This window comes from Equus caballus, chromosome 27 (assembly GCF_041296265.1).
Source record: "Equus caballus isolate H_3958 breed thoroughbred chromosome 27, TB-T2T, whole genome shotgun sequence".
NCBI classification, from domain to species: Eukaryota; Metazoa; Chordata; class Mammalia; order Perissodactyla; family Equidae; genus Equus; species Equus caballus.
In genome coordinates, this window is record NC_091710.1 from 51,398,277 (window position 1) to 51,460,278 (window position 62,002).

Sequence of the window (62,002 nt, forward strand, 5' to 3'; positions counted from 1 at the left end):
GGCCTGGAGGGAACAGTTGCTACCTTCTGTGCCTGTCCCTGAGCTCTTTTTCTCATCCAGGTAAAGTCTTCACAACAAGCTTGTGTTTCTACTTTTTGGATGTTTGATACGTGTATCAGTTGGGACTCGTGTAAACACCAGCAAGAGATTTTTGACTGAAACGCTCTTAAGCAAAATTCTGGATGAGATACTTGGGGAATTCAAAGGGTGATGTTGGCCTCAGACACGAAGCGGTATAAATGAGCAAATGATACTGAAGGTCAGTCTGTCAATCTCTCTCTCTCTCTATCTATCCATAATGACCTATTATCTATCGATCTCTTCCACTGCCCTGGAGATATGCATGGTCCGCTTCCTCCCCACGCACACCTTGTTTTACTGTTCCCCATTGCTCTTAACATCTTGAACTGTGTATGTTACATTTCTAAGGCCGCCATAACAAAATACCACAGACTGGGTGGTTTAAAGAACAGAAATTTATTTCTCACAGTTCTGGAGGCTAGAAGTCCAAAATCCAGGTGTCACAGGGTGGCTTTCTGCTGAGGCCTCTCTCTCCGGCTTGCAGATGGCCCCTTCTCACTGTGTCCTTTACGCTCATTCATCCATCTGTGTCCCAATTGCCTCTTCTCATAAGGGCACTAGTCCTTGTGAGGGGTGGATTAAGCACCCACTCTAATGGCCTCCTTTTAACTTCATCACCTCTGTAGAGGCCCATCTCAAAATACAGTCACGTTTGAGGTACTGGGCCTTAAGGCTTCAACATGTGAATTCCGGGGCCCATGAGTCAGCCTATAGCACCGTTCTATCATTTGATCTTTTTCTTGAATCCTGTCTCTCCCTCAGACACTGAGAAGAGAGCCCTGTGGTGTGGGGATTTCTGTGTTGTTGGTCATCTGCTGTAGCCACAGTGCTGACAACAGTGTTTGGAATACGGAAGAAACCAGAAACCATAAATAATTCCTGAGGGAGTACATTATGCCTTTTTTCTCAACTAAAACAGTGAGTTACCTAATGCTTAGGTTGAAGGTTAAGTTATTGTTTGGGCGTTAATTTCCCTTGTAATAAAAAACATACTCTCAAAACCATTTTACAGGGCTCAACACCAAAACTTGGGGGCTCAAAGTCATGTCATGTTTGCGACCAAACCAGGCCCCAAGGTCACTCTCAGATCTTTTTCACTGTCTTGAATCTGAGGCTTTCTTTGCACCTGCCAGTTTGCCTTTCCACACCGTAGTCCCGGCCTGGACAGCGGCTCAGTGCCCAGCTTCCTGCAGCTCGCTGTCAGAAACCCCGACACTGACTTCCTGGGTTTCTTGCCACTGGGTTTTCCTGAGGTCTCCATGGCTGTGAGAACCTGGGAAGACCGCACTACTGTGTAGACCTGTAAGTCTCGCCTTTGCTAAGCCTAGTGGTACCTCTGGTTGTGAGACATCAAATTCGGATGCCAGTGGTGGTCTTCATCCTCCTACCTTCAGCTGGACCCAGCACGGTTACCAGAACAATCCAAGCCCTCCTGAGGTAATGAGCAGGCAAGAAATCCCCTCGGACAATCTTACTGCAGATGCTAGTGCCACGCGTGAGCATTGTCACCTTCTTTCTGCAAAATTGTGAAGCTGAGTGTCAGCCCTAGAGCAAAAATGAAGCAGGTGTGTAAGTAAGGGCCCCATAAGCATTATCACCACCCCAACTGGAGTAGTCTGAAACCCCTCCCGGACACACCTCAGATCTTGTAATGATTCATTTTCCCCTGCAAGGCTGTCACTGTTGTTCAATCTGTAAGATGCTGTACATGTGCGCATGCCCAGAGTGAGTGGAGAAGCACAGCGTGTGATGTGCATCCCTGAGCTACCTCCACATGCCTCAGGGCATCCTCCCTGTCTTCTCTGGGCTGGGGGCCTCTGCAGTGCACCTTGAAAGTGTGGGGGGTGAACCTTTCACTCCTCTCATCGGCCCTTCCTCTGAGGCCTGTCTGCCTGGGGAGAAGGGGGGTGGCTTCTTCCTTGCATGACACCATACGGGACATTCTAGCTCCCTCCAGGGCCGCCAGCAGAGAATGAGCTCAGGGAGTGCTTCTTAGAAAAGGCCAGATTTCCCGGGAACATGGAAATATGATTAAAAAAACAAAGCAAAACGATGTGGGCTGTTATACTGGAAGCCAGATGGGAGAGAGGAATGAGGAGGAGCACATTGGAGAGGTTCTCGTGGTCTGATCTGTCACAGATGAGGAGGATTTCAATCTCTGATGCTGGAGGGCCCTGCCGGGAGAAGGAGCCTTCCCACCACCTTGACTGCACTTTCTGGAGCCAGAGAACCTGCGTAAATACAGAGAGAGACAGACGCGGTGTGGACAAAGCACATCAGCTCGCATGACAATTTGTTCAGAAACGAACGTCCCCAGACCCAGGTGATTCCAGCCTTGGGAATGCTGCTGCCCCGCTCACTAGTGTCCCCGTCTTATCTGAGTATCTGACCATTTATGTCAGTTGTCAGAACGTTTAGGCGTTTCACTGTTTTCATCCTTTTCGCTCTCTGATGTCTCATTCATTAGCAGTCGGTCATTCCTGTGCTAAGTGCAATAACAGTCAATTTTTTAAAAGGACACAAACCAAACAGACAATAAGAGAAAACACAGCAGATAACTCATAACTGGTCACCAAACAGTATACATAGCGTGATGTCACTTTTATTGAAATACAGTAAATATACAGAACAGGGTCCAAAGACTACCCAGGAAACAACAGTTCTCAGAAGGGCTGAGTTGCAGGTGGTTCTGTGAGTTCTGTTTTAGTCTCTAGTTTTGGATGTGTTTCTATATTGAGCATGAATCGTTATGGTAATAGGAAAAAAATTAAGCGATAAAGTAGGAAAAGGAAAAATAAAAAGAAGGATCTGAAAATATTTAGAATGCATTCAATTTTTCAAAATCACTTTGCTCAGCTCTACTGACTCTGGCAGTGTGTTCATAGATTTTTCATCTGGAGAAAACAAGCTTGAAGTCGGCCATCCATCCGTAGGACTTTCTCTAAAGAAACTGTACCTGCAATGTATCAGTTCCTATGATCTGTTTCCTACATGTCATGTGGCCAGATGCGGAGGTGTCTCAGACGAGTGGAGGGAGAAATGGATGGAAGATGAAGCAGACACAGAGAGCCAACAGGCAGGGGGTCCTCGTGCCTGGGAGCCTCCTGATGGGGAGAGCACCCAGGAGGGAGACGGGAGCCTGGTCTTCCCTGGGGTGTGAGAGGCCTCCAGCCCTGTGGGGATACAATTCTGAGGGCAGCAGGAGCAGGGGGTGATGAGCCACGGAGAAGGCTTTGTCCTAAAATGCCATCTCTGTGTGCTGCTGGCCTAGGCGTTTGATGACCAGACCTTTGATGGCTCTCTGATCCCGTGGCTCCCCTTCAACACCACCTATGCGTCTTGACAAAGGCCCATATTGCCTTCCCTGCTCCCCATGTGCCTACGGTCACCAGCAGTAAGCGGGACCTCGCAGCATCATCTGCTCTCTGGAATAGCCTGGGACACAAAACCTTTCTCCAAAACCAGATCTATTGATGCCTTAAGATATCAGGAATTTATTTCCCTTCAGGCTCATTCGCTTGCACCATACTTTTCAGCATGGGCAGGTTCACTCCATGTTAAGTTCTAAACTCATGGCTCAGGGGAATTCACTCCCTCTTTCCGCGGATTTCCACGTTGCAGATGTGAGCACGGTGTTTGTCCTGGCCCTCAAGTTGGCAGAGGCTGGATCAGACTCAGAGTTAAGACAAGAAAAATGTTTCTTTAGGCGTTATTGTAAATGGCAGCAAGTTTGAAGTCAAAGGACAATAGACAATGGTGAGTTAATACAGTAAACAAAACAAGAAAGGCAAAAAGAAAGCTATTTTGTGCTAAATTATTCCACAGAAACACAGTAAAGTCTACAATCATTTCCCAGACTGTCGGTAGAATTTTCTAGAAATACTTCTCCCAGAAAGAAACCTAGGAAGAGGATGCTGGGCGGCAAGGTCATCCTGTAGTCTAGGCTGAGCCATGAGCGGGTCCCGTGAGTCCTTGTCCAACGCAGACAAATGGGCTCCCAGCCATGTTCTGGTTCACTGTCAATGCTGAGATCGACCTGTTAGACTGCGGACTGGACAGTGGTTTTTGAAACCTCCCATCTCTTTCTAGATTTCCCAAGAAAGCAGGATATTTCTGGGCTGCAGAAGGATGAAACGAGGCTGAAAAGAAAATTTTATTCGATAGGGGCCAGCCCTGAGGCTGAGTGGTTGGGTTCACGTTCAGCTTCTGTGGCTCAGTGCTTGGCTGGTTCGGATCCTGGATACCTAACTAGCACTGCTCATCAAGCCATGCTGAGGCGGCGTCCCACATAGCTCAACCAGAAGGACATACTACTAGAAGATACAGCAATGTACTGGGGGGCTTTGGAGAGAAGAGGAAAAAACAAGATTGGCAACAGATGTGAGCTCAGAGCCAATCTTTGAAGAAAGCGTTCTTCAATAAATAAGGACACTGGGTGATGAAGCACAGGGCAGAATCCTCGCAGAAAGCTTGAAACTGGAACCAAGCTTTCCCAAATTGCCCCGCCATCATCTCTACAGATGGAGAGAGAACACGTCACAGGGATGCAGACTGGGAGGGAAGAGCGGGACCCCATATGCCAAGCTCAGGGATGTTCCATGAAGGACAGGAAGGCAGGGGGAATAGAGAAGGTATTAAACCTGCGGCTGCAGGGCCCCAGGCAGAGGAGGACTGCACAGTGAAAGCTGAACTCATTGAAGCGGGTAGTTCAGTCCAAGGTCATCCAGTTCATTTGCTAACTAACCTGGGTGTCGCAGGTGTGTTTTTATCACTTGCTTCATCCCAAGTTCTATCTTAACTGCTAGGATGTATCATTTGATATGATCGTGTGATGGTGATCAAATCCTAAAATGACAATAAGAGCATTTCTGGAGTTTGGACCACGAACCAGGCATTGCTCTAAGCATTTTGGACGGCGTTATCATTTTATCCTCACCACAACGCAATGAAGACAAAGAAACTGAGAGGCAGAAACCTGCTTTCCCAGATGCACACACACAGGACATAAAGGCCTGAGACAGATGGGGTCCCTGCCCTCAAGGCCCCTCCCTCAGCGAGCAGGGAAAGCACAGACCCAGGATGCAGGCCAGGCTAATGACCTTCCAGACATTTTCTATTAATTCTGATTCCTGACTTTGTCTCTCACATTTAGGAAGAAGGAGTTGTCTTCTTTCCATCCTTCCTTCCATTGTGTCCGTATGTTGATTATTCTGTTGGTATATCCCTCTAGTGGGAAACGTCACATCTTTTCAACCTATACTTAAATGAGTATTTCCCTGTGAATAGTGAGAGTTAGTCACGATCCCGGATCTCCATCTCCTCTTCTTTCTTGATCAATTCCCAAGTCTGGCTGATTTTCTTGGGAATTCTGATTCCCAATAGCAATTCATGAGTGTTTTTTAAATTTTCCCCCTTTGTTTGCTAACCTTTCCTTAACAAGAGCCTTAAGATAGATAGCCTTATCAAGCATTCATGGGAAATTAATAAAGGTAGACTAGTAATAAGTTCTACTGAGTCTTTGTTCATTCAACTCTGCTTCTTTGCTCTCATGTCAGCTCACTTGGGCCTTCTATTTAATTGATTTGAGTGCATCCTGGAGCAATATTTTCCCAAAGGGCTTCATGCCTAGCAATTTCCTGAGTCTGGAACATCCAAAACCAGAGCATTTGTCCCTATAGATGGTATTATATATTGCCTCAGCACAGAATTCTATATTAAGTGATGTTCTCTCAGAATTTGTGAAAATGCAATCTAGTATCCAGTGTGAGTGAGAAATCTCGTACACGTCTGATTATTGCCCTTTGTTAGCCACGCTTTTGGAAGTTTTCAACCATATCTCTTGACGTCTGAGATGCCCTATGAGGCATGTGCACACATTTTACTGGTAAATATTCAAGCAGATGAGAAATAGGGAAGGTTATCATGTTCCTATGAGGCGTTAGTCACGACAGCTGAAAAACAAACATGGACACCAGAAAATAGAGGCATCATGGGGTGGGGGCGGGGGGAGCAACTAGATCAAAAGGACATCAAAGTTCCTCTGGGCCGACAAGAGGATCTTTGGCCGCCCCACCTTCACCTAGTCACACATTCAACACAATACCTTCTTTCCTCCAATCTGTCTCCTATAAATACAGACTGACTCTGGGCTCCCCATTCACTCAGGCTCCTGCACTGCCATCTGGACCCTGTTCTCCAGGTGACTCACGGCCATGAGGACCCTCGCCCTCCTCGCTGCCCTTCTTCTCTTGGCCTTCCATGCCCAGGCTGAGCCCCTGGGAGAGAAAGATGACCAGGTTCCTGCTCAGGACCAGCCTGGAGCCGACGTCCAGGGGATGACCATCTCCTTTGAGGGGGCCGAACGCTCCACTCGAGATGCTGCAGGTGAGAGACCAACCAGTTTGCTGTTAGGATCTGCAGGCCAATTAGAGGGACTTGTCAGTACATGGAGGCTGGGCTCAAATTGGGTGAGTGGATGAGGTGGGGTGAGGAGTAAGTAACCCTAAGTTTGAGAGGTGGACTGTTGAGAAAGAATCTACATGATAGAGTGGGATCAGAGAAAAAATTAGGAACCTGCATGACCAACACCTAGTCAGGAAGATTTCTTGTGAGCTATGACAAGACGGTGAATTCTCTCCACCCTAACATGACTGGTTTGGTCTACTGTAAGAAGACACCTGGCCTCTCTGCATATCCCCTTGAGGCTGGTTCTGCCTCTTTGCCCTCCCTCCTTCCCCTTGTACCTGACAGTCCTCTTCCTTCCACAGGCTCTAGGCCAGGTCTTATCTGCCACTGCAGCTCCTTTTGCCGAAGACCATATAGGGAAGAGGGGATCTGTACCAGAGGCCAACCCAAAAGGTTTTGCTGTCGTCGTGGTCCTCGCTGAGCTTTGTGGATTGAGACCCAAAGCAGCAAAGGATTCTATTTCAAGACCTGCAAAAGGGTTTACTCTTTCTACCTTCAATTTTTCTTAATTCTCTCTCCAAAATAAACTTCCAGCATTGAATGCAGTGTGTTTGTCAATTTCTTCTCTTTTTCCTTTTTTGGCTTTTCATAGAGCTTGTTTATAGCTGCGGTTGACTTGTATAGAGAATTCAGTCCAGAATGGTATCGTTAAGTTAACTGGACTTTGCCTCCCAGTGCTGCAAAATTTGAGAATTATACGGCAACAAGAAAAGCAGAAACAATAAAAACGATTGGTAATTACAACAGTGTTAATCTACAAAATTCCATCCATTCATAACGACGCTCCAATGAGAAATCTGACTATAAAGTGTAAGAGAAGGTGGTGTGGATTCAAAGAAAAAGTGGATCCAATGGGCTTCTTTACTTGTTCCTTACACTTAACAAATGGGAGGGCACTGACATACAGGATATTTTCTTATTTTAAGAGTATATGTTAAGTACCGATATATAGGTTTTTCTAACTCTATCAACAAGCCAGAGTGAACTACAGCTTCAGTGAGCCACAACCAAGGAAAGAGGAAGAAGTGTGCCGCAAACACAAAATGTTGATCAGCGGCAGTATCCCCAACTAATGCCCAGAGAGAACGGGGGTTCCAGAGGCTGGTCAGTAGAGGTGGTCGTGCTCAGTGACCAGTGAAATAATTGGTCTGGCTTTGAACATCAAAAGGTAAATTAGGCCAATGTCCAATGAAGGAGGTGGTCTCAGCTCTCTCTCTCTTCAAAGTCATTGAGTCTACTAATTACCATAAACCCCTACTAATTTTAGTGAAATTCCAGGAAGAAATAGTACAGTTGCAGTAATGCTAACGAACCAAGTCAATACATCATAATGATGAGACAAGGGCTCCTACACTTACTGTCCTGAAAAAACTTAAAGAAGGCCTGATGTGTCAGAAAGGCAAGTGCCTAAATTCAAAATTTCTATAAAAGGCAGGGATTTAAGAGCACCATGATATGGCAAAAGAAATTACTTTTATTACAAAAGCAAGTCTCATCCTGATAACAACCCATCGCTCAGGTGTGAATCAACACGGAGACACACCCAGCGCCTTGTCCTGACGGAGAGTCAGCTGTTTGACGTGAAGATCTGCAAGCTCATTGAGCCTCGTCCTGGGTCTGGGATTATCCCAAAAACCCTGGCAGGGAGCAATGTCAGAACAAAAGAGAAACGGAGGTAAATCCATGAGATCAACACTTGTCTATCATTTTTGGTGAAATCGGTGTACGAGTTTGTGATCCATGTTCTTGAGTATGTTTGTCTGTTTTTGAAGGATGGAAGCATCAAAAAGAAGTAGACAGGCTAAAGGCATTAGTTCACTGTAGAATGGTTAAGATCACTTAAATTATCACACTGGTATCAATATGTATTACTCAAGAACTGGTTTTCCAAAGCACTGATTGAGCATTAAACTTAGTGCAAATAGTGGTGACATTTTTCTCTGTGCACAAAAGCCCTTCCAATATTGAAGAATCCATCAACACAGTGCTGACTGGCCCTGCTTCCTCTCCCCTGAGCTCTGTGGTCAGGGCTGTCCTCCCACCAGCTGATGGTGGGGACTGGGTTCTCTCCTTGTTTCACCAGAACAGGGATCCTTCTGATGTTGCTAAAACAACCTAAGGCTAGATCCAAAAGTCAAAAGTGAGTGTGATAGAAGAGAGTGAATGTTCTCATGCACCTACCTAGCGGGCAAGGCTCTCTGGCTGCAGCGACCAGAATGGGAGTGGAGATAGTCCAGGGTCTGGACACAGTGTATCTTTGGGAAGGTGAGGCCTCTCAGCTAAGTTTGTGTTCTGCGATCAGGTGGGAGAGCAGATTGAAAGGGGTCGGATTTTCTGAGTCCGACCTGGTTGCCTAAAAATTCTTTCGACGTTCCTTTATTTATCTGCCTAACCCATAGATCAAATCCACTATCTCTTTGGTCTCTACACTTACCTTTTTTTTCTTTTGTGTCTGGTTTCTTTTATTTAATATCACGTTTCTGAGAGTCTCCGTGTTGCTGCATATAACTTTAGTGCTTCCATTTTAAGAGCCATTGTAAGTTCAGGGCAAAATTCAGGAGAAGGAACAGAGTTCCCCACATACTCCCTAGCCCCAAAATTCATAGCCTCTCCCAATAACAACACGCCCCACCAGAGTGGTACCTTTGTTACAATCAATGAACCTACCTTGACTCATCATAATCACCCAAAGTCTAATGTTTACATTAGCGTTCATTCTCGGTGTTGGACACTGCATAAGTTTGGATAAATATATAGCCACATGTATGCATCATTATAGTATCATACAGAGTAGTTTCACTGCCCTAATAATTCTCTGTGTTCTGCCTATTCATCTGTCCCTCCCTCTCCCCATTTCCCAGCAACCTCTGATCTTTTTACTGTCTCCATAGTTTTGCCTTTTCCAGAAGGTCAATAGCTGGAAGCTAATAGTATGTAGACTTTTCAGATTGGCTTCTTTCACTTAGTGACATGCATTCACGGTTCCTCTATGTCTGTTCACTGTTTGCTAGCTCATTTCTTTTTAGTACTAAATGATATTCCATTGTCTGCATGTACCACAGTTTATTTATTCACCTATGAAGGTCATCTTGCTTGCTTCCAAGTTAGGCAATTATTAATAAAGTTGCTATACACATCTGTGCGCAAGTTTTTGTGTACATAAGTTTTCAACTCCTTTAGCTAAATATCAAAGAGCATGATTGCTGGATTGTATGGCTGGAGTATCTTTAGTTATGTAAGAGACTATCACACTGTCTTCCAAAGTGGCTGAACCATTCTGTATCCCCACCAGCAATGAATGAGAGTTCCTGGTGCTCCACATTCTTGCCTGCATTTGGTGTTGTGAATGTTCTGGATTTTTGCCATTCTAAGGCTTGACTGCACTTACTTTTAAAGTGTCATATTATCATATGAATTTTGGATAATCTGTCCAGCTCCTCATATGCCTTTATACAATCGTCAGCTACAATGAAGGGGTCTGTGAAGGGCTCTGCTGCTTCCCTCAGAGGGGCCGCAATATAAACACATCTAGGATTCTAGACAGACCCCTTCAGTGATCAGTATACCTTAAAGCTAAGATTCGCATCTCTCTTAGACTACTGGTCAGGGGACCTAAAGAAACTCCACGGAGCAGGATGCCGAGGTTTTGGGGGGAGAGTACGTGATTCTCAATTGCCCTGGATAAAACTCACAATAAGAAACAAAATGAATGTTTCCTTAGGCCCCAAGCTATTAAATTAAACACCAAGTCTTCAGCCAACAGGGCATCAGGCTATGCCGCCAAGACGGGCAAGAGATGTATTTTCCCCTTCAGACGATGGGGAGATTTCACAATAGTTAATAGAAATTCTTGGTTAGCAGGAACCACTGTCTCCATCCGCAGAGTCTGGGAGTGCTCCCCTTGAGGAGGACCCAATCACACACCTTTCTCTATAGCCTTCGGTTACATCGGTCCCACTGGAACTCTTTAATTAACATGGGGGTGATCATGTCCCCAGAGATGTGTTAAGTAGACCAAAAATCATATGATACTTACACAATGACAATTTCTATATTGTCATGTGGAAATGCAAAGTAAAAAGACAGTGGTGTAAGGTGTTATCAGAAAACAAAAGGAATTGGACTGATTTCATAAACAATTCATCGTGCAAACCCTCAAACAAACACTGGTACTTTCAATCACCTCAGTTTCTCTAAAGGTGCTGAAATTCACTTAACACCTCACACCATCTGGAAAACACACTTTCAGCCTCCAGTTTCCCGTCTGAGTCAATCTTCCTTTTCCATAAAATATGGCCTGCGTTTGCAGTTGCTTTTTTTCTTCAGCGTGCCTCCTGCCTTTGGGTCATTGCACATCCAAAGTGCTCTTGTCATTTCGCACTGCTCCATCTCCTCCTGTCCAATTCTGCATAATTTCTTTAAAAACTTGGTGGGCTTCCTGAGTATAAGTTATAATCCACCCTGTTAGACAAAAGTGAGCCCACACTTCTGTCAGAGACTGGCCCTTCTCTCCTGAGCTCAACGTTCAGGCGCTGGGAAGCCACTAAGATTCATGAAGTCTTATTTCTAGATGAAAAGCACCTTCTCTACCCACCATTTAATGTTTTCAAGGTTGCCACAAACATTCTTACAGCCATGGCCTTGAGATCTACCCTGAAATCACATTTTAATGGAAATAACTTTGATTTGATCTTTGCCCTGTGAACACTTCTTATTTTGAGGAATTTTATCTCAGAAGACTCAGGATAACAGTTTTATTTTTAAGCTTTTACTAACATGTCCACAAACCTCTCTCTGCTTCCACAACCAGGTCCCTTGATGGGGTGTCAGCATACTGCTCAGTCCCTAAAGTGATGCCACAGCATTGAGGCTGTTGGTACAGCAGCATCCCACTTCCAGGCACCAAGCTAACTACCCAGGAAATGATCAGGCTAAAACAGCAGCCATTCCATTGCTTGTCACAAAGTTGTAGGATGGGAATTGGACAGGGCTGGACTGGGAGATTCTTCTGAATGACTACTATAGTCATTTGCAGCTGGGCTGGAGGGACAAAGATGGTGTCATTTGCATGCATGGCCCCAAGGCGGGCTGTTTGACCACAAAGCTTCTCTGGGTCCCTCTCCTTCATTAGTTTTGGGAGCTCTCATGTGGTTTCTAAAGGCATGTAGAATTCTGCCATGGCAACTCAGAAGACAGCAGAAGTTTCTGCTCCTCTTAATGGTCTTGGAGGACAGCGGTGGGAAGGCTAAGAAAACCTGGTCTCAGGGCGTGTTTGGGATTGATTGTGCTGCATGAAAAAGGAGGCATTTCACCATCCTGTGCTGAATGCAGACATGAATAGAAAAGCTGATCTTGTACAGACAAGAAGAGAAAACACATTTAGTGAGAACAGAAATGAATGTATATTCATTTAATTGATTGGAGAAGGGAGTGAGAGATAAGGGAAAGGTAATATGGAAGAAAATGATAAGGAAAGGAATTGTGAAGAAAGAAGACAGGGTAATTTTGCAAAATGTCACTCCTCATATTTGTTTACAAGTTCTGATGACCTGTAGGAGACATAGACTCCTCCAGATCCTATGAAAGGGAGCATAGTTTTTGTCCCATGGCTATGTGTCTCATACTTTGGTTTAACCCAAAAAAGACAAATGATTTTCCTATTGAACCTTGGACAAGCATCGGAGTCACTAGTAGCTGAGTAAAAACAGAATTCTTCTAGCATAAGATGAGTTACAGGAGATGTCCCTACTGAGTCTTCTTCTCCATGAGCGCTGCCTTTGGCGTCTACTACCTGAACCAGGTCATCAACACTTCGTTGTCACAGCAATCAAAGAGAATGTCCATCCAGTACTCTATGATGTCATGAAAATCCGCATCATTGATATGCCATAAAAATCTCCCAAAACATCGTATTGATCACAGAAAACTCATGTTGAAAGAAACGCTTTTGGCTCCTGTTGCTCAATCTGCTGTATTCCTATTTTAAGGTACTGGTAGTGTAGCTCTGAACTCCTTTCAGAGCATGGAAGAATGGAGGAAGGAGTATAAACTTGGCTGGGTACAGAAGCCCTGGGTTCACATGACAGCTCAATTTCTACTTACGTTGTCCCATCCTTGGCCCTTATCCTCAAATATGAAGGCTTATCTACAAGGTCTCCAAGAAACGTCCCAGCCTTATAGCCAGACAAACTCACTGCATTTCTCCATCCTCACAGGCTCTTCTCCCAGTCATCACTATCTCCACATGCTGCATTAGTCAATGTTTTTGGTACTTTCCTTTTTTACTCCCTTCTCCAGACTCGGAAACTGCTCTCTCACCTCTCTCCTTGTCCAAACCCTGTTCTTTCTTCCAGGAAGACTTGAAGTGTTTACTGTACCATGGTGTCATTTTGCCTAAGTAATACACTAAGTCTAAACACTTTTTATATCGTGTCCTTTTCTCAATACACAGCTCACCAACACCACAAACTGCCTGAGGTCTTTGTAAACAGATGACCTGGGCTTCCAAACCAACTCTAATAAGTGCCTCGCTTTTACCCTTGGGTACAGAATTGAAATCCGATGGGTCTCAATATCTTCTCAAGTAAAATGAGAATACGACTGTATTCTTTCAATGTATTCTGGGATAAAGATAGCTGGTGTGACTTTACAGAGTGCTATTCATTGAGTAACTACCATATGCCCAGTAGTGTTCTCTGAACAGAAAAGCATTTACTGAACTAACATTAACTAATTGTTATTGATTGCTAAGTACTCTTCATCTACTCTGATAATTAATTCTCACAATAACTCTATTAAGTAGATGTTATATTTAACTGTATTTTTTTTTTTTTTTTTTTGCAGAGGGGAAAATGAAACAGAGAAGTTAAGTATCCTACTCAATGCCACAACAGATTAAGAAACAATGTGATGCCAAATCTCATAAACTTACTTTCTATACACTTTATCTTTCTGAATTCTAGAGTGCTAACTAATCTAAGTTTTGTGGGGTTATTTGTCTTCTGAGTCCAGAACCTGAAGGCTGCTGGTCATCACACATTTGCTGGTTGATGATCTTGATCAGCTTATTTAGCCTTTCCTTAGCATATGCTCAGGTAAATCCTCTCCTTTGGGATTTGATGTGTAGTGTCTGGGAGCTGATTTCTTTTTATACCCTTCAAGTTTCAAAAGAAAAGCTATTGCCAGGCATCAGCAGCCAGAATTCACATATGCAATCATTGTTTAGTAAAAAGATTTCATTGTTCTCACGATGTGGTGTTGGGAATGCTGTTGACATGTCCGTAGATTGGGCTGTCTGAAAGTACAAAGACCAGCAGATTCAACCCATCAAACTCTCCAGGATGCATGGTATTGGGAAGAGATACAAGTTCTCATCCTCAAGTGATCCTTTTAAGGTTCACCACTCCTGTGGGGTAGCAGGATGCTGAGTCTCTCAGAGGAGGAAGGACCAAATAGCCCCATGGGTGCACAAGTCCTGTGGGAGCAAGATCAGAGACAGGAAGGCATTGGAAACGGATGCTGTGTTTACAATGCAATGCTTGTCTCTAAGCTTATGCTTTGGGGAAGGTTGTAGCACAGCTGGACAGAAAAGAAGGAGGAATAAATAGAGCTCCCTAGTTTTCTAAAGTCACTTTGATGTTCCTCTGATCTCCCAGCTCCACCCGTGGCTATAGGTCCTATCTACCCGCTGGATGTACGTGTATACCATCCCTACATCAAAATGATAAGGATCCTGATAACCCCCCTGAGAAGAGCAGTGGGTTGTGTGTACACTCTAACTCATAACACCAGATATTAGGCGCTATTTTCATGCTACGAAAGCACTAACGTGCAGAAGACTGAGCTTTACAAATTTAAGCGGGAAAGACACAAAACTCAGAAATCATGAAAGAATTTTTTAAATGACATAACAATCCAAAGGTTCTGCATCACACAAAGAAGAAAAATCCAAAATGACAAACACCAGAAAAGATTTCCAGGACTTATGACAAAAGCTAATTTCTTAATTTTATGAAGAGCTCCTACAAATCAATAGAAATAGAAATAACAAAAATTCCATTTCTCAAAACAAGCAAAAGAGAAAAGACACATCAGAAAAAATAAACACAAATACTTCTCAGACATGAAAAGATATTGACCCTGATTCCTGAGAGAAATTCAAACCAAGAGGACACTGGGATCCCAACTCCTACCTAGCAGATTGGGAAAAACCAAAAACCTCACAGTCCACAGATCAGCCTGCTTTCAGCCACGAACACCAGGAACTCAAAAAACGGTGGCCTTGGAAAGAAAAGAGTATTTTTTCCCCAAGTCACAACAATCTGAAGGTGTGCAGTCCAGGAGGGGTGAGGTGGCTCTATTATGGCCTCAAATCTGGCATCTCATGTGCACCTGCTCCGACATCCACATAGCGTAGCAGTGCTCTTTGTGAACAAAGCACAGCTGCTACAGGCGCAAGCACTCCTGCCATCCAAGCAGAGAGAGGGAGGACATACAAAACAATCCCATAACAACAGAGGGGAAGCCATGAGAACACTTTATTTTATTATTTAAAATTATGCCCTTCCTAGGGATGACATCTTATTGGTCAGAACCCTGTTTAGCGGCCACACTGCGCTGTAAGAGAGTCTGGGACATCGCTTATCGTTAGCAAGCACATTGCGGTCCAGATCCTAGCCAGGAAGAAATGACAATGGAAATTGGCTCATCCCAGGGCTTCTACAACACTCTCCATTGTGGGTGGGGAGCATCCGGGCTGGTGTATTTGTGTGAGGGCTGTTGGGGCAGCCTCCATGGAGGACAATGGAGTAACACCGGTAAATGTATAAGACGTGTGCTTCAACCCAGCAATTCTACACCTAGAAATTTGTCTAAAAGATGTCGTCATTTATGAGCAAGATGATGTATATAGAAGGATACTCAGTGCAGTCCTGCTCATAACGGAAAAAGTTTAGAAATAATGAAATTTTAGCAATTTAACAGTGCTTCATCAATAAGAAAATCATTGAATGATGGTATATAAAAACAGTGGGATAGTATAAAGCTATTAAAGATAATGGTAGATAGGGCCAGCCAAGTGGCATAGTGGTTAAGTTTGCATGCTCTGCTTTGCTGGCTCAGGGTTCATCAATTCAGATTCTGGGCACAGACCTGCATGCTGCTCATCAAGCCACGATGTGGTGGCATCCCACATAAAAAATAGGGGAAGATTGGCAGGTGTTAGTTCAGTGACAATTTTCCTCAAGCAAAAGGAGGAGGATTGGCAAAGGATGTTAGCTCAGGGCCAATCTTCCTCACCAAAAAATAAATAAATAATAGTAAAGTTCTCTATTTACTGATGTAAAAGTGTTCAAGCTGAAGTGTTAGGTGAGTAAAGTGAATTAGAGAAAAATGTGTTAACAGTGGGGGTTTCCTGGGGAAGACTGAGGGCTGGGTTACGGAGAGGAGAGACTGCAATTTCTCTCTCATTACTCCTCTACCTTTTAAGTTTGTTTCTTGTGCACGAATTAAATTATTTTAAATTTTAAAAAAGATCAATGATGTCAGCAAGGGTTTACAGGAGTATCATAGCTTTTGCTATTTCTCAAGGTGGAGAGATGTAACTTGTGTGCATTTTATGTGATGTGCTTAGATCACACTGGCTTCTTGAAATTAATCTGTCCTTTGGCTTTAGCCTGACCAACACTTGACCTGGAATCCCACTGAGCTCATTTCCCCTGAGCCAGCTCGTCATTGTCCTCTCCACACGCAGGAGCATCCTCACCCCAGAACCTCAAAAGCCTCCCTCTTAGTGTAATGATATCCCTGACTCCTGTAATCCATTAACCCTCTAGTCCATTGGGCCCCGGTCTGGCCCCAGGGTCTACACCTCCAGAGAGAAGAAGGGCCCATCTTCAGACAAGAAGAAGCATTTCTTCTCTGAACTAATTGAATGGAAGCACTATTTCTTGTCATTTTTGAACAATAAAAGGTCAATATTCAAGCAGATGGGAAACAGAAAATGGACGAGGCTCCTTATCATCATTATCACCTTGAAATAAGTGCAAACACTAAGCACACAGCCTCATGCTTGATGAAAGCTCCTGGAACAAAGGAGCATCAGAGAGACTTGAGGGTATGGTGACCTGGGTCCCATCCCCAGGCAAATGCCCCCCTTCTCTCACTGCGCTGTGTCTCTGAGCCTCCTCCTCTCAGACCTATAAATACAGGTGACTCTGGGCTCTCCACTCACACAGGCTCCTGCTCTACCACCCAGACCCTGAGCTCCAGGTGACTCCCAGCCATGAGGGCCCTCACCCTCCTCACTGCCCTTCTCCTCTTGACCCTCCAAGTCCAGGCTCAGAGTCTTGAAGAGACAGCTGACCAGCTTCCTGCCCAGGACCATCCTGGGGCCGAGGCCCAGCACATGACCATCTCCTTTGCAGGGGATGAACGCTCCGCTCGAGAGGCTTCAAATGAGACACAAGACAGCTTACTGTCATGATCGGCAGTCTCAATGAGCAATAAGCTAGCCAGGACATCACTAGAAAATGAGGACATTGGATTCAGAGACTTTTCAAGGGCCCTTTGAGCACAAAAGGGTTTGAGTCCACGACTCGGGCATGTGCAACACAGCAGCTTCATCAGCATAGAGTAAACAGACCATTACAAGGGCCTCAGTACATGGAGGTTGGGCTCAAATTGGTGTGTGGATGAGGTGGGTTGAGGAGTAGGTCACCCTGAGTTGAGAGGTGGATCACAGGGGAGGGCAGGAAATAAACAGGTACATGATAGACGTGAATCAGAAAAAAAACATGATCCTGCATGACCAAAACAGAGCCAGTAAGATTTCTTGTGAGTTATAACCAAAAGGTGAATTCTCTCCACCCTAACACGACTGATATTGTCTATTGTAAGTACACACATCGCCTCTTAGCATATCTCCATGAGGCTGGCTCTACATTCCCTCCCTCCCCACGTCCGCCCAGCCTGACCCTCCTGTTCTTTCTGCAGGCGTTCAGGGAACAGCCTCTTGCAGCTGCAGACGAAGGTGGATCTGCCGTTGGGGTGAGCGCCACACTGGGACCTGCATAGACAAAAACGGCTCTGCATACAGGCTCTGCTGTCGTCGCTGAGCTTGCGGACTGAGACCCAGAGCAGCACGAGAGTCCCTTTGAAGACTCGGAAAAGGGTTTACTTTTTGTACCTTCTACCATTTCTTATTTCTCATTCCAAAATAAATGTTAAGCATTAAATTCAGTGTCTTTGGCATTTTTCTTCTCTCTTCTTTTTTTTCCCTTTCCATATGGCTTACTTCTGTGGTTCACTTGCATAGAGAATTCTGTCCAAAATGGTCTTCACTAAGTTTACTGGCTTTTGCATCCCATTGCTGCACAACTTGAGTATCATACCACAGTAAAAGGAAAAAAAAACAGCAAAAATGAAAAGGAATCATTAGTTATTTTTTTTCTATAAACTTCAATCCACTCTTAGTGATACTCCAAAGAAGGAAGTGACTATGAAATGTACTGCGAGGTATTGTGACTCAAGGAAGGGTGAATCCAATGGGCTATGTTTACTTGCTCCTTAAATTTAAGAGGTGGGAGGGCATTGATATATATGAATCTTTCTTACATTAAGCAGATACGTTATGTATAGATATGTTTTTTTTTCTAACTTTATCAATAAGAGAAAGTGACTAAAGACTCAGTGAGGCACAAATCAGGAAAAACTAAGAACTTCCCAAAACCACAAAATACTAACCAGCAGTAACAGTCTCAATTAACGCCCAGAGAGAAGGGAAGTCCAGAAGATGGTTTATAGATGTGGTCATACCTGGTGACCAATGAAGTAACTGCTCGATTAGGCCAATGTGCAAAGGAGTTGGTCTCAACTCTCTTTCTCTTCAAAGACAGTGAGCCTACTAATTATAATAAACCCCAATAATTTTAATAAAATTCCAGCAAGAAATACAATGTTTGTAGTAATGCTAATGAACCAAGTCAATACATCATAATGATGAGACAATTGCTCATATACTTACTGTCCTGCAAAAACTAAAAGAAAAAATGTGTCAGAAAGGCAAGTCTCTAAACTGAAAATTTCTATAAAAGACAAGGATTTAAGAGCACCACGACATGTTAAAGGAAACCATTTTTATTAGGGAAAAAAAGCTTCAGCCTGATAATAAGCAGGGGCTCAGATCTGAACCATCCTGAAGACACAGCAAGTGCCTTTTCCAGAGAAGAGTTATTTGTTTGCTACCAGTATCTGCAACCTCATCGAGCCTCCTCCTGGATCTGGGAAGTAGAAATGTCACATAAAAGAGAAACAAAGTTGAATCCATAAGATTGGCCTTTTTCTAAAAGTTTGGTGGAATGGGTGAACAAGTCTGCGATCCTTGTTCTTGAGTACATTCATCTACGTTGAAGGTGTTGGAAGTCTTGGAAAACAATCAGGCACGTGAAACGCATTAGCTCACTGTAGAATGGTTCATAGCACTTAATTTGTCACATTGGTATCAATATTTCATACTCAAGAACTGGTTTTCCAAAGCACTGATTGAGCATTAAACTTAGTGCAAATAGTGGTGAGATTTTTCTCTGTGCGCAAAAGCCCTTCCGATATGGAAGAATCCATCAACCCAGTGCAGGCTGGTCCTGCTTCCTCTCCCCTGAGCTCCATGATCAGAGCTCTCCTCCCACTAGGAGACAATAGGAGCTGGTTCTCTCCTTGCTTCTCCAGAACAGGGATCTCCTCTGCTCTTGCTTCAGAGCCTAGGCCTAGATGGTGCATCAGGTCACCTCCTCTGAAACGGGTAGACCAAAAGGAACCAAAACAAAACATGTGGCCATTAAAACACAGGCCTCTCCCTGCTGCTGACAATGTCAGGCTGCCCGTTTGGAATTGGGTCATCTGCTGGTGGAGAGAGGACACTTGTGCCTCACCTAGAGATGTGAGGATGATAACACAGTCATGCTTTGAGTAAAATGAAGCCAGATCCGGGGACCAGGCAAAGTACAGTCAGCTCATGGACAGAAATCAAAGGAGGAGCCACTGCATCATAACATGGTTCATACGGTGCACTGGGATCCTCCATTTGCCAGTTTTACTTCCCACTCAAAGGCACTCTCAGAATGCCTTCCATTCTGAGGAGTCCCCAGATCAGACAGCCATCAAAGCATCTCCCGGAAACAGCAGGAGGTTGTCCCATGGCTCACCCACTCCACTCTGCCTCTGAAACAGGGAATCACAGAATGTGTGCTGACAGTGTCTCCAAGAGATTGATATTTGGTTGGCTCATCCCATAACAGACAAATATAAAGACCAGGATGCTCCCTTCTTCCCCCAGAGTGACACCGGCCTCCTCGGTGCATTTGGAGTTCCTCGTCTCCAGGCCCTTACAGACAAGAAGACCACTGCTGTCCTCACAGCTGTCCTGCTCTTTGTCCTCCAGCCCCATTGCTGCCAATTACAGAGACAGCTGATGAGGCTGCAGCCCAGGACGGAACTGGCAGAGCACCAAGGTGTTGCTGTCTCTTCTGTAGAAGATAAAAATTCAGCTCAAGAGGCTGTAGGTCAGAGATGTCACAATCAGTATCTTAAGCAGGAACCAGGAGACTTTTCTGGTCCCAGGAATGATATAACCAATTATACTCCTGTGGGTTCCTGTTTCTTTATCTGAAAAATGAAAGAGTTGGCCTCGATGGTCTCTAAAGGGTCTTCTTTCCTCCATGGACTTTGACTTCACGACATGTGGAAAAGTCTCTGAGGCCAGAGAGTAGCCATGGACAATACGAAAAGGTGGAGCCTGGATGTGCTCCACAGAACTTTACAGACACAGTCAGAGGGCCTCGATGGCCCATGGGCCAGAGTTTACTACCCCTAGACTAGACTTTAGTCTATTTCAGGAGGTATCCGGATGCAGAGAAAAAGGGCAAAAGGGGCCAGTATGTGAATGCATAAGGGATTGGGGAAGGGAGGTCAAGTGTGGTTACAGCATGGAGCTCAGATGCATAAGGCTGTGAGAGCTCAGGTCCTTGTCGGCAGACGTCGCCCCGTCAGGGCTCATGTGATCTGATGAGCATTGTTTCAGCTCTAATTTGACCTGTTGACATGCCAACTCCAACTCAAAATTTAACTTCTCCAATTCTCCCTTCATCCACCGCCCCAGGCACGTGGCTGATGCTCCCTCTTCCTCCAGGCCAGGTAAGCACATCCTGCTACTGCAGAAGAGGACCCTGCCAGTCTCAGGAGCTCCTCTTCAGGACCTGTACCCTCAGTGGTGTTTGTCGCAGGTGCTGCTTTTTCTCAGCTTCTTCAACAGAGATGCAAACTTTTAAGATCCGGATTAAAGGCCCAGAGGGAAGCGTTGGGACCTCCTGTGCCTGTTCCTCACCTCTTGTCCTCATCCCAAGTCAAGTCTTCACAACAAGCTTCCGCATCTGCTTTTCTGATGTTTGATATGTGTATCAGTTGGGACTAATGCAAATGCAAGCAACAGATTGCTGCCTAAAACTGTCAAACATAATTCTGGCTCTAAATACCTGTGGAATTCAAACAGTGATGCTGGCCTCGGACGCAGAATGATATAAATGCACAAATGATACTGAAGCTTAGTCGGTCTGTATATCCATCCATCTATCTATCTATGCTTCTATCCATTATTTGTTTACCTGTCTGTCTTTGTATCTATCACTCTATCCATTCTTTTTCTGTCTGTGTATCTGTCTATATATCTATCCAGCTAACTAACTGTCTTTGGCTCTGCTTTCATTAATTTCAACTTTACTCTCAGGAAGACAATTCCTTTGTAGGAACAAGTAAAACCATGTAGCCCCAGGTTCAAATGGACCTAATACCTTCCTTCTCATGGAAAACCCACTGTCTCCATCCCCACAGTGTGGGAGTGCTTCCTTGGAGGAGTACCCAATCACACACCTTTCTCTGAAGCCCTGGGCTTCCAACTGTCCCACTGAAACCCTTTAACATGCGGTAACGTTGTCCCCAAAGAGATGATAAGCAGACAAAAAAATCACATGACACTTGTGCAACAACATGTTCTGTATTTTCATCTGGAAATATAGAAGAAGAAGTCAACTTAGGAAGGTATTGTCAGAAATTAAAAGGAATTGGGCTGCTTACATGACCAACGCATGCCCCAAACCCTCAAATAAACGTTGCCACTTTCATCCTCCTCAGTTTCTCTAAAGTTGCTGAAAATCCCTTAAAACCTCACGCCATCTAGAAAATCCACCTTCAGCCTCCAGTTCCCCCTCTGAGTCAACCTTCTTTTTCCATAAAAAATGGCCATTGTTTGGAGGCGGCCCAGTGGTGTAGTGGTTGGGTTTGCATGCCCCGCTTCAGCAGCCAGGGGTTCGTGGGTTCGGATGCCGGTCGTGAACCTAGCACCACTCGTCGGGCCACACTGTGGCAGCATGCCACATAAAATAGAGGAAGACTGGCATAGATGATAACTCAGTGACAATCTTACTCAAGCAAAAAGAGGAAGATTGGCAACAGATGTAACTTAGAGCCAGTCTTCCTCACAAAACTAAAAGAAATGCCCTGTGTTTGCAGCTGCTTTGTTTACTCAGCAGGGGTACTGCCTGTGGGAGGTTGTGCATCCAAAGGCCTCTTTACATTTTGCACTACTCCAACTCCTTCAGTCCAATTCTGTATAATTTCTTTAAAAACTCGATGGGCTACCTCTATTTAAGTTATAATCCACTCTATTAAACAAAAGCCAGCCCACACTTCTTTCAGAGACAGGCCCGTCACTCTTGAGCTGAATATTAGGGTGCTGGGAAGCCAGTAAGATTCAAAGAGGCCTTATTTCCGGATGAAAAGCATCTTCACCCATCCTTTAACTTTTGAAAGTTTGCCACAAACATTCTTACAACCATGACCTTGAGATCTACTCTGAAATCATATTTAATGGGAGTACCTTCAATTTGATCTTTGTCCTTTGACCACTTAATGTTTTGAGAAATTTTGTCTCAAAAGACTCAGTATGAGAAACAATTTCAAGGTTTTACTCACATCTCCATGAGGCCCTCTCAGCTTCCACCACCAGGTCCTTTGATGACGCTTCTGCCCACTGCTGTGTCTCAACAGAGATATCACAGCTTTGAAGTTTTGGTTCCCGCAGCATCCCACCTCTAGGCACCCAATAAACAGCCCCTGAAAGAGCCTGAAACAGCAGCCGTTTCATCGCATCTCACAAAGTTGTGGGTCAGCAATCGGGCAGGCCTTGACCAGCAGATCTTCTCCATGGGGTTATTTGGTGGCCAGGCTGGAGGAGCAAAGATGGTGTCATTCGCATGCTTTGTCCCATGGAGGACTGTTTGAACCACGAGGCTCAGCTGGGCCCCACTCCTCCACTAACTAATGGACTTCTCATGTGGCCTCCAAAGGCAAGCAGAATTCGGCTGTGGTGATTCAGAAGTAGAGGTTTCTGGTCCTCTTAATTGTGCAAGAGGACAATGTTGGGAAGTCAAATGAAACCCTGGTGTGAAGGATGTTTGAGATTGACTGGCTGTATGAAAAACAATGCATTTCAGCTTCCTGTGCTGAGGATCATCATCATCAAAATGAGGAGGATCATCATTTTATGGTCAGAAATAATGGCCCATCTCTAAAATGTCAATCATTCAAAATTTGTTAAAATTCTTTGTGACTCAAGATATTATCAATTTTTGCACATGCTACACTTTTAATTTGGGAAAAAAAATTTGTGTTGCAGCAGTCAAGTTGTGTGTGTAAGCAACGGGTATTCATTAGTCCACAAATTTAATGATGCTATTCAAATGTTTGTTCTTATGGATGTTTTGTCTTATTTTTTTCATCAACTGCTAAAAGTAAAACCCAAAATCTGCCTCTGATACTTTATGTTTTCCTATTTCTCTTCTAATCTGTCGACTTTTACTATTTACATTTTAAGTCTGGTATTTGGTGATACATATTTAAAATTGTTACCTTTTTTTCATGAATTGAACCTAATTCTGGTATAAAAAGGCATTCTTCATTTCCAATAATACTTTGCCTTGACTCTATTCTGTTTTGAAACATATGGTATTTACCACACTAACTTTCTTTGGATGAGTTTTAGCACAATACACTGCTTCATTCTTTTACTTTCAAGCATTACCCAGCCCATGTTTTAGATGTATCTTTTCAAAAATAATTTGTTTTGAACTCAGTATAACAATCTATGTCTCTTAAATTGAATATATAATTTATTGTTAATACATAGATATTTGGGTTTAAGTCTGCTACTTAGTTTTTTTTTTTCTATTTTTCCTCCGGTTTTAATGTTTTTCCTCCTTTCATGTCTTTTTTATTGAATTTTTTGAAATTTTTTTTTCTACCACTTAGGATCTACATGGTCTGATCTATCACAGAACGATTATAAAAGAAATTACAGCATGAATACACCTCTTATCCTTATCTTTAAAATAAAGAGGCTTATCTACAAGCTCTCCGAGAATCTTCCCGTCTTTATAGCCAGACAAACTCATTGCCATTCTCCATCCTCACAAGCTTCTCTCCCAGTCATCACCATGTTCACGCTGCCCTATTGAATGCTGTTGACATTTTCTTCTTCACTTCATTCTCCAGGCTAGAAAACTACTCCCTTGCCTCTCTCCTTGTCCAAACTCCATTTCTCCTTGGAGGAGGAATTGAAGCCTTTACTATACCATGGTGTCATTTCACCTAAGTAATGCACTTGGAACATTTCTTACAATGTGACCTTCTATCAATACAGAACTTACCAGTGTCCTAAACTGCTTGAGGTCTTTGTGAACAGGAGATCTGGGTTTCCAATCCACTCTAATAAGTACTTGCTCTTTATCCTTGGATACACCATTAAAATCCTATGGGTCTCAGTGGCTTCCAATGTGAAAGGAGAATACGATTGTATTCTCTCCATGTACTGTGAGATGAAGATAGCCTGGGGTGTCTTCATTGATCTGCCATTCATTGAGTAACTCCTCGATGCCAGATACTGTTCTCAGGATACAGAAAGCATTTATTCTGCCAACATTAGTTAATATTAATTGATTGCTAAGTACTCTTCATCCACTATGATAATTAACTCTCATAATAATCCAGATGGGAAAATGAACCTTAGAGGAGCTAAGTATCTTACTCAAACTCACAATAGATTAAGCAACAAAATGATGCCAAATCCCATATGCTTAACCACTGCCGTATACTCTCTCCTTTCTTTCTGAATTTTAGAGTGCCAACTAATGAAAGTTGTTGAAAATTATTTGTCTCCTAAGCCCAGAACCTGACAGCTGCTGGCAGTCATCAGACATTTGCTTTCTGAAGATCTCTGGTGAGTTTTATAGCTTCTCCTTAGTAAATGTCATTGCAAATGCCCTCCTTTGAGATTTGAGGTGATGCCACTGGGACTTGGTACTTTTTTTAATTCTTTGAGTAGCTAAAGAAAAGATTATTACCAGACATCACTAGCCAGAATTAACATTTGCAGTCACTGTTGCATAAAGAGAGATCATTATTCTCAAGTCATAGTGTCTGAGATATTGTCAATCTGACCACAGACTGGGCTGTTACACAGTAAAATGGCCAAGAAGATGGATGCATCGAAGTCCACATCCTCAAGACAATGTCCATCTTGGGGTTCAGCACATCCTGTAGGGTGCAGGATGCTGAGCATCTCTGAAGAAGAAGGAGAAATAACCGCAAGGGTGCACAAGTTCATTGGCTGCAAGATCAAGGATAATAGGCCATTGGAAATGGATCCTGTATTTACGTTGCAATGCTTGTGCTTTGGAGAAGATTGTAGCACAGATGCACAGAAGAGAAGGGGGAATAAACAGAGCTCCCTTGTTGCCTAAAGTCGCTTTGATGTTCCTCTGATCTAGCAGTTCCACCCAAGGCCTGGTGTCCTATCTACTTGCTGGATGTCTGTATGTACCATTCCTACGTCAACATGATAAGCATCCTGATAACAGCCCTGGGAACGTACAGCTCCCATGAGAGGGGGAAGTAGGTCAGTTAGACGACTCTGACTCATAAAAGAAGACATGAGGAGTTGTTTCGTTCCATAAAACCATTAACACATGGAAGACCACCGAGTTTTACAAATTTAAGTGGGAAAGGCACCAAACTCAGAAATCATGAAATAATTTTTTTAAATGACATGAAAATTCAAATTTCTGTATAGCAAAAAAAATTAAAAGCCAAAATAACAAGCTCTGGAAAGGATTTCCAGTACTTATGACAAAGAGCTGATTTGTTAAATTTACAAACAGCTTTGAATCACTAGAAATAAATAGGCCAAAAATTCCATTTCCCAAAACAGGCCTAAAAGAAAGGACAATTCAGAGAATATAAATGCAAATACTTCTCAGACATGAAAGCACGTTGACCCTGATTCCTAAGAGAAATGCAAACCAAGACGACACTGGGATCTGAACGCTTACCTGTCACCTTGGGAAAGACCAGAAAGCCTCACAGTCCATGGATCAGCCTGCTTTCAGCCATGAACACCAGGAACCCAACAAACAGGGGCTTGAGAAAGAAAAAAGAATGTTTTCCCCAAGTCACAACAATCTGAATGGGGGCAGTTCAGGAGGGGCGAGATGGTCCAACCATGTCCTCAAGGACCCAACATCATGTGCACCTGCTGCAGTGTCCACATAGAGGAGCTATCCTCTTCATGGCCAGAACACAGCTGCTGCAGGTCCAAGCGCTCCTGTCATCCAAGCGGAGAGAGGGAGGAAACACAAAACAATCCCGTAACAGAGGGAAAGCCATAAGAATAATTTATTTTATTACTTAATAAGGTGTCCTTCCTAGAGATTACATTTTACTGGTCAGAACACTGCTTTGGGGCAACTCTGAGCTGCATGAGGGTCTAGGACGTCAAGAGTTATTAGCAAGTGATCACTGTCCAAATCCTAGGCAGGGAGAGAGGATGATGGGAATAGGCTAATCCCAGGGCTTCTCCAACACACTGCAATGTGGTCAGGGAACATCTGGGCCAGTGTATTTCTGTGAGTGCTGCAGGGAAAACCTCTGTGGAGGACAACAGAGTAACATCTGTAAATGTATAAGACATATCCTTCAACCCAGCAATTCTACTTCAGGAAATTTAAATGAAAGATAGACTCACTTATAAGTAAGATAATATTTATAAAAACGTACTCAATGCAGTGTTGCTTGTAACGGCAAAACTTTAGAAATCATCAAATTGTAGCAATTTAACAATGTTTTATTAATAAGAAAATAAAGGATGGCTGACAAAAACAATAGAATAGTACAAAGCTATTGAAAATAATGATAGAGTCCTGTGTGCATTGATATAAAAGTGTTCAAGCTAAAGCATTAGATGAATAAAGCAAACTACAAAAAGATGTCTTAACAGTGGGGGTTTCCTGGAGAAAGTCTGAGAACTGGGCAGGGAGATGAGAGACTGCTATTAGTCGCTCATTACTGCTCTGTCTTTTTAATTTTGTGCCTTGTGCATGAATTCAAATTTTTTAATCAAAAACAATTAAAGGTTTCAGAAGGGATTTATAGGGGAATCAAAGATTTGATATTTTTCAAGGTGGAGAGACATAAGTGGTGTACATTTTATGTGATGTGTTTAGAGCATACTGGCTTCTCGAAATAAATACATCCTTTGGCTTTAGTCTGACAAACACTTCCCCTGGAATCCCACTGAGCTCGTTTGCGCTGAGCCTGCTAAGTCGTTGTCGTCTCCACATCCAGGAGCCTACTCACCTCAGAACCTCAAAAGAATCCTTCTTAGAGTGGTGATGCCCTTGAATCCTGTATCCCATTAACCCTTCACTCCACTGGGGTCCAGGTTGGGCCCCAGGGTCTAGACCTACAGAGACCAACAGGACTCATCGTCAGAAAAGAAGAGGCATTTGTTCCATAAACTTATTGAATGAAAACACTGTTTCTTGTCTTTTTTGAACATTAAAAGGTAAATAATCAAGCAGATGGGAAGCAGAAAATGGACAAGGCTCTTTATCATCGTTATCAACTTGAAACAACTACAGACACTAACTACACAGCCTTGTGCTTGATGACAGCTGCTGGAACAAAGGAACATCAGAGAAACTTGAGGGCACAGCGGCTTGGACCCCATCCCCAGGCAAATGCTCCCCTTCTTTCACTGCGCTGTGTGTCTCTGAGCCTCCTCCTCTCAGACCTATAAATACAGGTGACTCTGGGCTCTCCACTCACTCAGGCTCCTGCTCCCCCATCCAGACCCTGAGCTCCAGGTGACTCACAGCCATGAGGACCCTCGCCCTCCTTGCTGCCCTTCTCCTCTTGGTCCTCCAAGCCCAGACTCAGAAGTCAGAAAAGGCAGCTGACCAGGTTCCTGCCCAGGACCAGCCTGAGGCTGAGTTCCAGGAGGTGATCATCTCCTTTGGAGGGAATGAGCGCTCCGCTCAAAATGAAACAGGTGAGAGACCAGCTGGCATGCTGCAGGGGTCTACAGCCTCAATGTGACACAAACTAGCCAGGACATCATTAGAAAATGAGGACATTGCGTTGAGAGTCTCTTCAAGGCCCTTTGAGCAATACAAGTTTGGAGTTCTCGACACGGGCTTGTGTAACCCACTGGCTTCAGCTGCAGAGACTAAACAGGCTGCTACATGGGCTTCAGTACATTGAGGCCAGGCTCAAGTTGAGTGTGTGGATGAGGTGGGGTGAGGAGTAGGTAACCCCAAGTTTGAGAGGTGGACCACTGGGGAGGGCAGGAAATAAGCTCGTACGTGATAGACAAGGATCAGAGAAATACTATGATCCTGCATACCCAACATATAGCCAGTAAGATTTTTTGAGTTATGACAAAAAGGTGAATTCTCTCTATCCTAACATGGCTGGTAATGTTGACTATAAGTAGTCATGTCCCCTCTTAGTCTATCTCCTTGAGACAGGCTCTGCCTCTCCTCCTTCCTTCCCCTGGTGCCTGACTCTCCCTTTCCTTCCACAGCCCTTCAGGAAGCATCAACCTGCCGCTGCAGAGTCTTCTGCCATTTTAGGGAGCGTCGCTCTGGGACCTGTGCTGGCAGGGGCATCCAAAACAGGCTTTGCTGTCCTCGCCGCCCGCCTAATAGATTCAGACCCACAGTAGCGCAGGATTTCATTTGATAACTTGGAAATGGGTTTTCTCTTTATAACTTGTACCCCTTCTTATTCCTCTTTCCAAAATAAACTTTCAGCATTAAATTCACTATTTTGGTATTTTTCTTCTTTTTCTTTATTTTTTTTTCTTTTCACATGACTTCTTTGTGTGGTTCACTTGCATAGAGAATTTAATAGAATTTAATTTAAGTCAACTGGCCTTTGCATCCCAGCGCTGCACAATTTGAGCATCATACCACAATAATATAAACAGCAAAATGAACATAATTAATAACAACAATTTTAATTTCTACAATTTGATCCATCCATGATGATGTTCTAAAGAAGGACGTGACTATGAGGTGTACCAAATGGTGTTGTTGACTCAAGGAAAGGTGAATCCAATGTGTTATGTTTACTTGTTCTTTAAATTTAAAAAGTAGGAGGGTATTGATATATATGGACACTTTTCTTATTTTCAGCAGATGTGTTAAGGAGATATACTATTTTTCTAACTGTATCACAAGATAGAGTGAACCAACGCTTCAGTGAGTCACAAACAAGGAAAATGTATGAACTTACCAAAGATGGAATATAGTGATCAGCATTAGTGTCCTCAGTTAATCCCCAGAGAGGAGGGGAGTCCACAAGCTGGTCATTAGAGATGGTGATGCCCAGTGACCAGAACCCAAAAGGTAAATTAGTCCAATGTCCAGTGAAGGAGTTGGTCTCAATTCTCCATCTCTTCAAAGACGTTGAGTCTATTAATGATAATAAACACCTACTAATTTTAATAAAATTCTAGCAAGAAATACATTTGTATAATAATGCTAATGAACCACATCAATCTATCATAATTATGAGACAATGGCTCATACACTTACTGTCCTGCAAAAACTTAAAGAGTACTTTATGTGTCAGAAAGGAAGATCTCTAAAATTACAATTTCTATAAAAGGCAGAGATTTAAGAGTACTGTGACATAATAAAAGAAACTGTGGTGTTTGTTTTTTTCACAAAAAGAACGTCTCTGCCTGATAAAAAAAAGTTGCTCAGGTTTGAATCATCCTGGAGACATACCATGTACCTTTCTTGATGGATAGTCAGTTCTTTGACACCCAGACCTGCACTGCTGCAGAAAATCAGGTGACCACACAAATCAATGGTGTCTGTCTAAACTGCATGCATCAGTCAGGCTCTCTAGAGGAAGAGAACCAAGAGGATGTGTATATACAGAGAGATTTATTTTAAGGAATTGTGATTATGGAGGCTGGCAGGTCTATAACATACAGCCTGGGCCATCAGGCTGGACACCCAGGGAAGAGTCAATGTGCCGTTCAAGCCTGAAGGCAGTATGCAGGCAGAAATCTTTTTAGCCCAGGGGAGGACAGTGTTTGTCTTACTCAGTCCTTCAACTGACTAGATGAAGCCCACCCATATTTTGGAGGACAATCTGCTTTACTCAAAGTCTACTGATTTAAATACTAATCTCATTCACAAAATGCCATACAGAAACATCCAAATAACGTTTGATCAACTATCTTGGCACTGTGGCCTGGCCAAGCTGATGCATAAACTTACCCATCACACTGGACCATCAGTCTTACCAGGCAGTCTTCTTGGTCTCCAAGTCTGACCTTGTTCCCATTCTTCAGAGGGGCTGTAACAATATCTTCTTTCCACCATATTTTATATCACTTTTTTTTCCACATTTCAGGTGCCTAAAACTTTAAACATATCATTTATCTCTATTTAAACGTCATGTGATAGTGGTTTTGCTTTGTTTTATTTTGATAACCATCTATAAATGTGCAGTTAATACCATCTTAGAATGAAGAAAGTAGGATGCTGCTGGTTAATATCCATTATTCATTTCACTGAGTCAAGCATCGCACTGACTACCTCACCTGCCACACCATCAAGTAGGAGAGAGATGACCATCAGATCACTATGCACCGGGTCTCCCTTCTCCATCTCTCAGATCAGAACAGAAGATCGTGGTGCTGCCATTTCTTCTGTGGAGACAAAAATTCAGTTCAAGAGGCTTCAGGCGAGAGAGATCAGCATCAGTGTTTTAAAGAAGAATTGAGACACTCTGTTCTGGTCTCAAGATCACACAGCCACTTATGTCCCTGGGCACACCTTGTTTAACTTCCCAGGACCTCAGTTTCTTCATCAGAAAACTGAAAGTTTTGGGCTCAAGAGTCACAAGAGTGTCTTCTTTTTCCATGGAATTTTGACTTCATGACATGTGGAAAAGTCTTTGAAGCCAGAGAGCAGCCATGGACAATATGAAACGGATGAGGCTGGCTATGTTCCAGTAGAACACTACGGAGTCTGAGGTCTTGCTTGGCGCAAGGACCATAGCTTACTCACCCATAGAATAGACCTTAGTCTATTTCAAGAGATATCTGGATGCAGAGCAAAAGGCAAAATTGGCAAGATGTGAATGTGCAAGGATGTGGGGGCAAGGAGAACAAGGGTGGTCACGGCATGGAGCTCAAATAGATGAGGCTGTGAGGGCTCAGTTCCCTACTGGCAGGCATAGTCCAGTCAGAAATCACGTGGTCTAATGCAGTGAGCATTGCTGTGGCTCTAATTTGTCCTGTTGGCATGCCTACTCTAAGGCAAAGTTTAACTTCTTAGGTTCTCCCTTCATCCCCTACACCAGGCACGTGGTTAACGCTCCTACAGGCCAGGTAAGCATGTCGTGCTATTGTAGAAGAGGACCCTGCCAGTTTCAGGAGTGGGTCTCTGAGGTCTGCATACTCAGTGATCTTCATCAGAGGCTTTGCTATCACTTAGCTTCTTCAACCTAGACACAAAGACATGTAAGTCCTAGTGTGAAGGCCTAGAGGGAACGGTTGGTACCTTCTGTGCTAGTACCAAAGCTCTTTTTCCATCCTGAGTAAAGTCTTTACAACAAGCTTCTGTTTCTGTTTTGGTTTTTTTAATGTATATATTTGATACTGTATCACTTGGGACTAATTTAAATGCCGGCAACAAAGTTATGACTAAAACTCTCTTAAACAAAGTATTGGCTCTAAATAGTTGGGTAATTCAAAAAGCAATGCTGGCCTCAGACACAGAGTGGTATAAATGCACAAGTGAGTACTAAAGTTCCATCCGTCTATCTGTCTGTCTATGCATCAATGACTCCATTCTTCTTCTATCAGTCAATGCATCTACCTATATATCTGTCTAACCAACCATCTTTGGCTCTGCTTTCATTAGATTCACATTTACTCTCAGGTAGACATTTCCTTTGTATTAACAACTATAATCACTGTCAGCCCCTGGTTCCTATGATCCTACCACCTTCGTTCCCATGGAAAACCCACTGTCTCCAACCCCCATTGTGGGAGTGCTCCCCTGGAGAAGTACCCAATCACATGCCTTTCTCTAAGCCCTGGGGTTATATCTGTCACACTGGAAGCCTTTAATTAACAAGAGGGTTATTGTGTCCCTAAAGATATGGTAAGCAGATGAAAATTGAATCACACTTATGAAATGACATGTTCTCTATTGTCATCAGGAAACACAGAGTAAGAAATCAACTGAGGAAGGTATTGTCAGAAAGCAAAAGGAATTGGGCTGGTTACGTGACCAATGCATGCTCCAAACCCTCAAACAAACACTGAGGCTTTCATCCTCCTCAGTTTTTCAGAAGGTGCTGAAATTCACTTAAATCCTCCCACCGTCTAGAAAAACCGCCCTCAGCCTCCAGTTTCCCCTTTGAGTCAATCTTCCTTTTCCATAAAAAATGGCCCGTGTTTGCAGTGCTTTGTTTCCTCAGCTGGGGTCCTGCCTGCAGGGCGTTGGGCATCCAAAATTCTCTTCTTATTTTACACTGCTTCCTCTCCTCCAGTCCAATACTGTATAATTTCCTTAAAAACTGGATAGGCTTCCTCGTCATAAGTTATAATCCACACTATTAGACAAAGGTCAGCCCACACTTCTTTCAGAAACAGGCCCTTCACTCCTGAGCTGAACGATAGGGTGCTTTCACGGCATTAAGATTCATAGAAGCCTTTTCTCCAGATGAAAAGCATTTTCTCCACCCACGCTTTAACTTTTTGAAGGTTGCCACAAACATTCTTAGAGCCATAGCCTTGAGACCTACCCTGAAACAATATTTAATGGGAATACTTTCAATTTGATCTTTGCCCTATGTCCAGTTCTTTTTTTTTTTTTTTTTTTTTTTTGAGGAAGAGTAGCCCTGAGCTAACTGCTGCCAATCCTCCTCTTTTAGCTGAGGAAGACTGGCCCTGAGCTAACATCCGTGCCTATCTTCCTCTACTTTATATATGGGACGCCTACCACAGCATGGCTTATCAAGCAGTGCCATGTCCACACCCGGGATCCGAGCCAGCGAACCCCGGGCCAACGAAGCAGAATGTGCCCACTTAAATGCTGAACCACTGGGCTGGCCCCCTGGCCACTTCTTATTTTGTGAAATTTTGCCTCAAAAGACTGAAGATGAGAAACAGTTTTATCTTCAAGCTTTAACTAACATCTTCATGAGCCCCTCTCAGCTTCTACCACAAGGTCCCTTGTGGGGACATCTGCCCACTGTTCAGTCCCAACACCAATCCAGCAGCTTTGAGGTTTTTGTTACAGCAGCATCCCAATTCCAGGCACCAAATAAACTGTCCCTGAAATTATCAGCCTGAAACAGCAGCCATTTCATTGCATCTTACAGTATTGTGGGTTTGGTCTTTCTGCTGACCCATCTCTATCCTGAAGCTATCTGGGGGCCTGCCCAGAGTTGCTTCATTAGAATAAAAACCCTTCCTATCAGCTTTGTCACTTGGGAGAATCCAAGGATTTGGGGAGCTCTGCGCCAGGAACTGGGACCAAGACCAAATGATTCCAGCAGAGTTTGGGGTGCAGGAGCTGGGGTCCCCAGTTGTCTGGTCCCTGGATCTGGGGTGATTAGGGAAGGCGGAGAGTAGTCTGAGGTGTGAAGGAGATGGCTGGAGTGTGGGCTCTGGACTAGCTGGTTTGCACATGGGAGGCGTGCTCAGAAGTGGAGTTGTTGGCCATCTTTAGGAATTGGCTAACCCCAGGAGGGGCAGTCCCTCCAGGAAAGGCAGGGCCCCAGATGGCAAAGCACCAGAAAGCAGAAACTAGAAAATGTGACTATTGCAGTCCACTTCAAATCTGATCAGGAAACAACATTGCCTTACTTCAGCTGCTCTCCCGCCTGATGGGGGAACGTGGCCCCCTCTCATTCCCAGGTCCCACACTTCCGGTGGGCAACACCCCTAGGCTTCTGTTTGCCTCCACTGCTCGGCTCACTTCCAAGGGTGACACACACAATCTGAACACACGATGAAGCCTGTCTTTGTTTTCAGTGTTGACTCTTCAGTCACAGATTCAACAAAACTTATGAGATCCTGCTCTGGGTCAAGCACAAGCAAGGCTTCTGCTCTCTTTCCTCCTCACCCTCACGGGCAGGAAGAGGAAAGCACTGGATCCTCCCAGAGGTCGAACGCCTACAGTCCTACCACCGTCCAATCAAAGATCATGAGGACATTACTATTTAAATATAAACCACAATAAAACGCTGTGTGAGTTTATAGTTCACAACTACTGGTATTAAAATACAGGGATGTGTCAGAACTACTAGAAAATAAAACCTAGGGTCCCTGTCCTGCTAGGAACTGTCAAGACCTCACCGTCCAGATTCTGAGCAGCATCCTGCTAGGAGGAGAATGAGCTGGAGAGGGTCGGAGAGGACTCGGGGAGGGGGAAAAAGGACACTTCAGGACTTGATGAGAGCATCTCCTATCTTGATAGGGACGTGGGTTACGCAGGTGAACGCATTTGTCAAAACTCAAACAACTGAACCTCCGGGATCAGTGCTTTGCACTCTAGGCAAATTATGCTTCAATTACAAATTGTCAAATACAAAGTGTAAGCTTTATAAAAAGTCTATTAGGTCTAGAAATTAAAAGTGAATATAAATAAATGGGCTTGGCGGGGGAGGCAGTTGAGGATCACCTCTACGTGACTTCTCACCTTAATTCTCTGGAGAACGAAATCACATTCTGAAGTGCACTATAAATGTGAAGGGCATCACTGCTTTTGTTTTGCCCGGCAGGACACACCTGTAGCAGCTGAACCTTTCAAGGTACGTTGGGACCATCTCGGTGCCTTTGCTTCAGCCTTCTCAGCCGGGTCTCTCATGAAAAGAAGGACCACCCAGTTGGCGCCCCTTCCCGCTCACCTGGGGCGTGAACACAGATCACAGGTGGAGCCATGTGTCTGCAGAAGGACCTGGTGCAGCTCCCAAACCTCAGGTGCACCCTGAGACCAGGAGTGGAAGAGAAAGTGGTGTTTTGCCTGGACTTGCCTGGCCAGATGCAGCTACAGCTGATGACCCGGAGTTTGCCCCAGGACAGCCTGGGTGAGGGACGGGGCAGAGTTCACTTCAAAGACACAGGCTGCAGGAGCCCAGCAGGAAGTCTTGTCTTGTGACACACCCACCCTCTCCAAGGTCAGACGCACCTGAATAAACAGAGGGACTGTCTCGCTCCTTCTCGCCAGAGCCCCCTAGCCTCCTCTCTTCTCTGATATTTTTGTTTGATCAGACCCCGGCAGTAAGGGAATGGAGAAAGCCCTCTCCAAAGAAGGATAGGGTGCTAGTAACCCATACTACCAGCATAGAGCTTCACCGTTTAAAAAGCTCTCTCCCACCTCTCACCTCATTTCCTTCTCTGCACAAACCTGTGAGAGAAATATAACTCTTCCTATTTTGCAAATGAAGCTTGAGAGGGTGAAATGCTTTTCTGTGACAAAGCCGCTGAGTGTGAATAGGATCCATGTTGAGACTCGAAACCAGAGCCCTGAGAACTACAGAGTTCCCGGTATGAAGGACATTTCCAAGGGACCACAAATGCTGCCAGTCTCAAAGCTTTAATTGCTGGAAACCCACAATAGGAGGAAAAAGATCATTAGCGTTTAGACAAGAAAGAACATTCAAGACTGAGAAATACCTTGTGATGGCTAATTTTATGTGTCATCTTGGCTGACCCGTGGTGCTCATCTCAGTAAACACCCCCAGATATTTGGTCCAACATCACCCTGGATGTTTCTTGGATGAGAATAGCATGTCAATGACCTTTGAGTAAAGCAGATTGCCCTCCATAACGTGAGTGGGCCTCACCCAAACAGTTGAAGGCCTGAACAGGACAGACTGACTTCCCCAAGCAAGAAGGAATTCTGCCAGCAGACAGCCTTCGGACTTGAACTACAACATGAGCTCTTCCCTGAGACTCCAGCCTGCTGGTCTACCCCATCAGATTTTTTTTTTTTTTTTTGGACTCACCAAACCTCCACAATCATGTAAGCCAATTTCTTTTCTGTTTCTCTGGAGACCCCTGACTGACACACACCCAAATCTCAGCAAGTGATGGGGAGGATGCTAGGAAGTACCAGGCAGCCCCACAGAGACGGGCTGTGGTTGTCCAGGCCCTGGAATACCTTTACCTGGGCTCCTGGACCTTCTAAAAGGGCCCCCCCCCCCCCACCATACAAAAGACAGTCCTGGAATGTCTCCAAGCTTCTCACACTCACCCTTATCCCAAAGGATAAAGGATAAGTTATCCCTTATGCAGCTAAGAATAGGTTAGCATGACATGGATCACATGGCCCTGGAACCCTACACTGGCTATACCACTGACTAAACCACAGACACACAGAAGCAAACAGGACAGGAGAAATGCACAGAAGCTAAGAAACATACTGCAAGAAGGCGGTGACCTCAAGTGCTAGGTCAGTGAGGCCAGGGTGGCTAGAGAGTATGGAGATGGCAGAGGAAGCAGAGAAGGAAGGAGAAGCTCAGGAGGCAGTGATTCATGGGAATTACACACTCAGGGGAGATCCCCGACATGGCTTCTGAGAATGAATGTCAGGGTCTCCCTGAAGCCCAGCTGGCCAGCAGCTGCGGGGTTTCCTTCACTTCCTTTCCTCCCACGACCCTTCCTAAGAAACCTCCCATCTCCTGAGCTCACCTGAGCAGAGTGAACACACCTCCCTTCTCTAAGTACATATCTCCCACCTAAGGCTGAGAGGTTAAGTAATGAGGTGACACAGGTAACTCGCCTGGAGCAAGGTCTACACACTCTCAGTGCTGGAGTCTCACAATCCACATCATTTTCCCTTCCACAAGATGTGTCAGGCTAAGGGGAAGACAGAGAGGTGAGAAAGGGAGGGAGTGAGGGGAGCAATGGAAACCTGTGTCCCAGAACCTCCATCACTGCCCTTTACGAACATATAATTTAAAGCAATAAGAAAACTTCAAGGAATTGTCAACAGACCTTTATCATGGACTATTGCATCAGTCATCAACTAGGAATGTGTGTGCCCCAGAGGGGAATAAAAAGTTTGCAGGAGTGAGGAGAATTTCTTGCACAGCAAAGGTTACAGAATTATCTATATTTTATAAATGAAAAAAAATATGTGGGGGCCAGCCTTGTGGCCTAGTGGTTAAGTTCAGTGTGCTCTGCTTCTGTGGCCCAGGTTCGGTTCCTGGGCGTGGACCTACACCACTCATCAGCCATCCTGTGGAGGCATCCCACATATAAATTGGAGAAAGATTGGCACAGATGTTAGCTCAGGGCTAATCCTCCTCAAGCAAAAACAAAATAGTGTTTTTCTGTTACAAGCTTCAAGAAAGTGGACCAAATCTTAGCTGATGAAAATATGCAGCAAATTCAGATTCCCAAAAAAGTGGCCCTAAAAACCTCTGGGTGGAAGAGAGAAAGATGTGAGTGTGGGGGTTTCATGTTAATCAAAAAGGACACAAGTTTTGTAAGGTGGGAGAACCAGGAGAGAGAGGGAGGTGATCCACCTGCTGGTGGAGTGCCGGCAGGTCTCTGTGTGACCACCAGAGGGCGACAGCACGCGCCATCCTGTGTCCAGGCTCCCTCTGGCTGGAACAGCTTGCTGGCTTGTAGAAATGCTCCTTCTACGCAAGAGCCAGGGAATCCGGGTTGTTTACTACCGCACCCACTAAAGAGAAAGCAGTTTCAGAGGAAACAAAGGAATCCAAGTCCTGGGAGAAACTTAAGCTGGCCAAAGTTTCTACCACGTGAACCTGGCAACATCCACCCCATCCAGCTTGCCAAAAGAACCTGGATGAAAAGCTTTTATTGTGTGCGTGTGTGCCAACGTGTCATCTTTTTTTTAAAGACATGCAAATAATTAGTCCTATTTCTATTATTAGATTCAACAAAGATAAAATTACATTTCAATAAATATAATCAGAACAAAAAACAGAAAAAAGAAGGAGAAGACTCTGTCCGTGTTGTTCGTCAGAGGTGTGTTTACAGGCATTGAACACGGACAGTCACTGTTCTCTTTGTAACTTTCTGTCTTCCTCAGTTGAGATTAAACAAAAATGATGAGTGAGATATTAAAGGCCTGGGAACATTTGGATGAACACTGTTTCCCTCCCGAGTTAAAGTTTGCTTTTGGCTGTTAATGTATCAAATTAGACTGATGACAAAGCTACAGGCAGGAAACGCTATGTATCCAAACTGTTTCTATGCTTTGTTTTAATGACACTGATAAAACAAAACCTTCTCACGGGAGGATCTACAGGAAAGAAAGAAGAAATGTTAGAAATGAACAAACCCTCCAACACACTCAAAATCTTCTTTTATATCTTTTCTATAAAATGAAGAAAGCAGCTGTATTTTTAGATTTTTGTCATCAGCCCTTCCTCAGTGCCTACAAGCAGTGGTTTAATTCTAGTTATCTTTCCATGAAAAAGGCGGACTCCAGATCTGCATTTCCTGCTCATATATCTCATTTGAAGGAATTAAAAATCCAAACACTCTACCTGTGTCGCACACAGGCTGTTCAGTGACAACTTTGTGCCCATGTGCAGATAATTCACGAAACGTCATGAATAGACCAGTAGAACTTTCTTCTTCTGAGCGTATAACTTTCATTTTTGTCCTTTGTTCTTGTGCCTTCCTTGCCTGAAACTAATAGGATTGCTTAAAAAACTGCCTATACCAGGCAAACAAGCAATTCTGGCTGGTCAATTGGCAGTTTTAAGATATTGTGGCTAAATTTTATTTTTAAACTACAGAAAAGTCAAATGTTCCATTGGTTAAATATTTTTGAGGGAACTTGTCATCTTGATGACCACTGTAATTCACGTGCAGTAACAGTTGTTTATGATCATCTTTTAGATTCACAAATTAGGAAAATAATAATCCCAAATTTACCACACTGGCCTTTACGTATGTAGCTGCATCTCTGGTGAGAGAGTGTACATTTCCCTGAAGGCAGGGAGATTGTATTTCCTTTCAGATAGGAAGAACGGACAGACATTTCTGCCACTTCAGAGAGGACTTGTTATACATCAGAGAACTGAAAAGGGAGACTGTGACACTCTCCCATTAAGAAAAAAAAAAAAACAGGGGCTGGCCCCGTGGCCGAGTGGTTAAGTTCATGCACTCTGCTTCGGTGGCCTGGGTTCGGATCCTGAGCATGGACATGGCACCACTCATCAAGCCATGCTGAGGCTGCATCCCACATAGTGGAACTAGAAGGACCCGCAACTAGAATATACAGCTGTGTACTGGGGGGCTTTGGGGAGAAGAAGGAAAAAAAAAAAAGAAAGAAGATTGGCAACAGATGTTAGCTCAGGGCCAATCTTTAAAATAAAATAGTTTAATTTAATTTAAGAAAAATGACATTATTAACTCTGGAAAGAGATGTCCCATAGACTTTTTATTCTGATCTGATATGAGGACCATATAGATAAACAAACATATACTTGATTCCAAGCACAAGGCAGATATCTTCATTAAATAACCTTTCTTGGAAGCTTCTAGGACACTGGTCTGTTTTTCATCTTTAACAAGAAAACTTTAAACTATAATCGTCATTTCAATTTTCCGTCATCCTGCATGAAATCCATAAGACGTTTTTGTTGTTGTTGTTGTTGTTTTGTTTGTTTTTTGGCTGAGCAAACATTTCTAAATCACTCCTAGTTTATCTGACCTTGACATGGCCTTGTAAGCCACTGGTGAGTCTGAAGTCAGCTAGCAAGCCCTTGACGTGCTGCAGGTGGAGGAGGTGTAAGAACTGCTCGTGAAACTATGTTCCCATTCCCTGAAACACTGCTGCTTTTTTTTTTTTTTTTTTTGGCTGAGGAAGACTGGCCCTGAGCTAACATCTGTGCCCATCTTCCTCTACTTTATACGTGGGACACCTACCACAGTGTGGCGTGCCACGTGGTGCCATGTCTGCACCTGAGATCCAAACCGGCGAACCCCGGGCCGCCAAAGCAGAACGTGCACACTTAACCACTGCGCCACTGGGCCTGCCCCAACACTGCTGTTCTTTAAACAGCTCTGGGGTGTGCTGAGGGAATTTAGAAAACATTATTTCAAATTTTACCAGAAATATTTAAATGATAACAGTCTTGACAATGTTATTTCTACCTCTCATAAAATTATATTGCTTCAGTTGGTTTTTACTCAATGCTGCTTGGATTATATGTTCTGGAATCAAATAAGAAAATATATTCAAAGCACCCAGAACAGGAGAGAGCCCCAACGCCCCTCTCTCCTCTTCCCCACGGCCCTCCCTCCCCATTTTGTAGTAACTCTGAGTGGCTGCTTCACAGGGAAATACTCCACAGTCAGGTCTTCACCCGCTACACCGTTCCCATAGGAGATCCTGCCACGGAGTCCAGTGCCTTTGGGATTTGGCCATTTGCAGGTTCTGGAAAGATTTGCAGAAGGCGTGCCACGATGTGGGTACTGAGGCTTGAGAGAGGGGGGTCTGGAGGCCACTGTGCCCACAGGAGGGTGGATGACCGGGACCACCGAGGACCATGGAATGAGTGGGCTCCAGCTGCACAGATATCTTAACCCAGGTCTTGATCCAGAAGCGTTTCCGTTCTGCAGTTAAGCTGTGTACTCGCCTTCAGCCGTGCACATTCAGTCCTCAGTAACTGAGCACCTGCCGTGTGAACAGTGCCTAAAGGGCACAGACTTTCAGTTGTAGGGTGAATAGCTCTGGGGACCTAATGTCCGGCATGGTGACCATAGTACATATGATACTGTCATACATACAATAATGCTGTCTGTATACTTGACATTTGTTGAGGGAGTAGATCTTAAGTGTTCTCAACACATACACAAAAATGGCAACTATGTGAGGCGATGGATGTGTCAGTTAACTTGACTGTGGTGAAGATTTCACCACGTATACAGGTATTAAATCATCACACTGTACATCTTTAAAAAAAAAAAAAAACAGAAATAGTCCCTGCCTTCCAGGCGCTCCCCTGCACATCCCCCCAGCATCTGCATGGAAAGCTTTTTAGTGAGACGAGGGGTCTCAGCAGCTTATTTCACCGGAAGAGACGCTCCCTGGCTGAGTTGTCATCCTTGCAAGAGGGGACATAAATGTGGTCCTTTACAGCTGCCCTGTGTCCAGCTCGATGGCTGAGCACCCCAAATTTGCATTTAGCAAAACATTTTCCCGTATGTTTTGTTGTCTGGTCTTAGGCAGAGCAGATGCTGTTCTACAAGTAAAGAAAATGAGAGTAGGGCACGTAAGTTATACGCTTGAGGTCACACATCTAAAAATTAGCAACACGGAGTCTGGAACTCACTGTCCCAAATCCTGCAGCCTGTGATTTTGCACTGCCGTGGCTGCGAGCCTGGCTAAAGAGAAGGAGACGGCCAGTGGATGCCAGAGACGTCTGCTCCTGAGCTCCCTGGGTCCCCATGACAAAAACAGCCCTGCAAGCTCATGCTCACCCTCACTAACCCAGGAGAAAGTAGGGCCTGGGAGGGGGACCCTCTCTGCACCAGTTCTGCCTGTGCCCTCCTCACACACAGCCCCTTGGGCAAGAGCATCCCTGAGAGTATTACCTTCCCGGCAAACATTAGAAATACTTATGTAACGACAAACTCCTTTATCGCATTTATGGGAATTTCAGCGAGTGTGGCACAGAAGCCGGGAGTGCTGGGCAGGCAGGCAGCAGGGAGACTTACCCATGCACCCAAGGCTGTACCTCGCACACTCAGCTCACATGGGTCCTTTGAGTGCTGCCAGGGAGGCTCCGGCCAAAGGAGGGTGAAGCGAGGAGAGTCCTGGGTCAGAAAAATCTTGGGGGCTCCACCAGCCATCCTGCCTCTCCCTGTGTCCTCTGCTTTCCCTGGGCCCCCTCCAAAGCCTGAGTTTCATCTCTCATCTCAGGATGTGTCCTTGTAGCCGACCTATAGCAACTGTCCCAGCCGGGTCCCCTCCTGCCCTCTAGCTCAGAACCCAGGCTCCCAGGGTGGAGGACTGGAGTGAGCCCCCCAGGGACTCCACTAGCACTTGGGCAAAGCTGGGAACACTGGTGGGCTTGTTGTGTGTGCATATGTGTGTGCTCGTGTGTGTGCATGTGTGTGCATGTGTGCATGTGCTCATGTGTGCATCTGCGTGCATGTGTGCAAGTGTGTGCACCTGTGTGCTGTGTGTGTACAGTTATGGTATTGGTGACTAGTATCCAAGAACTCTTTGCCCCAAGCCCTCACAGAGTTCTCCCTCATTCTGTTCAAGTCTCTGCCCACATGTCCCCACTTTCCCTGACTGGCCCTCCAAACTAACTCCCCCTTCATCTTCTTATACTGCTTAATTTGTTTTTAACACACTGATCCCTGCCGGACACCACATCACACATACACACACACGTGTACAGTTTATGTGTTTGTTGTCCATTGCTCCCACCAGGTTAATCTTTTTTGCTAAAATAAAAGTTCTAGAAGACAATGGACCCTGCTGTCCTTGAATCCAGCTGAGCTGAGTAAGAAAGCAGAGCCACTAGGAGTGGGGCAGGGGAGTCACTCGGGCTTGTAGAAAGGGAGCTGGAGCAGTGTCCTCTGCGAGGCTGCAGCCCATGGCCCTCACTGCTGCAGCCTGAGCCCTGGAGGGTGAGAGGCCCATGCTCACGGGGAGTGTGAGAAACCTCCACCGTCTCCTCAGAGTCCTGGCCTCCACGTCACTATCATTTCTCAACTCTCACAAGTTCCCCACACTGGTAAACACTGACTCAGGCTCTGTGAAGGTGACAGGGGTGGTGGGGCCAGGAATCACAGACAGCCAGCACCTTCTGCTCACACTGACTCCGCAGCCAAGGACGGTCCCAAGCACACGGCAGGGGATTAACCAATATCTTCGAATGAGTCAGCCCACTAATGAGGAGCCAGTGGTATTTAGCCTGAATAAAATGCGCTAGGAAATTTAAAGAATACTTTTTTCCAGCAACTAAAAATTGTCTTTGGCTATTAAAGAGTAATTCACTGCGTATTTCTTTAAACAGAAAACCTCATTGTTAACACAGTTTGCACAATTTCCTAGCAGCACAGTACATTTCAATGTATATGACTCGTCATCAGGTTTATTTGTGAAAACTGGTTGTTGCTCAAAACTTCAGAAGTAGAGCAAGAACATCTTGCAATTCACCTCCCTTGGCCCTTATCGCACTCTGTGGTGGGCAGACCCTGTTTACTGTCCCTGCCACCTGCAGGTTTCGGCTGCTCCAGGGCAGGACTGAACCTTTTCATCTCTAAAAGCCCAGCCACAGCACACCCAGGCCATGACTAGGGGCTCCGTAACTGAACAGAAAGGAAATTTGAGCTCGGTCGGCTGCATTGCTAATTCATCTTTGATAAGATCAAGCACACAATGTAGCCAATTGTTTCCACTTATTGTATAGTGAATACGGACTCCTGGAAACAAGGCATATGGTGACACAGGTGGCGGGTGACCTGGTGGTAACCCATCTAGAAACAGGATCATAAATTCTATCAAGCCGAAAAGCATAACCTGTCTTCTCACCAGGGTTTCTCAACCTCGGCTCTGTTGACACTCAGGCAGGATACTCTTTCCTCATGGGAGTTCTTCTGTGTACTGCAGGATCCTTAGCAGTGTCCTTGGCCCCTATGTACTAGATGCCAGTGACACCTCCCCTTGAGTGTGACAACCAAAAATGTCTCCAGAAATTGCCAAAAGTCCCCTGAGAGACAAAATCGCCCCCAGTTGAAAACCACTGTTCTAACTCAATATATGAAGTTCAAGGAATGTATTAAAAATGGGATTTCAAAAGCTGACTTGTCAAGTGCCTGTTAAACAGGCTACATTTGGCAGCAACTTTCAGCCTCCCAGAGAGCAAGATGAGCCAGACTCATTGAGAGCTCAGCACGTCCCATGCACCATTCAAAGGGCTTTACGTGCATGAGCTCATTAACTCTGTCAACCACCCAGGAATGTGGGCACCATCAGTATTTCTCATCTTCAAGATGAGGACACTGAGGGGCAACTAGCCCGAGGTCAGTGGACACGTGGACCCTGGGCACCTGGCTCCGTGCTCTCATTCCTGTCTGTGATGAAAATCAAGCTGCAGGCCTTGTGTCCAGAGACAAACCTGACAATGCTTGAAATCTGGAAGCATTGAGCACCTCTCCCCACTACTCCTGGGGAGAGGCACCCCGTCTCTGAGACCAGAACACCAGGCACCCCAGCAAAGACCTTGCTCCACCACCGCCTCCAGCCTGTGCACCGAGGTCTCAGCCCTGCGGCTGGGCCTTCTATTTCATACCACCTCCAAGAGGAAGCATCCCGATGCCCATTCAGCTGCTACTTTGCACTGATTCACCAGCCACACGGGAGCATGGATGACTTCCAGGAAAATCAAGATCCCTGTTCCGACCAGGCAGTCAACACAAGTTGACAGCTGATAATGCCTTTTGACAGCTTGACCTGAAATGGGACTTGCTACCTCTTCTATCAACATGCGCCCCCCGTCGCCCCCACCACCTAGTCTCTGGTGCTCACCTGCTTCAATTACGTGGACAGCCTTTCTCTTGAGTCTCCTCTCAGCCCAGCTTCCTTGAGGAAAACTTTCTTTCCCAGAGGCTTAATGCCATACAGATGTCCCAGAGCCAGTGCATGTTGTCATCTCTGGGACTCACCGCTCAGAAAACACTCTCCCTCCATAACCACAAGTAAACCTTTGGGCTTCTTGGAGGATGACAAAGGACTTTCCTTAAGGCCAAAGGAGAAGAAAGATCTGGACCCAGGTGAACGAGGGAATGAAAAAACAGAACAGTTTAGGTAGGGGGACAGATAGCCTTCCAGCTTTGGCTTGAATACCTTCTCGAAAGGAGATCTCACTACCTTGTGAATGCCTACTTGAGTGTTGAACCACTTTATTTATCAGAGCTTATATCTCCCTAAAATCTGTCCCTTGATTGCAGCCTGGCTATCCATAACAGTAAAGAGCAAGTGAAATTTACCCGTTGATAATAATGACCACTAACATGTGTAAGGCTGCATCGCATCCACAGTCTCATTTATCCCTCATAATCTTATGAGCTGGAGTTTATTAGTCTGCTTTCCCCTGAAGCATCGGGAAAACCGAGGCTCAGGAAGTTTAAATGATCACACGTTGCCCAGGAGCACACAGCTACTAAACAGTAAGGCAGTTATGAAACCCGATCTGACACTTTGCTGACAGCACTGTACTTCACTCAGCAAACCCTTCCAAGGATTTCCAACTCCAGGCCAGCAGCCATGCTTCTCCTGAGCTGCTGCTCCCCTAGACAAGCGCCCAGTGACTTTAATTACTCCTCAGATCAGTGGTTCTCAGCTGGAGCGATTTTGCCCCCCTAAAGACATTTGACAATGTCTGGAGACGTTATTGACTGTTATGGATAGAGGGTGCCACTGGCATCCAGTAGGTAGAGGTCAGGGGTGCTGCTAACACCTCACCCTACAATGCACATGACAGCTCCCCACGATGAAGAAATACCTGGTCCAAAGATGTCAAAAGTGCCAAGGACTCTAAGGTGAAACCCAGCCTTAGAGCAAATGGTTTTAAGTATCCTCATTAGCCCAAGAACCCTCCTTTGGATGTGGTCCTCTCTGTCGATCCCCTCAACTGATGGCACCGATTGAGTGGGGTCTGGCCGGGGACTGTGGGCTTGGCTCAGCTGGAGGTGGGGAGCACAGGAGTAGGAGGATGGCATGGGAAAGCACAATCTAGGCAGTCCATCGAGCTTTTTCTGGAAGCACAAACCCTGAGAACTAAAAGAAAACACAAGGGCTGCCTGGAGAAAAGTCACAGCAAACTCAGCTCGACTCAATCTGGGAGAAAACTCCTAGACTTCTCCTAGGAGAAGGGCTGAACAATGGCTCCTCCTGCGCGTGGCAGTCACTCCAGCCCTCTCACACTCATGTCTTCATTTAGAAAATGGACGTGGTAATGTAGCTTGTCTTTTCTGCAACACAGGTATGACGATTGATTTAGAAAGCCCTTTGAGCATTGCAATGAGCTATACTAGGCATATCGACCCAGCAACCTTTCTAGTCTCTCCCAAAACCCTCCAGAGCCAACCTCACTCCGGAGACACTGGCTTTTCCCTATGCCCAATGTGGGTTGTTGGAGGGGCTGTGGCCTCACAGGTACCAGGGGACCTCACCAGCCTCGTTCCTTAGCATCAGAGGGCAGCTTGGGGGATGATGGAACAGGCTGGTGAATTATTAAGAGAGCACATCCGCGGTGACAGCACGACACGGCTACTGCCGAGAAAACCCTCCACGATACACATCAGATGATGAAAGCAATTCACTGAATAAGGTGCAGCACGAGCACATTTGTGGGAGAAAAAAAGAAACAAAATATATGTGTGTTTGCACACTCACATGTGTAAGTGCAGAGAGAAAAGCCTGGAGCCTAAAAAGAAAATCTTCTCTGGGAAAGGGAAGGGGGCTTGGCGAGACAGGCAGTGAATCAATCCTACCTTTATTCATTCTGGACATTTTCATTCTGCTTGATTATTTTATACACACAGCAGCATGTTTATTCTAAAATTTTAATGTAAAAAATAACCTTTTATAGGCTGGGCTCAGCTCTGTTTAACCATGTGTTAACGTAGTTAATTTGCCTCCTTTCTGAACACTTTTCAAGGAAGTTGGCTTTTGAAGTCCAGGTGGAGGTGGGGTGGAATTGTGTGGAGACCGGGGCCAAAGCAACCTGCCTGGTGCTGGCATCCAGCACAGAGGGGCTTGCCTACCTAAGAGCCAACCTGCAGCAGAGTGAGCTACCCGACCTGAGAACAAACTCTGCCTCCACAGTGCCAACATGTGGGAACTCCAGAAGCCTCATATCCTCCCCAAAGATCATGTCTTCTCATCCTTCGATTCTTGTCTTCCCCACTATTCTCTGACCCCTCGCCTTACTTGCTGTGTCCTGCCCCTGCTCTACTACATTCCTTACCTTATCTTCTTATCCTTCCTACACTCATGGGAATATCACTGGGCCAGAAAGCAGAAGACTCAGCATCCATCCAACCTAGGAACTATGAGGTTCAGAGGCAAGCTTCTCTGGTAAGGATATCTTTGTAATAAAACACACCTGCGATGAAGAAATGCCTTCCAGAATTATCTAGCTGGGGGAGATTCCATCTCACAGATAGGAACTCTGGAGGTAGGAAGCAGTGGCTTGCCTGTCACCCACAGAGCTGAGACCAGAGCCCAGGCTTCTGCTCTCCTGCCACTGGCTTCCCAGAAACCAAACACCAGAGAATGACTAAATGTACCTGAGATATTTATCTTCCCCAGAAGAGGCTGGCATCCATGCTCATTCCCAATCCCCCATCCCTTAAAGTCCAGAGTACCGGTGTTGAGAACAATGCATGCCAACTCCTCAAAATTCCTGTGTTGTTGACTTGCTTCAGAACAGGGAGAGCAGGGAGTCAGCCACAAGGTCAAAAAAGTCACCTCGTGTTGATAGCACCTTGCCTCAACTTGAGTGACAGCTGTATCTCCTCAACCTACTATCCCTAAAAGCACAGCTGAGATGAGTTGTTGCATGTCTTTGAGGATCCTCTGTGCATCAATTTGCAGATCCGGAAATAAAGCCTCATAGAGGTTAACAACTAGACCAAAGACATATAGCTAGTACCCACCCATTATCTCAGTCTCCTCCATTTTTCCATCCATCCTCATCTGGTGTATGTCCCACATTCCACACATCGCCTTCACCGCAGTAACCAATTACTTCTGGGTTGCTGAAATCCGCAGACGCTATTTTAGTCTTCACCCTACAAAACACCTTCTTCCTGAAATCCTTCCTTCTTCCCTTGGCTTTCATGACACCACACTCCTCTGGTTTTGTCCTCTCTGAGTGTTCTCTCTCACTGCCCTTGGTAGGTTGATCCAACTCTACTAGACCATAAACACCGGAGTCCCTCAGGGATATTCTATTGGACTTCTCTGTCTCACTCTGCACTCTTGCTCTGGGGAATTCCATGCACCCCTTTGGCCTCTATTGTCACCTCTGGGCTGATGACTTTCCCATCTGAGCATCTAGCTTACACCTGAGCTCAGATTTACCTATCCCTGCTTCTCAAACGCCACATAGCCAAAGCTCAGCTCCTCATCTGCATCTCATCATTTTAAATGGCAGCCCTATCCTCTTGGGGTAATATTCGCTTGACTCTCTCCCTCACTCCCCATACACAAATAAACCTTTTGAGTCCTCTTCCTAAGCAGCTCTTAAACCTTCCCTTTCTTACTACCACCTGATCCTCTTAGGCTGGACTCATGCAATAGTCCTCGCTGGGAGATCTATTCGCATCTGCTCCCAAACCAGTCTCCACAGAGCAACCAGGCTGATCTTTCCAAAACATAAATGGGACCATGTTACTCTCCGTTTTAAAACCTCTCACTAGGTGTAATCAACAGATGAACAGACAAACAAAATGTGGTGTATACCTACAATGAAGTAATAGCCTTAAAAAGGAAGGAAATTCTGACACATGCTACAACATAGGTGAACCTTGATAACATTGTGCTGAGTGAAATAAGCCAGTCACAAAAAGACAAATTCTGTACGAGTCCTCTTATGTGAAGAGTAGTCAAATTCATAGAGACAGAAGATAGAACGGAGGTTGCCAGGGGCTGGGGGAGGAGGAAAATGGGGTATTATTGCTCAATTTTAGTTTAGGAAGATGAAAATGTTCTGGAAATAGATGATGAGAATGGTTGCACAATGATGTGGATATACTAAAAGCCATTGAACTGTACACTTAAAAAAAGGTTAACAGTGAATTTTATGTTATGTATATTTTACCACAATACATATTTGAAAAAACAAAAACCTTTCAATGGTTTCCCATCGTCCCTGGAGGAAGCTCTCAAATTCTTGACAGGGCTTCCAAGGCGTAGAGACAGAGGCTTTCTCCCTGCTGTGCTCATCTCTCCCCGTTACCCCTTCGTCTCTCAGCTCTGGCTGGAATGCACTTCCGTCAGTTCCTTAAATGGGCTGCCTACAAGAGTTCTGCTCCTCTGCTCAGAATACCCTTAATCTCTCTCTCCTGAACCATTCCTTTTACCTGGACAACTTCTGCTCATCTTTTAAATCTCAACCTCAAAATCCCTAGCTTTGAAGGGACTAAGCTCACACCCAAATGAGGTCAGGACCCTTGTCTTATGCAAAGGCTACAATGTGTGTTCCTTTTCCAGAGAATTAAACACTTGTGTAATTATTTAATATTTGTAGCCTAGCTAAGGATGAGAGCTCATGTCTATCTTTTCCACCTTTCTTTTTCTGTTGTTGTTTTCTTGGGTCCAGGCTCAGCATTCATAAAAAGCCTTCTAAGCCTATTTGTTGGAAGAACAAAGTGGTGACATGCAGATCGTATCCCAAATTCTAAACCCTTCCATCTACATGGCATTGACCCTGACAAGTCCCTCAGATGTGTGTGAGGTTCGGATATAGAGGAAAAGCGGGAGGAGTGGTGGTTAGATCCATTCTTAATGCCCTAATCAAAGTCAATATCTCTTTCCCGTTGGCAACAACAAGTAGCTTCTTGGGTCACTATTTGATCCAGCCGTGGGCACAGCTATGCCCCCATGAGCCTGTGAGCCCCATGAGGACAAAGACAAGGTCCTTATTCGTTTTTGAGCCCCCCAAACAGCCCAGTGCCTCTCACAAAGAAGATGCTTATTATTAATATTGGTTTAATAAATAGACCAAAGATTAACCTGTGTAACCCCCTCAAGCCTGCTTCTTTGTTTGTGAAGAGGGGATAAATAATTCCCACACAGCCTAAAAAAAAATTGGGAATAAAATTAGGCATTTCCTTAATTTAAAAATATCATTGAATGCAAGATTCATAAGTTTTTTTTTTAATAGTCTAATTTTTTTTTTTAAAGATTTTATTTTTTCCTTTTTCTCCCCAAAGCCCTCCGGTACATAGTTGTATATTCTTCGTTGGGAGTCCTTCTAGTTGTGGTATGTGGGACGCTGCCTCAGTGTGGTTTGATGAGCAGTGCCATGTCCGCACCCAGGATTCGAACCAACGAAACACTGGGCCGCCTGCAGCGGAGCGTGCGAACTTAACCACTCGGCCACGGGGCCAGCCCCAAGATTCATAATTCTTTATCCACTTTTTGAGGAGAGGGAAGATGATCACATTAATGGTTATCATTATTATATTATAATTTACAATTTTTATAGTATTTTATATTCATGTTATTATTAATTACCAATTATAAAATTCACCCCAACTTTAAAATGCTAAAATAGAAGAGTGTGCATTGACAAATCTAAGAAATACATAAGACGTGTGAGAACACAGCACCTAGCATTGCATGAGTCGTGGTTATTCAAGGACCGTGTTAAAAAGGTGGATTCTAGAGACTCACTCTTGGCAATTCTGATTTCAGCGGCTATTTTGTAAAGGTACCTCAGTTGGTTCTGATGCACTGTCCAGTTTGGAAGTGGGTCCCTGAAAAAACCCATAAAATTCACGCTGTTCTTTCACTAGAAGGGAGATAGGGTGGTGGATGGCCTGTTGCTTGTCTGAGATTGTACGCGGCCAGTTAACTCAGGATTGGTCTCCCACCTCTTCATCTGAGCTTCCCACCAGATCCCCCGGGCTCCTTCTGCCTCCAACTCGGGCTTTTCCAGATCCTCATGACTTTCACAGTGCCAGACTCCTGCTGTTATTAGCTATTCTTGTTTCTGAAGTCGGTAAACAAATGACCCTTGGGAAGAGCTGGTTACAGCAGGAAGTGGTTTGGGGGGATTTCTGACGGGCATTGATAGTTGCACACACAGAACTGGTTTTACTTCCTTTAGGGTCCAGCAACTCTTTTGCTCCACACCCAAAATAAACTGAATGAGCAAATCATCCCTTCAATTTCTGGAATGCTTCCAACTGACTTTGTTTTCAACTCTGTTAACCCTAGAAATCAACCTGGCAAGCATCCAGCAACAGGCAGGTACAGTTCGCTTTAGTGTAAAACAAAAGTAGTTTCTCGTAAATCAAGGACCTCGGAAAGCCCCACGTATCCTCAGATTCTGAGATTCTGAGATACTAAGGCCAAGTTCAAGGGTGAAAAGAGACTGGATGGACTCTAGGCAGCACCATCCACCCTAGCCGTATTGGAGAGGCCAGATCCTGGCGCCCGGACAGACACAAACATGGTCAGTGAAACCCTCCAATTGTTCCCCTTTTTCCTCGTGACTTTGAACAAATCCCGTCACTCTCTGCATTTAATTTCTGATCTGTAAAACATCTGATTATGTTGAGCTAGATTCCTTTCCTTACTAACTCACAGAAACCCTTCGTCAAACAAAAGGAGTCTTGACTTCGAGAAAGGACGTGTCTGGAATGTTCTGGTTGAAGTGGGGCAAAGTCCAGAGTCTTGCCCAGGTCTTGTTGGTACTTAGTAGAAGCCCTAAGTCTCCAGGGAATGTGGAAACCCTCTGGAGCAAATGCTGCAGTCCCTTCCAGCTCAGCCATCATGCAGTTGCATTTCTAACTGGCAGTAAGAGGCAATTCTGGGCAGGACTGGAAAGTTGGTGTCCATGCTTGGCACACTGCTTCCCAGGAGGTTCTGCCTTCAGCCCAATGAGTCAGAACGTAATTTACAGCTGCCTGAGGGGAGTAAATAGGTAATGACTATAAATTTTACCTTTACTAAGTGTGTTTGTATTCTAGTGAGGGACACCGTCCAACATTCAGAGCCAGCAAAGAAATCAGAGCCATTGTAACATACTGGGAGGATTGTTAGGGAGGTGGGGTGGAAGTTCAGAGCACCCTTTCAAGTTTTTGCCATCTCTAAGGCTTGGCCTACTAAGTATAGGAAGCGGGGGTGAGTGGAGAGAAGAGAGGGAGGTTGTTAGAGATTCTTCTGAACTGTAGAATTACTAGTGATCTCGCGTTTTTTCAAAGTGCACTAAAATATCATTCAGCCTTAGAAAGAAGGAAAATTCTGAGACACACTACAACATGGATGAACCTTGAAGCATGATGCTAAGTGAAATAAGCCAGGCACAAAAGGACAAATACTGTGTGATTCCACTCACAGGAAGTACTTAGAGTAACCAAATTCACGGAGACAGAAAGTAAAATGGAGGTTTCCAGGGGCTGGGGGAGGGGGGAATGGGGAGTTATTGCTCAGTGGTGTTGATGCAAATAATCCATAATCAATATATAAATCAAAATGGTGTGAGGTTATTATAAGCCAGTCTTAGGACCACATAGCACAGTAGAACACCTTCAGCGAGGAAGGAAGCTCTCCAAAGAAGCAAGATGTACAGTGTGACTACATACCATCCTGGAACAAGGAACATACATCAGACATCACAAGAATATCTCTTTTTACAACAGTCACAACATGTTTTGCTAGCACAGCAGGTCAGCAGTCACAAGATGAGCATACTAGGTTGGTGGTCAGCAGGTCAATCATCCCAAGATGTGCATAGTTGTTCAGTTCGACCCCTAGTTTCTGGGAAGAAATACTGATCTTTAAAGAAATGCTGATATGAAGGAGGCATACATCCCTATCTTTAAAGGCATCATTCTTTGCTTTGGGACATTGTGAATGTTTAAAGCAGATATACAAGGCATGCCCAACAGGCCATGTTAGACATTTCTGAGAAACAAGGTCAGTCCAAATCAGTTTTAAACTAAATGGCTTCCTCATATACCTCAATATTTTAACTTTTCTTATTGATTCTCATTTCATTTAGTATTCAACAATGGGGACAGAGTTTCCCTCTGAAAAGAGTTCTGGTGATGGGTGGTGGCGATGGTAGCATACCACTGTGGGTGTACTTAAGGCCACTGCACTGCACACTTAAAAATGGTTAAATTGGTGAACTTTATATTATTTCTCTCTCAACACAACTTTCAAAAATAAATAATCTTTCCAATAGTATTCTACTATAGATGGAATACAGACATATTGTAAATGCATTGTAAAAATGAAGTTGATCCAATGATGTTGAAGGATGTCCAAATGAAAAGTGGAAATAAAGCAAGTTGCAGAGCCATATCCCAATACGTTTCCTTTTTAAAATGTATGTATGTATAGAGACACGTGGGTAGATACCTCTATATGTGTAGAGGAAAATGTCACAGACGGAGAGAAGCCAATTGTTAGTAGCTCCTACCTCTGTGGGAAGCAGAATTCAAGGCAACTTTTATTTTCTGTTGATGTATATCAGTATTGTTTTAGCTTTTTACAGCACATGTACTATTTTTGTAAATAAAGCTAACAACAGGGGAGACTTCTAGGATGAGTCCTCAGTCAGCTCAGTCAGCTTCTGCTTGTGCGCATGGTCTCCCTGGGGTCTGACGTCACTCGGCACGGCACCCACCGCGCTACGCTGAGGCCCTGACATTGATTCTGGATCCGACACTCATGAACTGTTTACTATTCTCTTCCAATTTAAGTGTACCTTCTAGGAAAATGGGGACAATAATGACTTCATAATACGGAAAAGAATAGAAACAAGAGCTATAAGCCCTGGCACGGATTGAACCCTCCCTGTCTGTCCTTTATTTTCTCAGCATCAACATATTAAATCAGCACAACCCTCTGGCGTTGTGACTGCTATTTTTCCTGTGTAACAGAAGGCCAGCTCAGTGCCATGTCCAAGTTCACCCTGCCTCTCTGTGGAGGCACAGAATGGAAATCCAGTCTGTCTAACTCAGGGGCTGATTCAACCCCCTCTGTGGCCTCTGGTGGTTCTGCGGACGGGATGCGTGCATATGTGTGAAAGTCTCCAAGTCGTACCTGTCTGGAAGGTGTTCTGTGGGGCTATGCCCATCATTTCCCTTCATCCTGACACTGAGGAGCCAGCTTCAATAGATAGAACTGAGACTGACTCTCCAAGAGAGCCCAAGTTGGGCCTGAAACCAGCTCAGCCTCACCATGAAAGGAGTGTGTCTCATTTGATCTTTAGCAGGTGGGGCCCTGAGGTAGGTGCTACCCAGCCCCACCCTCTCCCAGTCTTCCCTCACCTCTGCACCTGGGTCTCATGCTCCCAAGGTGTGATCAACACCTGACACAAGCAACTCCTGCCTCCTGGCAGTGGCAGGCAATGCAGCATGTGAGACATGTCCTGGAAACCAGCTGGCCAAGGATGTGACCTTGGCTGACCATAATCAAGGTCGGGTGCGAGTGTGAGAAGAAGGAAAAGCTTTGGAAATTGTGCCCACTGTTTCTGGGACATGTACAACCTCAAAACAAAACATAACATCCAGTCACTGAATCACCAAATGCAACAAAAATGTACAGAATGGGATTTATTCGCTGCTGCTCCCTCCAAGCTGCCTTCCCCTTCCCAGAGGTAAAGCCTGTGAACACTTGCTGCTTTTCTTTTTAGACTCTCAGCTTTTTTCTCTGCATTTACATGTGAACGTGCACACGCACGTAGATTTTCTTTTCCCTTTTTCCCCACATAAATGTGCTTAAATCTTAAGTTCCCCCCTGAGGAGGAACTGACACAAATGCTTTTCCAACATAAAATGCGTTAATGATTACCAATCTCTAGAAAGCAGGGAGGAATGCAGAGGTTGCCTCCCAGAGGTGGCCCGAAGCTGTAAACGTGAGGCCTTTAGTCTGTTTTCAAACACAGTAGAACAGAATGGGAATTGCTATTAACATAATAGGTGGGCTGGAATGTTCTAGAGAGGGGACATCATACAGGTGCCAGGAGGGAGCAAGTGAGGGGGACAGGGGGTTGGGGTGTAGCCCTGAATGGAGTCCCCGGAGGTCTGGTGTCCTGGAGGAGGTGAAAGGTTAACCAAAAGTGAGGACAACACTTCCATCAGTCGGCTATGGCTGCTGTAACAAAATGCCACAAACTGGGTGCCTAAATGACAGAAGTTTATTTCTCACAGTTCCCATAGGACCACCACTTCTATGGGATTAGGCCCCACCCTAACGAAGTCATTTACCATCAATTACCTCCTTGAAGGCCCCACCTCCAAAGACAGTTACACTAGGGGTTGGGGCTTGAACACGTGAATTTTGGGATGCCCCAACTGAGTCCATAGACACACTGTTCTGTTCATTCATTTTTTCAAAACAGTGACTAGTTATCTATGTGGGACACCAGGCCCTCCTGGGAGGGGAGTTAGTGGGGCTGCCACCCACTCTGCCCCTCCCTCAGATATCACTGAGGGTGGGGAGGGAATGGCAAGCATGTAGAGGACACAACAGTAGCTGTGCCAAGGAAGCAGGGAGAGAGAGAGCAGCTCAGAGGTACCCAGCCATTTTTAGGACAAGGGGCAGAGGTCAGAGAGGGCTTCTCAGAGGAGGTGGTATGGGACATGAGCAGAGCTTACTGACAGGACCTGGAAGCCCCTGAAGAGCAGGGCACATCCTTCACTCCTGCCAGGCTCAGCACGTAGGCATTACATCACGTAACTGTTCTCATTCACCGCCACACGCTCTGCCAGTCTCTGTAAATACCACAAATGCCAGCTTCCTTGACCCCAAGGAGTGCTGTCTGAATCTCCCTATCCGCAAATGAGGAAACTAAAGCCAAGAGAGATTGTCATGACCAGCAGGTGCCGGCCCCTCAGCTCTGAACAGAGACCAAGTGGGAGACACACCAGAAGGACTGGGTCCCATGAAGAAAGGCAGCCTTGAACTTGGCCTGGAGTTTCCTGGTGGCGATGTGGACAAAAAACAGGAAGTTAAAGGCTCACGAGCAAACATAGACATCTGTGTCACATGAACCCTTTGTCTCTCTCCAGGTCCAGCCTCCTGCACACCGATATCCAACCCACACACACCCCAGCACATCCCCAAAAACAAAGACCAGGGACCAGGTTTTCTCCTCATTCTGCCATCTGTGACCTCTCATCCCCTTCAAAGAGATGAAAAGCTCAGATTTCTTAATGCTCCTTAGTATCACATGCTGCGGCCGGCCTCTGCGGGGTCCACTCTCCAGTCTCCAGTGCCCTCTCCCCTGACCCAAGGATCTTGGTGGCAGTGCCTTCTCATCCAGTCCACTGGGGACCCTCCCACTGGAGCTTCTACCACAGGCGGACATGCTGATGCAGAAGCGCAGGCCCCACCCCCAACACCACCATCACCAAACCGAAGGACTGGATGAAAAGACCTAAAGCGGATGTTCCCACATGGATAAGACTGGAGGCAGGGAAATCAAACCAGGGGCCAGAAATGAAGGAGAAACTCAGAGCCAGAGTGGAAAACGAAAGTGGACTCTGCAGGAGGCTGACATATAACAGATGCATATTACAACCGAGGGATTCCAAGGCAGGAATTTCTGTGCCCACTCTGGCATGGCTGAAGTCCAAAAGATCTGGCCCACCGAGCCCACCTCGAAAATAGCGGCAGGCCTCAACCCATCCTAGGTCTCAGGCCTCACCTGGGGCCTCGACACTACCCAGTATGTGTTCAATAAGCCCACCATCCCTCCCCGACACTTCCCAGAGGAATCCTGACACTGCTCCAGTGTCCTCAGGCCCCTCCAGCCCACTCCCTTCTCTGTTCCAGTTAGCAAAGGGCCTCCCCTCATCCTGGACAAGGACATCTGGACAATCCAGAGAGGACCATTCAGCTGTGTGCCTCAGCTACATCCTCTCCCCTCCTGGCATCAGAGATGTCCCTCCTCCTGTACAGACACAGTGGCTCCACCTGAGCCCTGATCACCCTCAGCTCTCCCATCTCAGGGTCTTGTTCTACTCCCAACCTCTCTATGCAGGAGCTTCCCCCTCTCCCTGTTCCTGGCCTTTCCTTCATCACTCTCAGTCTTGTCCTATCTTAACAGGAAATCAAATCCTCCCTCCACCCTATGTGTGTAAGCGCTATTGCTCAGTCTCTGGCCTAACTCACATTGCCAACAATGGGATCCAGTGCCCCACACTCACTATCGTCATGTCCTCATCAACTGTTTCTTCTTCAACCCACAGAAGTCCAGGTCCTGCTCTCCCAATTTCACCAGACGGAAATCAGAGTGGGCATTTTAGGACGCTTTCTTTGCAGATGAAGTTGTCTGCATCAGAGAGTGACTGCTCCTCTCTCCTCTAAATGGTTCCCTGCCCTGACTTGAACTCCCCTTCTCATGGTTTTATTCCCTCTTCCCTCCAATGCCAGTGTTCTCTGGAATTTTTTGAAAACCTTCTTTCCATAGGGATTTCATTCACTACCATGGCTTCCAGCAATCTGTAGAGGCTGACAAGTTCTGAAGCCACGTTTCCATTCCAGATCTGTCCACTGAGATCCAAGCCCATCACAGCCCTCCAGCAGGACATCTGCTCTTGCAGATCCTACAGGCATCTTAGAGCAGCTGGTGCTCATGTCTCCCCAGGCCCCTGTACCATTTCCCTGCATTCACCTGCCTTCTCAAAGCCAACACCCGCCTCTCTGCCACAAGACAACACAACTCACCTCTCTTCGTGAACGCTGGGGCCATTATCCCTTTGCTAGGATCAATCTGGGGCCTGTCTTTGGCACTGTTCCCAAGATGCCCCATGAACTCAGCTCCAGTGTCACCTGTTACCTTAATATCACACACTTTGTCGGCCGTCCTCCCTCCCTTACTTGGTTTTTCCCCTCTCTCACTGTCTATTCTTTATGCCTCCCAGTTACCTTGTTCATTCAAATTTTTGGCCCACACTCTGCTTCTAGGGAAACCCACAGTGAGACATTCCTAACCTTCAAATGTGTTTGCAACTCGTCATCATCTCCCCAGCTCAGTCCCTCCTCCTACTCACCCTGTCTCAGTACGTGACATCCCCTTTTCTCTAATCCCAGCCTCAAATCTATTTCCTCTGTCTACTCCTGTGTCCCCTTGACTTCAGCTTCTTAATATCCCTGGAATCCATGTCTCCTTTCATCTCCTTTCACTACCTGAGTTAAGACCCTAATCATCCACCAGCCTCTTCCCTTGTCTTTGCAAATCCAATCTTGCCTCTCTCCATCCATCTTCCACACAGCCCTCTGACTAGTTCTAAAATGACACTGGTTCACTTATTGCCTCTGATTCAAGTCTCTCAAAGCCTTCATATTATCTAAGGAGGAAACCTAAGCTGTTCAAGAGAACACTTAAAACCATAAATACACCTGGCCGTTGTTAGTGCCATCGAGTGGATTTTACTCCGAGCGACCCTGAGGACAGCACAGGGGTCTTTTTGCGCCATCCTCTCCCCTCCCAGTGCTATATCAGACAAGACTCCACTGCTATTCACAGGGTTTTCATGGCCAATTTTTTCAGAAGTGGGTGGCCAGGTCTTCTTCCTAGTCTGTCCGAGTCTGGAAGCTCTGCTGCAACCTGTCTACCATGCGGCACTCAGCTAGTATTTGAAATGCCAGTGGCATAGCTTTCAGCATCACAGCAACATGCAACCACCACAGTATGACAACCCACAGAGGGGTGGTATGGTTCCCTGAGCAGGAAAGGGACATGGGCCGCAGCGGGGAGAACACTGGCTCTTACCCACTAGACCACCAGGGCAGGACTAAAATCCCACTCTGCTGTGTACAGAGTCACGGGAGTTGGAATCTACTCTACAGGCATGAACAACAACTAAATACACCTACACATCTCAGACATTGGCCTAGGCCCATGCCACATCTGACACATGTCAGGCATGGTCATTACATGCCCCCATCAGAGCACCTGTCAAATGTCATGGTAACTGTCTGTCTGCTGATCTGTCTCTCCAACTAGACCTCTGAGAGAGGCCACCATAAACCTTATAACTCACTTCACCTCAAGTCCCTAGAAGATCCCGTGGCACATCACGGGAACCAAATAAGTATACCTGACTCAGTGAATGAAAGAATGCATGAACGTCAACGTCATCAACTCTTGCATTTGCTTTGATCCACCCAACGTCTTACCCCTGTTTCTCTATCTCTGTCTCTCTCAGTCTCTGTTTGTCTCTCTCTGTCTCACCCTCTGGCTCTACTCTGTCTCTGTCTCACACGGTCTGTGTGCGTGTGTCTCTCTCTGTCTCTCTCTCTGGCAGCAGTGCAGTGATAGCATCAGGAAGGAGCATATTCTGGTGCAGAAGGCTCTCTGCTAGGGGTGGTCCTGGCAGGAGTGAAGTCCAGTTCCTGCAGTCTCACAGACAGTGGCCCCAGCACAGAGCTCCTCAGCAGAGCAGGTCTGGGGCGTATGTTGGACATTGTTCCTGGAAGCTGAGATGCAAGTGTGTTCTCCAGGCCCCCCAGTGAGTCGGAGAGCTACCTAATATCCTCCAAAAAAACTCTTCCCTTGCTCTATCAGACAGAGCTGCTTCTGTTGCTTACAAATAAAAACTCTGAGACATTCAGAAAGCTGCAGACAGAATTACAGTGAAAATTAATGATCAATAAAATGCTGTCTAAAATCTTTAGAACTGGAGAAAACTTGAGAGATCCCTAAATATTAGCTCACGCAACACCCCAGCTGGACAAGCGGAAGAACGAGATTCCAACCCTTGCAGCTCAGCCAGACTCAGCCCGTCTGCCCCATCTAGATGCCAGGTCTCCTGACTCCGAGGGGCAACACCAGGACCTCACTCTCTGCAAAATCACAGTGGAAAACTTCCCGGGAACACATGGCTAGTTGGAAAAAAGGAAGGCAGGATACGAAAAGATGCTCCACATCATATGTCATCAGGGAAATGCCAATTCAAACAGCCATGAGATAGCACTACATGCCTGTTAAAATGGCCAAATACAGAACACTGACAACACCAAGTGCTGGTGAAAATGTGGAACAAGAGGAGTTTCCTGACAGCAATGGGAGAAGGGCAACTGCCAGAGGCTCACGGGCAAACATAGACATCTGTGTCACATGGACCCTTTGCCTCTCTCCAGGTCCAGGCTCCTGCACACCCATGTCCAACCCACACCCACCCCAGCACATCCCCCAAAACTAAGCCCAAGGACCAGGTTTTCTCCTCATTCTGTCCTCTGTGACCTCTTGTCCGCATCAAAGAGATGGAAATCTCAGTTTTCTTAAAGCTTCATTGCAGCTCCTGCTGGGGCCAGGCTCTGCGGGGGCTGTTCTCCAGTTTCCAATGCCCTGTCCCCTGACCCAAGGCTCTTGGCAGCAATGCCTTCTCATCACATTCACTTGGGACCTGCTTCTGGGGCTTGAGGCCACGGGCGGACGTGCTGACACAGAGATGCAGCCCCCGCCCCCAACACCACCATCATCACACAGAAGGACTAGGGGAAAAGACATAAAGCAGATGTTCATATAAGGCACAGAGCGAAAAGAGGGAAATTCAGTCCTCGGGGACAGAGACGAAGGAGAAACTGAGAGCCAGAGAGGAAAAGGAAAGTGGGTTCTACAGGAGGCCGAAGGATAACAGACGCACCTTACACCACAGGAGCGAAGGCTAGAATTGCAGAGCCTACTCAGGCAGAGCTGATGTCCAAAATATCTGGCTGCAGCCATATGGAACCAAGCACACCTGGAAAATGGTACCAGCTCACGACCCATCTCAGGTCTCAGGCCTCAGTCGGAGCCTCAACACTGCCCGGCACAGGTTCAACGTGCTCCCTCAGCCCTCTCCCACAATTCCCTAAGGAAATCTGACTCTGCTCCACTGTCCTCAGGTCCTTCCAGTGACCCCACTTCTCTGTCACAATTAGGAAAAGGCTTCCTCTCATCCCGAACAAGGACATCTGGACAAACCAGAGAGGACAATTCAGCATTGTATCCCTCAGCCACATCTCCCCTCCTGGCATCAGAGATGTCCCTCCTCCTGAGCAGAGACAGTCCTTCCATCTGAGCTCTGATCACCATCAGCTCTCCCATCTCAGAGACCTTCTTCCATTCTGGACCCCTTTATTCAGGAGCTTCGCCCTCACCCTGTTCCTGGCTCTCTCCCTTCATCCCCCTCAATCCTGCCCCATCTTAACACAAAGTCAAACCTTTCCATACACCCTATGTGTGTAGGCGCTATTCCTCAGTCTCTGGCCTAATCTCTTTGCCAACAATGGGACCCAGTGCCCCACACTCACTATCATCATGTCCTCATCACCTATTTCCTCTCAACTCATGGAAGGGTGGGTCCTGCTCTCCCCACATCACCATACGGAAATCCCCATGGACACTTTGGAATTCTTTCTTTGCAGATGAACTTGTCTACATTTGGAAGTGATTGCTCCTCTCTCCTCTAAAACTATCCCCTCCCTGACTTGAACTCCTTATCTCCTGGTTTTCTTCTCTTCTCCCTCGAATGCCAGTGTCCTCTGGAATTTTTTAGAAACCTTCTATCTCTAGGAATTTCATTCCCCACCGTGGCTTCCAGCAATCCATAAAGGCTGATAAGTTCTGAAGCCATCTGTCCACTCCAGATCTGTCCACTGAGATCCAAGCCGATCACAGCCCTCCAGTGGGAGATCTCCTCGTGCAGATCCCGCAGGCATCTTAGAGCAGCTGGTGCTCATGTCACCCCAGACCCCTGTACCATTTCCCTGCATTCACCTGTTTTCCAAAAGCCAACACCTGCCTTTCTGCCACAGGCGACACCACCCACTTCTCTTTGTGAACGTTGGGGCCATTATCTCCTTGCCTGGATCATTCTGGGGCCTGTCTTTGGCACTGTTCCCAAGATGCCCCATGGAATTCAACTCATATAGTTACCTGTGGCCTTAATATCACCCATTTTATCAGCTGTCCTCCCTCCCCAACACCAGTTCTCCCCTCACTTACTGCCTATTCTTTACACCTCCCACTTACCATGTTCACTCAAATTCTTGGCTTGCATCACACTTTGCTTCTTGGGAAACCCGCAAACCCTCAAACGTGTATGCGACTCATTGTCATTTCCCCAAACCAGTTCCTCCTCATACTCACATTCTCTCCATATATGACGTCCCCTTTTCTCTAGTCCAAGCCTGAAATAGCTCATTCTATCTACTTCTGTGTCCCCTTGACTTCAGCTTCTTAACATCCCTGGAACCCATGTCTTCTTTCAATTCCCCTTCACTACCTGAGTTGAGACCCTAATGACTCCATCACCCTCTTCCCTTGTCTTCACTGAGACAAACATACT

The 62,002-nt window shown here is 45.4% G+C and overlaps 2 protein-coding genes and 2 long non-coding RNA genes across 10 annotated transcripts; 3 read left to right on the top strand and 1 right to left on the bottom strand.

Annotated features, from left to right (window-relative positions):
* Positions 1-6,229: 6,229 nt before the first annotated feature.
* On the top strand, positions 6,230-7,091 carry DEFA26 (Paneth cell-specific alpha-defensin 26). The gene is made up of 2 exons (XM_070252864.1): positions 6,230-6,465; positions 6,849-7,091. Exons 1-2 carry the CDS (start codon positions 6,294-6,296, stop codon positions 6,965-6,967), a joined length of 291 nt encoding a protein of 96 aa, XP_070108965.1. The 5' UTR covers positions 6,230-6,293; the 3' UTR covers positions 6,968-7,091.
* Positions 7,092-12,396: 5,305 nt separating this feature from the next.
* Positions 12,397-13,487, top strand: LOC138921028 (uncharacterized). Its single transcript, XR_011433190.1, has 2 exons — positions 12,397-12,533; positions 13,390-13,487. It is a non-coding gene; the product is annotated as an uncharacterized lncRNA (long non-coding RNA).
* A 5,162-nt stretch (positions 13,488-18,649) lies between these two features.
* LOC138921002 (uncharacterized) lies at positions 18,650-35,090 on the bottom strand. Of its 7 annotated transcripts, none has more exons than XR_011433125.1 (3): positions 34,665-35,090; positions 29,224-30,655; positions 18,650-26,067 (listed from the first exon to the last, which is right to left on the bottom strand). It is a non-coding gene; the product is annotated as an uncharacterized lncRNA (long non-coding RNA). The 7 variants fall into 7 exon arrangements; XR_011433121.1 differs by having other exon boundaries at positions 18,650-27,388; XR_011433124.1 differs by having other exon boundaries at positions 18,650-23,161; positions 24,300-30,655.
* Positions 27,805-28,750, top strand: DEFA19 (Paneth cell-specific alpha-defensin 19). Its single transcript, NM_001166078.1, is given in 2 exon segments — positions 27,805-27,976; positions 28,511-28,750. Coding segments are annotated over 2 exon segments (330 nt in total). The 3' UTR covers positions 28,669-28,750.
* Positions 35,091-62,002: the final 26,912 nt, after the last annotated feature.

Coding starts and splice junctions, on each gene's coding strand:
- DEFA26 (XM_070252864.1), top strand. CDS start 6,294: ATGAGGACCCTCGCCCTCCTCGCTGCCCTTCTTCTCTTGGCCTTCCAT. Junction 6,466..6,848: donor CTCCACTCGAGATGCTGCAG/GTGAGAGACCAA, acceptor TTCCTTCCACAG/GCTCTAGGCCAGGTCTTATC.